General features: G+C 43.6%; 1 pseudogene across 1 annotated transcript; it reads left to right on the forward strand.

Annotated features, from left to right (window-relative positions):
* The first annotated feature begins 6,029 nt into the window (after positions 1-6,029).
* Positions 6,030-37,331, forward strand: LOC147423803 (pentatricopeptide repeat-containing protein At4g08210-like; annotated as a pseudogene). Its single transcript, XR_015186641.1, has 2 exons — positions 6,030-6,239; positions 34,747-37,331. The product of XR_015186641.1 is annotated as a pentatricopeptide repeat-containing protein At4g08210-like (transcript).
* The last annotated feature ends 18,385 nt before the right edge of the window (positions 37,332-55,716 follow it).

Here is a 55,716-nt window from a genome sequence, read left to right on the forward strand (position 1 = left end):
CAAAATGGGTCTTCTTTAAAGACAAGGTTGCTCCCGCCTTCATCTTCTTTGTCTTCTACCATGTGAACTGACCCTTTGATAGGTCTCTTCCCTTCGTGGCTTCTATTGCTGTTGCTTTCTCCACTGCTACTGCCTCCATTTGAGTAACATCAAGAAGGAGGGTGTCTGAAACGAACGAGGAGAAAGGATCTCCCGGCCACACAGACCGCCTACAGATACGCGTCGGACGAACCACCCGACCATAGCCACCATCTGGCAGCTCCCCCGTGCGGGGGCCTGCGTCCGAGGACGTAGGCGTGCACCTGTAAGACCGAGCGTCCCATACCACCCGGCCTCACCTCCTCGAGGTGACCTCACACACTCCTAGCCTCGCGGGCTAACCACTGGCACTCTGCCAGTGGGGTCGATAACTGTAAATGAGGCCTTAGCCTCCCTTTTATAATAATGGCCGGCCACATTGGCCGGGTTCACACTACGTTCGCCCGGACACTGGACACCCATCCCGACGGCATCTGGGCTAGATCCCCTCTCCTGTGAGCGGGACATAACATACTTCCCCCCTTAAGAACCATTGATGTCCTCATCAATGAAGTGGGGATACTGAGCCTTCAAAGCTCGAACAGGTTCCCAAGTAGCAAACCTTTTAGATCGGCCCTTCCATTTAATTAAGTACTCGTCATAAGCCTTTTGGCGCGAATGAAGGGTACGATGATCTAAAACTGCTTCTGGTTCTCGGGGAATATACTCAGTTTGCATATCTTGCCATACATTTTCCTTGATAGGCACCACAACGTCGGCTTCGCCCAATTTCTCTTTAAGGCGGCTGACATGAAACACTGGATGTACAGTAACATCCGAAGGAAGAGCCAGTTTGTAGGCAACTTGGCCAATTTTCTTTGTGATAAAAAACGGACCACAATATCTAGCTGAAAGCTTATAATGCTTATCTGTTCGCATAGTCTTGGAATCCTTGGGTATCTTCAGATAAACCCATTGTCCCACATCTAGAGTCCGTGGAGATCTCTTTTGATTAGCATAAGTAGTGACTCGATCACGAGCTGTTCTTATACTATCTTTAGCCAATTCGAGCATCTCCTGCATGTTATATAGGAAATCACGAGCTTGGCGGTCCTTGACTTTCTCTAAGCCAATAGCAATCGGAGATTTAGGCTCAAATCCACACATCAGCATGAACGGGCTAAATCCAGTAGCAGAATGCTTGCTACTATTATAGGCAAACTCTAACTGTGGAAGATACCTCTCCCAGTCAGATTGCCTATGAGAGACATAGGCTCTCAACATGTCCTCTAACGTCTGATTCATTCTCTCAGTTTGTCTGTCGGACTCAGGATGGTCAGAAGACGACATACTCAACTTCGTTTGAAGATGAGCAAACACATCTCGCCAAAATCGGCGAGTGAATTTAGTATCTCGATCACTGACGATATCCTCTGGGAGACCATACAGCCTATAAAGCTGATCGACAAATAAAACCGCCAACTCATGGCTTTACTGTCGACTTCGTTGGTATAAACTTCGCCATTTTTGTGAGTACAACCCAAATAACGTCATTGCCTCGACTAGTATTAGGCAAACCAACGATGAAATCCATGGAAATACTTTGCCACTTGGCATCTGGGATTTCCAATGGGTGTAGCAGGCCAGCTTTCCTAAGGCGCTCTACCTTATTGACCTGACACTGAGCGCATCTCTTCACATAGCTCTCTATGTAATGGCGCATTCTTGGCCAATAGAAATATCGCTTGACCAAAGCCAAAGTTCTTTGTCCCCAAAGAGTTGGTCTAATGGTAAGGCTTTGGCCTCTCAACCTATGGGTTGTGGGTTCAAATCCCCCGTTGGGTCACACTCTAGAGGGACACCTTGTGCTCACCTGGTGTTCACGTTGCTAGGGCTCTTGCCCTTGGACACTCGAGTGCATCCTCCTCCTGGGGTGGGTCACCCGAGGAGGAGGTTCCTAGCTGGTTGCTACGAGTTCTCTCTGCCGTTCCCAGCATGTGGTGCATCAATTAGGTGGCCATGGTGATGCCTACGCGTGGCTCTTGCCCGATGGTACGCGGCCCTTGCCCGACCATGTAACATGGCTAATATTTGGAAGGGATAAGCACCTCCCCCTGTGGGCCCTATGGTGTGTCGAAAAAAAAAAGCCAAAGTTCTTTGGATGCCTGGGTGCCCAGCGCTAGGAACATCGTGGCATTCGCACAAAATCCTTTGTCGAATCTCATCGATTTCTGGCACGCAGACTTTACCATTTCTAAACAATAGTCCACCTCTAATGGAATATTGTCGCTATCTCGTCTCTCCAGCATGACTCACTTGGGTCTCCGGATCACGCAAGCCTGTATGCGAGTCATGCCCCGCTTCGACTTCGTTCCATATCTTGCCAAAATGGCCATCAGAGCGACATAGCCCTCCGAGAGAGAGATAGAAATCCATCGAGATTTCATCCATAGACAAAGCATTGACCTCAGGAATCCTGCTGAGCGCATTGGCAACTCGATTGTTGGATCCTTTTCTATAACGGATCTCAAAGTCAAACTCTTGCATAAGTTCAACCCATCTAGCCTTCCGGCCTCTGAGATCACCCTGATCACAGATATAGCGCAAGGAATGATAATCCGTCCATGCAACAAACGTAGAGCCATACAAGTAGTGCTGCCATTTCCTCAGGGCGTGGACTACAGCGTAAAGCTCCTTCTCATACGTTGGATAACGCATCTCAGCGTCAGAAAGCTTCTTACTTTCAAACGCAATAGGACGTCCATCCTGGTATAATGCCGCACCAATAGCATAATCACTAGCATCCGTTTCAACCACAAACGGTTTGCTAGGATCCACAATGTGCAATATTGGCGCAGTAGTCACCAAGTGTTTTAGGGTCCGAAAGCTCTCGTCGAGACACTCATTCCAGACAACATGGGGATTACCTTTACGACGAGGACCCGAAGTCTTCGGCCCTTTCACCCCTCCTTTTAAAAGTTGCGTAAGCGGAGCAGCAACTTTAGAGTAATCCTTGATAAACTTGCGAAAGAATCCAGTAAAGCCTAAAAAAGATTTACTTGGCGCACATTCTTTAGAATGGGCCAATTTCGCACTTTATCCAACTTTTCAGGGTCGACGCGAATTCCATCGCGAGTAATGATGTGACCCAAGTAGAGAAGCTCTTTCTTAAAGAATTCACACTTCGAAGCCTTAGTGTAAAGCTTCTCAGTTCTTAGTACTTCGAGAACAGTACGTATATGCACTAGGTGCTCAGACAAACTTCGACTGTAGATCAAGATATCATCGAGAAATACAACAACGAAGTTGCCTAAAAATGGTCTCAGCAGATCATTCATCATGTGCTGGAACGTAGCTGGAGCATTGGTCAAACCAAAAGGCAAGACCAAAAACTCGTAGTGACCATAACGCGTATGGAAGCTCGTCTTAGGAACATCTTCCAGTTTGATCCGTATCTGATGATAGCCTGATCGCAAGTCTATCTTCGTAAAATACAACGCTCCATGGAGCCGATCTATCAGATCGTCCATGCGCGGGAGCGGATACTTGTTCTTGATAGTGAGTTTATTCAACCCCTTGTAATCCACGCAGAAGCGCATAGTGTTATCCTTCTTTCGAGAAAGTAGCACTGGCGTCCCCCACGGGGATTTGCTAGGCCAAACAAAACCCCTGTTGAGATAATCCTTCAGCTGTCGCTGGATCTTGTCCTCCTCGGTCTTACTAAACCGATAGGGTTGCTTTGAGAAGGGCTGATTGCCAGCCATCAACTCAATGCCGTGATCTACTCCTCTCGAAGGCGGCAAGCCAGGAGGTAGATCATGAGGAAAAACATCCTTGAAATCAGTCATGATTTCTCGGATAAGGTTGGATTCATCGGAATCCCCAAGTTCAACAGAAGAACATGAAACATTTTTATGAAATTCAGTGACAGAAGTACCAAGCACTAATGAATCAAACCAAGCAGACGGTACACATTGATAAAAGTCAACATCAGAAGACTTTATTTCTTTATACATTTCCAAAGCAGTAACAACTGGTATTGCAAAACCATTATTTACAGACTTCTGATTACATAGCGACACAGATACATGAGGCATGTTCTGCTTAACAAAAACAAGAGAGTGATGTACATAGTCTATATACAATGAGTCTTGTTTATCATAAAACCATGGAATTCCTAAAATAACATCTGCTCTATCCAGGCGCATGATGTGGAAGTCCAGGTTCTCTTTGTAATCAGCCAGCTCGAGCGATAAGTCTGGAACCATCCGATTCCATACATTTGTATCGACGCCACGAGCCATCTTCACGCGATACTCATGGTCACTGTCTTGCGTCCGCAGGTTCAGTTTCTGCACCAATTTTGCATCCACAAAATTGTGTGAGCTTCCATTATCAAGGAGTACGGTCACGTCGTGACCATTGATCTTCCCGGGGAAATGGAGAAGATCGTGCTTACCAAACACTTTGGTGCTAAAAGTACAATTAGTGCATGAACTGGGCGCTAAATGATGGATTTCAACTTGAACAACATCAGAGTTACCTGAGATCTCGTGAATCTGAACCAAAGGACGGCCTTGCGGTTTCTGCATCTTCTTCTTCTTAGGGCAATCCTTGATTTGGTGACCCGTCTGGCCACATCCGAAGCAAGCCCCCTTCTTCAGTGCATCAGCAACTGAAGCGTTTCTGGCTTTCTTCTTTTCCTGAGAAGATCTCGGCGGTGATTTGGATTTACGCTGGAATCGGGGTCGCTTCCTCGAAGCACCCTCACCGGATTGATGGTCTGCAGTTCTTTTCTTCTCATAATTCGCTCCATTTATCAAATTGAACGTCCTGGCCATTGCCATTGCATCCTCGACATCAGTCGGGGCTTTGTCTTTGATTAAGGCCCAACGGTAATCTTCATGTAACCCTAGCAAGTACATATGCACATGTGCACGGCGTGTGTGGAATCCACCTTGCAGAAGGTGAGCGCCTTTTTGAAAGCTGTAGTATATTTATCAAAAGTCAGAGTTTTCATCAAAAGACTCTTCAGTTTGGCATACGCTTTCAAAGGGTCCATTTTTGCGAAATCCTTCTTGAATTTCACTCAAAAATCAGCCCACGTCGTAGGCTTTTCTGTCATGTCACGCCACCAGGTAAGCGCCTTACTGCGTAGATAAAGAGGAATCGTCTGAATCCTCCGTTCATCATGCTCCCCATGGAGATCAAAGTATGTGGTCCACTGGTGCAGCCATTTACTTACAGCCAATTCCGTACACTCCTTCTCTTCACCTGAGAAATTTGTAGTCTTATACGGAATTGTGGCAGTCGGACCACCCTGCGAACGCCCAAAAGCAGTAATCTGCGTCCGTAGATGCTGGAGATGGGTTTCGCCCTCGGAAATACGCGCAGTCGTCGACTGAGCCATATTTTCGAGAGTAGAAAGGCGGGAACTAAGCCCTTGTACGACCCCTTCGAGAGAGGCCAAGTGAAGGTTTGTCTGAACATTCACGTTTCCCAAAGCGGTAACACGTTGGTCGAAGCTCTGGAAAGTGCTCGTAATCCATGTGTAGAGAGCATGCGTAAATGGAATGTGAATGTTACCTGGCGCGTCGTCACGCTGCACATCCGAGCTGGAGGAATCCATGGCGAAGTGCGTGTAAAACTGAAAAATTCACGCAAAACTGAGCCTTTTCTGCACTTTTCGGTCGCGAAAAGTTGAAGTTGCGAAGAGCTTCACGCGTCGGCATGAGCACGTGAAGGCGAGCGGGTGATGGCGGGAGCATGGGAGCGCGAGCAGGTGAGAGAGAGGAGCAACAGAAAGAAGTAGAGAGGCCCAAAAATGAGTTTCTCTGCAAACTGTAAAGTCTCTGTAAGTGCGTTTTAATAAAACTCAGGTTTCAAACTATTATAAAAAAAACGTTCAAGCTTGAAAGGGGCTGGCCACCTTGAATTAAAAGGCCCATTTTAATAAACCCTAAGAACCTATGTTTTTTTAACTCTGTAATGCCAGCGTTAAAAAAAAACATCAGCGTGGAGTTTTTTCGAAGGCAGTGCTGGCCAGAGATTGACGCGTGGAGATTGGGCAGAAAAAAAAATATAGCACACACATGCCTTGCGCCCTCGCGTGGCCAGCACACGCAAACCAAAGGTAGCGTTCTCTTTGTTTTTGCCATGCTGGATCCACGCTGGATCTCCCTCCCTCCTCACGCTACCTCCTGCAGAAGCTCCTTGCACTGGTGAGAGTCTCTCTCTCTCTCTCTCTCTTTCTCTCTTACGCTGGTGAGAGTCTCTCTCTCTCTCTCTCTCTCTCTCTCTCTCTCTCTCTTTGTGCTTCGCACAGAGAGGCTTACAGAGAGGAAGAGGAATTTATAGAAAGATGTAAAAGTATATCGTATGCTGAAATTTAATCCAAAACAGGAAATTAAAGGTAAATGCAGTGCTTTTCGTCGAAAACCAGTAAATTCATCGAAAATCTTTCAATTTCCAGCACTCCCATATGTCAATTTGCTGGTTTTTATAAAAAATCAGCAGTCGAACTATATTATTTATCTGCAAACATGCTTCCGAGAAGAAAAGTAAACAATTTCAGCAATTTAATCACTAAAAACTATGCAAAGGCAAGGTTTTCCGAACCAAACCGTTCCATAGGTGTGCACACAGTCCCTCGTGCAGCCAAGCTGGCTCTGATACCATGAAACGAACGAGGAGAAAGGATCTCCCGGCCACACAGACGGCCTACAGATACGCGTCAAACGAACCACCCGACCATAGCCACCATCCGGGAGCTCCCCCGTGCTGGGGCCAGCGTCCGAGGACGTATGCGTGCACCTGTAAGACCGAGCGTCCCACACCACCCGGCCTCACCTCCTCGAGGTGACCTCGCACACTCCTAGCCTCGCGGGCTCTAACCACTGGCACTCTGCCAGTGGGGTCGATAACTGTAAATGAGGCCTTGGCCTCCCTTTTATAATAATGGCCGGCCACACTGTCCGGGTTCACACTACATCCGCCCAGACACTGGACGCCCATCCCAACGGCATCTGGGCTAGATCCCCTCTCCTGTGAGCGGGACATAACAGTGTCCCTTCTTACCGCATTTGTTGCAAGGCTTCGATGATAAACAGTCCTTTGCTATTTGACCTTCTTTGCCACTTAATTTGCGAAGCACCTCTTCACCTTTAAAAATGAAGTCACTCTTCACAAATATTTTCTTTGATGATGAAACATTCCCCACATCATCATCTTCATTTGTCGTATCATTGTCTCCTTTTCTTTTATCTTCATTGGTCCAAAATTCAAGGCTGCTCCCTTCTTAGCTAATGGTGTAGAGCATGCATATATTACATTTTGTTTGCTTGTGTGTGTGCTCATAGTGATGGGCGGTCTTACCATACATTCATTGTGCAGGCAGTGTCTAAACCCCGTCGCAAGTGGTGGATACAAGAAATGTGGGTTCAAAAGACTTGATGACTTTTATTTCAGTCTTAATAAGTGGAACTGAAAGCTTTGGGAATTTTTGTTTATTTATTTTTAATATAGTTTTGTGTGTGAGATTGTGCCATGGCAAAAATTAAATCACCCTTCCCTTTTCTTAAGTAGGCATTTTGTTGCTTTCCAAGGTTAAAGTTGAATGACTTCTTTGGGTCGGCATGTTGGGTGAGAACGGGAGCTATGCCGAGCAGTTAAAGAACTGTTTAATGGTGCATCAAAAGGGTGAACATTGAATATTATGCATTGCAGTAGGTTCGAGGGTAGCAAGCCTCGAGGTGAAGGTGGCCTGGGAAAAAGCACAGCAGGCAGGTGCTCCTTGCCGGTGGAGGGCATACGCGTTTGAGGAGACGACCACGGGATGCGAGCACTAATCAGTGCTGAGGGAGTCTGCTCGATGCCGAGGAGGACCCGGAGTAGTGCACTGTGCAGCTCGTAATCATCGATGGAGGGACCAGCGGGTGCAGGAGCGAGGTTGCCACGTGGCTTGAGAGTAGGGACCGCAAGCAGGCAGGTTGGTAGAGACTTGCAGGTTGTTGGCACCAAGGCAGCAAAAGGATGCTGTCGGCAGAATTGGCACCGTTCTAGGCTGTAGTAGGTGGGAGACTGAGAGTGGAGATAGCCGAGGGCCGAGGGGCTCTGTGTAGCTGCCAGTAAGACGCAGGTGTGGCGCACTGTGTGCTTTGCAAGGACGCGCAGCCAGCAAGTTAATGCCGCAGGCTATGGTGGGCGCTCAAAGGAGTTGGGGGACTACGATGGCGAAGCAGTAGGCTGATTATTGTTGGGCACCCATAGTTTACAGAGGCAAATCATGATTAGAGGAATCTACAGGTTGCCTGGTTGTGGAGCAAGCACATCAACACTCAGGTGGCCGATTTACTGAAATCTAGTTCGCTTTGGTGATGCCGCTGCCTTTAGAGATTGGGTAAGCTCTGTCATAGATGGACCTCAATCCCCGTTGCTACCTTTCCCTAACCCCATCAACAGCCGATAGCCATTGCTCCTCTCTCTCTCTCTCTCTCTATCTTTCTCCTCTTGTATCTTTCTACACTATCCCCATTTCTCTCTCTTACACTGCACACAATCACAGTAGCACCCACAAAACAACTCTCTACTCTCTACTCAACTCTCTCTAGACGCACACCATATTGAAAACAAAATAGAAGAAAAACAGAATGCAAATTCAGCAAGCAACGGTATGAGATCCCTTACGGAGAGAATGAGGGAGTTCTACCATGGCTCTGATACCAAATGTTAGGAATGGGATCGTGCTAGCTAGGGTGGATGAAAGAGAAACATAGTGTTAATGTGTGAGTGTGTGTAAGCAAGATTATCACTCAAGTGAATTAGGTTCCTAGATAGAATTAGCTTGGACTCATAAACACAATCTTGAGTATTGATTTAGCTTAGCACAAGCTCACCACAGACAAGCATGTAGTGCAAAATAGTGTTGTGTTTGTTCATTCATGAAGTGAGCTAAAAGTAGCTCTACAACCTTGCTCCATAGCATGTGGGATAATTCCACTCTCCTCTCCTTGACTCACACTTTAGGACAAAGCTCACACTTTACAACATTGCTCGCATCCGTCCCTACCTCAAAGGGATCATCCCAAGAGGCAAGGATGAAACACGGCGCTTCTGTCACTGCAACCTTGAGAGCTACGAAAGCCTCAATGGATGCCTTGGGAAATCCACGCGCTGTCGGCGAGTCTTTACCCCTTTCAAAACATCAGCCATGGGTGTGGCAATGCGTGCAAAATTCTCTATGTGCGAATTATATACTTGACATAAACCAAGAAAAGAACGCACATCATATGCAGTTTTGGGCAAATCCCAATTACGTACCTGTTCCACCTTCGCGGGGTCTAGTTTGACGCCTTTTGCAGAAATGATACAACCCAGATAAGTAACTTCAATGAAAAAAAACTCAGATTTCTTAGCTGCAATGTACAATTGACACTCATCCAAACGGTTTAATACCCTTGCTACATCCTTTTCATGTTGTTCCCACGATGCAGAAAAAAAGAGAATATCATCAAGAAAGATGAACACATATACACCAACCATATTGCCAAAACGGCTTACGATGAGATGGTACTCTTATCTACCCGCCTCTTCATTTAAGAAGATCTTGTTCAAAGAACAGATTTAGCGGTTTACCTTGGGACTTTCTACAGAAATCCGAGATCACTGCTTAGAGCAAAAGTCAGATTCCATTAAGGAACTGATGAGTCATGCGAAACGGGGATTTTCCATTCATTCAAGCAGTTTGACCTACCCCACAGATGAAATCATAACGCAAAGAACAAAACAAACTTCGAACAATGAAAGTAGAAAGAGGAAGAGCAATCCAGAAAAGAAAGAAAAGGATGCACGACCCAAACTCACTCCTTGAGAGAGAGCTCTCTACATAATGCCTTTGGAAGGATGTGATGTCCTCTTGGAAATTCCCTGGTACCACAAGAACAATGCCGTGGTCGACTATCGGGCGAGAAAAGCGACTTTGACTGCAGAGAAGGGCAAAACCATTGTACTTATGTAAAACTTAAGGGGAAGTTTGTCCCTATTGTATCGGCTTCGGCCATTTCAAAATTAATGAAATCCAGTCTGTTTGTTCACTCGATCTTTTTGAGAGAGATGAATGATGAGAATAGGACAAATATGTATGAACTTATTAAAGAACGCCAAGATTTTCTCCAGACTCATCCCGATTGCTTTTCAGAGGGCTTGCCAGGTGAGTTACCACCAGCTCGTCCTGACGATCATACCATTGATCTGATACCTGGAAGCACCCCACCGAACCGGCCACCTTACCGTGTGAGCCGAGCCCAGAACGAAGAAATTATGAACCAAGTGAAAAACCTCTTGGAAAAGGGTCTTGTCCACCCTAGTACTTCACCGTATTGCTCTCGAGTGTTGTTGGTTTTGAAGAAAGACGGATCTTGGAGAATGTGCATTGATTATAGAGCTCTCAACAAAATCACCATCAAGAACATATTTCCGATTCCTAGGATCGATGATATACTTGATCGACTACAGGGATCCTCGTGCTTTAGCAGGATCGACTTGAAAAGTGGATATCATCAGATCCAAATCACGTCGGAAAACGTCTATAAGACAGCTTTTCAGACGACTTTTGGGTTATTTGAGTTTTTGGTGACGCCTTTTGGCATAACCAATGCTCCTGCGACATTTAACCGGATGATGGACATGATTTTTCGAGAGTATAGACTATTTGTTGACACTTTCTTTGACAACATCATTGTTTTCTCCAAGGATGAGGCAGAACATATAGAAGATAATAGAATATCTACTTCAGGTCTTTCAAGCATTACAAGATCACAAGTTGGTGATTAATGCGAAGAAAAGTGAATTTTTCCTACCAGAAATACACTTTTTGGGACACACAGTCTCAGCAGCAAGAGTGCAGATGGACCCGGCCAAGATAGAGACTATCCGTGATTGGCCCGATTTCAAGAATGTCCATGAAGTTAGAAGCTTCTTGGGCTTGTGTTCGTACTACAGGCGGCTCATTAGAAAGTTTGCAGAGGGTGCTTCCCCTTTGCATATCTTGACACAGAAAGGAGTCCCTTTCTTGTGGGGACCCACAGAGGTGACTGTCGTTTAGACATTGAAAAAGAAATTGATTGTAGGACCAGTTTTGACTTTGCCGGACTTGCAGAAGTCATTCGAAGTATATTGTGATGCTTGTGGTCGTAGTCTGGGTGCGGTCTTAATGCAAGAAGGCCATGTCATTGCCTACGAGAGCTGACTGTTCTCAAGGCCGGAATTGATAGCACAGATTTATGAGAAAGAGCTTTTGGCGGTTATCCATGCTCTTACTCAGTGGGGGCATTACCTACTCGGAGCGGATTTTACTATCTTCAAAGACCATCAGAGTTTACGCTACTTCTTGTCACAGAAGCAGCTATTGGAAAAGCAGATGCGGTGGGCGAAGATCTTGTCACAGTTCACTTCCAGATTGTGTGTGTGCACAGACAGAAGAATTTGGTGGCAGATGCTTTGTCTCGGACCCGTTGGTTCTGGTTATTTCCGTGATACATCATAGGAGCTTCGAGGATATGGTCGATCAGTATGCCACAGATACAGATTTTGCAGATATTTTCACTCGGATACGGTGTGAGCGGGATGGACACACACTCTTGGAAAGATACACACACACACTATGGGGCACCACTCGGCTAACACAACCCTCCTGGCCGAGACAGGAAACACACCCATGGAGTGAGAGGAGAGAGACTATCCCCTTGCCCACTCCACACGGAGACACACACACACACACACCCAAAAAACTCAGCTCAAAAGAGGAGAATTTCTGATGTTTAGATACAAATGAGCTTGGGCCAACACCAAGGGGCAAATAGCTCACACAAAATGGGTAAAATATACCAGATACAATCACAAATTGGAGTAGAAGCTTCGCTCATAGGAGAAACATACACAGCCAAAACAACAGAAAAAGAGTGAGAAATTTGGCAAAATAGACAGCGCCATCACGTCTGGAACGGCCAAAACCCCAGTCTACAATGTCAAAGTGCTCAAATCCGAGCCGACCTCGGATTAGCAGTTTACGACCAAAACAAGCTCCAAAAACCTCAAAAACACACCTGCGGCTGTTCCTCCTCTTCTCTCCACGTTTTTTCTGGTCTTCTCTCTGTTTTTTCAATTCCCACACTTAGCTTTTTTAGTTGGGCACCCTTGGCCTTTTAGATGACCTCAAACGGACCCCGAACAGGCCAAAAACTGACCTCACAGTGCATAGTTGTCACCTTTTTGCATCATCCGCACACCTGGCACTCATTTCTTTTCAATAATGCATCCCGCCACCACGTGAAGTGGCCCCAAAAATTGGTCCTCATGATGACCTTTCTGCATAAGTATCACAAGAAAACATCCACGTCGTGTCCATACTTCTCCGCGTGAAAGTATTGACCCCGTTCGACCTCCTGACGCCACTCTATGTCATCTGACGCACCTGCTTTCCTCATGTCGTCGGCCCGCGGATAGCTTCCTCGAGAAGTTTTATGCGCTAGAAACTCCTCATTATTGTAGAAAAAACACACTGGTACTGGTAATAGTGAAAATCGCTGCACTATGTATACCCTGTCCTACCTGTACACATGTGGGCCCCACGTAACCACCTGGCTCTGGAAAATGGGCATCCTTTATTCGATGCACCATGCATGGGTATGAACATATGCGCAATCCCTTGCTCCAAAAAACTCCTGACATAATTTGCCCACCCCCTAGCCTGCTAGAGCATTCATGCTCAGTAGCAGCACTAGTAGATGCTCATTCCACCTGGATCAAAAGGCCAAAGGCATATCGCCTGATTCACAAGAAGCATCATAACACCACACCTACATTTGTCAACAATTAACCAAAATGAACCATAGGCATATCCAACTAACACATCCGCCTTGTCTGGAGTTCCAAAAGCATAAATATTGCATGCCACATTCAACCCAACCGATAGAGACAATTCAAGTGACTCATCACGTGGCATCTTGGCTTCACCAGCCATAGCAACAACCTGCAAATCATGCACCCAAGTAGCTAAAAGCATTGTGTGAAGGTAAAGTTGTTGATATCCAAAGCACAAAAGTATCCCCGCAACACACATATCCCTAGCATAGGCATCCACATAGCTGAGATTGGACTCATATATGCCAAACCCCTTCTCATCATCATAAGCATACTCATCATCACACATAACTTTATCCACATCATAATCATGGCTAGCACCACTATCCATAGCTTCTAGCATGGGTTCATCAGTCTCCAAGAATACAGATCCTTGCTCTAAACCACAATCATGCTCACAAATCGGTTCAATCATTGCACATACATCAAAATATGGCTTCAAAACAGGCTCCACATCAACAAATCCACAAAATGGCTCTCAACCTTACCCTCTTCCCTAATTTCCAAGAAACTAGTATCCAAAATTACGTGCTCATCATCAACAACCTCAACCTCACACTCACACCCAGAATCACAAGGTACACAAGTAGCCAATGCATCCTCTTCAAGACTTTTCAATCCTGTATCCAAAGCATTACTCACCTCTTTAGGCTCTTCCATAAACCTGTCAACCTGCAAGACCTCTTTACGCTTCACAATAGACCTTGGGAAGAAACGAGAAACATCATAGGATAGGCTACTTTTCACCTGCTTAGGCTTAACTTCATCTTCCATGTCAAATCCAGCTTGCACATGCATACCTGTATTGATACCATGTTCCTCAAGACGCTTAAACTTCCATTCCTTGTGCTTTGCAATGCATACCGCATCTTCAAAATACTCGGGCGTCTTCAACTCGTCTTCAACTCAACCTCGAACCGCAACCAAGGTGACAAACCATCAACAAAAGAACTTTTCTTCAATGAACAAAGGGGGGTCTCATCCTTAAGAGCAACACACCAACGAGTCCATAAATTTGTAAAACCTTGTACATAGGCATCAACACCTTGACAAGAACCTTGCTTAAGAGCATTGAGCTCATTCCATACTGCATTTGCATCTTCAAAAACCTAGAAACGCTCTAAAAAAGCTTCTATAAACTTGTCAAGACTCAAACCATAAGAAGAAGCCACCACTTCTTTAGCTTCCAAATCCATGAACCAAACACAGGCTTCATCTTTCAAAAGCAATCCAAATAGCCTCAAAATCTTCTCCTCATCACACATATTGTTGCTTATGCATGCCACCTCGACTTGCTCCAGAAAGTCTTCCGCATCTTCACCACTTCTTCCATGAAATTCCGGATAAGAGAAAGCCATGGCTACCCAAGCTTAATGCTTTGAGAACCTCTTCGAACACACGTGCAAGAACCCAAAACTTTTGACTGACTCAATTCCCAGAAACTTCAATGGAGCTCAACTTTAGATTAAGGACAAACACATGTACATCAAATGAGTTTTCATAGTTGATCATCGGAATTACAACAGGCAAAGGACATTCCAGGATCTCTCTTAATCTTCTTGGCCCGAACATAAAGACTATGCGCTGCTGGAAAGAAATCTTCCTGGACACATGAACATTTATCTGGATTCTCTGAGTTAAATGAAAAGGAGTGAATTGAGGGCCATTTTGATCATCCATTAAAGCCAACCATGAAGCTCCCAAGAAGGCACACCTGACTTAACCTCTGATTTTGCCAAAATTTCAGTAGCATAACAGCATAAATGGCTCAAAAGACCAAGAAACCAGCCATCATAACTTGGAAAAATTTTGACAGAGTTTCCCCATAAGTATAGCAGTAAGAACCCAAAATATAAACTGTATATGTATGCATAAACTGTCAACAATAGAACCCGAGCATCATATAGGAATCACTAGTACATAGCCTATGGCGAAGTCACGAAAAGGGTGCTCCAGCTACCTGTATCACCGAAAGGATCTCCACATTTGAGAATCCCCCAGCTCAATAAAACCTCACGCTATCGACCCTCACACGAAGGCTAATGCAAATCGCATATAGTCAAGTCTCAGAAATGACTATCTTCTAGACCAAGTCTCAGAAATGGCTGGGACTGCCAAATAAAACCAAGTATGGCTCCACAAATGCGTGCAATGGCAGTTTCCACAAGTAACGTACAATCCAACAGACAATGCGCTCAAACAGGCGCCAAGTGATGCCTACACACAACAACTGCAAGTGACACCAATGCTAGTATATCACTGTACTCCAACTACCTGTACCTGTGTGAATCACCTGTCCCTGTAACCTGTAACCTGTAACTTGTAATCTACAACCTGCAACCTGTAATCCCGAATCCCAAAGCTTAAAGCTCGAAGCAGAAGGTACTCGAAGAAGATCCTCAGTGGGGGCGCCAAAAGAATGTGAGCAGGATGGAAACACACAGAACGCCTCTATAACGACCCGACACACACTCTTGGAAAGATACACACACTATGGGGCACCACTCGGCTTACACAACCCTCCTGGCCGAGACAGGAAACACAGCCATGGAGTGAGAGGAGAGAGACTATCCCCTTGCCCACTCCACACAGAGACACACACACCCAAAAAAACTCATCTCAAAAGAGGAGAATTTCTGATGTTTAGATACAAATGAGCTTGGGCCAACACCAAGGGGCAAATAGCTCACACAAAATGGGTAAAATATACCAGATACAATCACAAATTGGAGTAGAAGCTTCGCTCATGAGAGAAATATACACAACAAAAACAGCAGAAAAAGAGTGAGAAATTTGGCAAAATGGACAGCGCCATCGCGTCCGGAACGGCCCAAAACCCCAGTCTACAATGTCAAAGTGCTCAAATCCGACCTCGGATGAACAGTTTACGGCCAAACAGGCTCCAAAAACCTCAAAAACACACCTGCGGCTGTTCCTCCTCTTCTCTCCATGTTTTTTCTGGTCTTCTCTTTGTTTTTTCAGTTCCCACACTTAGCTTTTTTAGTTGGGCACCCTTGGCCTTTTAGATGACCTCAAACGGACCCTGAACATGTCAAAAACTGACCTCGCAGTGCATAGTTGTCACCTTTTTGCATCATCCGCACACCTGGCACTCATTTCTTTTCAATAATGCATCCCGCCACCACATGAAGTGGCCCCAAAAATTGGTCCTCATGATGACCTTTCTGCATAAGTATCACAAGAAAACACCCACGTCGTGTCCATACTTCTCCGCGTGCAAGTATTGACCCCGTTCGACCTCCTGACGCCACTCGATGCCATCTGACGCACATGCTTACCTCATGTCGTCGGCCCGCGAATAGCTTCCTCGAGAAGTTTTACGCGCTAGAAACTCCTCATTATTGTAGAAAAAACACACTGGTATTGGTAATAGTGAAAATCGATGCACTATGTACACCCTATCCTACCTGTACACATGTGGGTCCCACGTAACCACCTGGCTCTGGAAAATGGGCATCCTTTATTCGATGCACCATGCATGGGTATGAACATATGCGCAATCCCTTGCTCCAAAAAACTCATGACAACGGAATGGGGAGATAGTAGCAAGATATTCCATTCGCGATGGCTACTTGATGAGGAAAATCATGTTGTGCGTTACGCAGTCGTTGAGGGAAAAGGTTATGACCGAATGCCACCGTCCACCTTTTACGAGTCACCGCGGCATTGTTACCACCTTGAAAGGGGTAGAGAGATACTTCTTTTGGCCGAGACTCAAGAAGGATGTGGACGAGTTTGTGCGCAGTTGCTTGGTATGCTAGAAGGTTAAGTTTGACAGGCATAAAGCACAGGGATTGTTACAGCTTTTTCCCATACCCACCCGCCCCTGGGAAAGTATTGCAATGGATTTCATTTTTGATCTCCCGAGAACACAGAGTGGTCAGGATGGTATCTGGACTGTTATTGACAGATTTAGCAAGCAAGCTCATTTCATTCCAGTGAAGAAAATAGTCAAGCTGGATCACTTAGCGAGACTATTTGTGGCCCAGATCTTCAGATTACAAGGCATGCTCGAGACGATTGTCTCCGACAAGGACCCAGATTCACGAGTTTGTTTTGGAAGGCTATTTGGGAGAACATTGGCACGCGGTTGCAATTCTCGTTATCTTTCCACCCGCAGATTGACGGGAAATCTGAGATTGCGAATTCAGTGGTTTTAGATTTATTGAAGTATTACATCTTGGATCAAAAGACTCAATGGGAAAAGTATTTACCTTTGGTGGAATTTGCCTACAACAACACCATACACTCTTTCGACGGAGAAGGCGCCATTTGAGATTATTGAAGGTGCTACGAAGGTTCCACCCTTCCTAAGCACGAAAGGTAAGATTTTTGAAGCCGATGAGTACACATGTGACTTGGACATGGCTTTTGCCAAGGTCCGCGAGGCTTTGCAAAAATCTCAGGAAAGACAGAAAAAGGCAACAGATCGCCATCATTGCGATTTGAAATTGAAGGAGAATGATTGGGTTCTCTTACGTTTTGAGAAGGCACACCTGAGAAAGAAAAAGGGAAAGGAGAGGCTTTTTCCAAAGCTTAGTTTGCGATACTACGGACCTTTTCAGATTTCCGAAAAGATAAATGATGTCTTCTTTCGACTGAAGCTGCCCGACACTTGGAGGATTCACAATGCTTTTCATGTGAGTCTCCTGAAGCCTTTTAAAGGCGATGTGCCCCAAGATGGGGAGCTTGATGAGCAACCCGAAGTGGAAGAAAACGAGGAGATCCTTGTTCTCGAACAGATATTGGCACATCAAGACAGAAATATTAAGGGTAAAATGATAAGGCGGTTCTTGGTTAAATTCAAGAACTATCTTACATTGGATGCGAAGTGGATGGAGGAGGGAATTAGCAGATACTCCTTAGATTGTGAATCTTTACCTTGAAGCTTTTGGTTTAGCATAGTCTATTCCAAATTTAACCCCGAATTCAGCTTGGCCGGATATTTGGTGCAGCGGGTATGCACAAGAGGGGAGTTACTCCGCTCCTTTGTCAACAAATGCCTCGATTTTTGATACTAGAGTCACCGATGTCTCTTTGAGCTTCAGGGATATTGAGAGCTGACAGTATTCGGCTGTAATGCTTTATGAACTGGAATTCCCGATAATATGATACTAATTTGTTCTTGACTTGTTTAAGTGCAGGAACTGATAGACGAAACGACTGTAGCATTTTGGTCAAAATGATCTCGATAGACATGGTTGCAATAGGGATTAGTCAATCGTGTATCTACAAGGTCCTGAGTGGATCTAGATGCGATTGCTAATTGCATTGCCGATAAATCATGTTCTGAGATCCCAAAGAATGCTCAATGTGATTTGTCATGTGATGTCTTGTGATGTCGTGTGATGTGACTGTCAATTGGTACATGTGCTAGCTGTGTGTTCCTAATGCGTCGGTACTAACAATCAGTGTCTGCTACGACAGTTTATGGCTTCTGTCTGTTTTGTAGACATAAGAGGGCGATTACATTACTTTCAAGAGGGGGGTATGGCACAAACTGGTGACGAGGCTGCGTTGTACACACATGGCTGCCCGGTACACACACCCTCCCCGATTGGCATGGACAGTCCCAGAAAATGACCCCCGCTGAAATGCTGACGTGGCAGGGAGCGTACGGACAGGCCCGCGTTTTGCGGTGCAGATCATGGAAATTCGTACAGCTGACATGGCAGAATTGCGTACGAAAATTGCTGGCAGCTTTTGGGCTGCTTTTGGGCTACGCAAACGTTGACTGTTTTCTACACAAATTGACTTGCTTTATTTTACGCTATTTTACGCAAGGCATTAGAAGAGAGAGAGAGAGAGAGAGAGAGAGAGAGAGAGAGAGAGAGAGAGAGAGAGAGAGAGAGCTTTGCTTTATTTTTAAGCCTATTTTAATAGGGCTTTTGGGACAGCTTTTGGGGCTCTACTTTTGGCATCCCTTGTTGTCACGTGACACATCCCAACCCTATGTGTCCGTGGACAAGCTACACCACAGCAGGGTTCAGTCAGTTCAGTCAAGTCTAGATTAGCAGTGATCTGGCACTTTTGTGAGTCTATTCGTAGACCGTGCATGCCCAGTCACTTAGCATAGATGAATATCCTCCAGTTGCACACAACATGATCATCGGAATTCCCATCAGAATCCATTAGCATCAATTAGGGGAATTTTCGAGTGCATTTAGCCTATTTTCCTATTTTTGGTTATTTTCACTTATTATTTTTAAGTGACTTTCCAACAAAAGTAGGTAGGGCAATTTTGCTAAGTTAATATATAAGCAAACCCAAGTTAGCACTTTCTGGCAGAAGAGGCAGCAGGAGCACCTTGCTCAATAGAACCTTGGTGGATTCCCTCCGAGCAAGATCCCAAGCCTTGGCGTTTTCTCCAAGCAGCAGATTCCTATCCCTAGCGCTTTCAACAACATTCATCGCTGGAAAGCCAAGCCCTTGGCGTTTTTACATCAGATCGTCGCCGGAAAGACCATTGCATGCCTGGCGTTTTTCACATGCCCAGCGTTTTTGGAAATGCAAGATCAGCTAGCGTTTTTGGTCAACCTCAGTCTCTAGCGTTTTGGATTTCAGCAATAGAAAAAGTAGCAGATTCAGCCCCGTAAAGATCATCAGTTTTCAGCCTACGATAATGACCTAAAAACGCAGCTAGAAAGTGCAGATCTTCAGCGTTTTCATCTTCAGCATGAACCCCGACAAAGCCGTTCATTTTCAGCCATAAGGACAGCATTAAACAGTCATTTTCAGCCACCGAAACAGCCATGAAATTCAGCGATTAGAAGATCCCAGATTTCAACCATCAAGTCGTCGTCGTCATCACCGTCGTCGTCATCGGCATAGTCCCATTGCATCAGTCCATTGCATACGCATTGTACACCTTTGTGCAATCAAAGTAGACCACTCTCGTCGACGAGAGTGGGGCCTTCGGAGGAGGGTTTTACAACCTCTCGGTGTCGTATCTCTTCTCTCTCCTTCTCTCAATCTCATTCACTTGCACGCACAATATCCACTCACTTTGTTCGTGACCACAACACTCTCCATAAGACGGAAAGCTCTCTCTTTCCCTAAGAACTAAAAGGAACCTTGAGCAATAAAGATCACTAATCTTGAGAAAATACAACATTCATTCCGCTGCACCTAACATTGGTATCAGAGCTTTGGAAGTGTTCTGCATTACTCAAGGAAAGAACCACAAGAATTTTTTTTGCTTGTTGTGATCGCACGAACGCAAGTTTACTTGGGCGTGGCGATTCCTAATCGTGTTTTGTTGAAGAGTGACAGGAATCCCAAGAAAGAAGGGCTTGTCCAGCCTCTCCTTGTGTCTCTTTTCACTCATTGAGAGCGGACTATGCACTTAGTGGCCGGCCAATCGACATGAGGTGGGAAGAAGCAACCTTGGTGTGAGCGCAAGGCCGCGAAGGGGTGCGCCCGCAGAAAAGGGTAGAACTCGGGTGAAGAGAAGATCCTTCTCCAACGCGATTTGCAAGCGAAAGAAATCCTCAAGAACCTCAAGATCCTCAAGAACCCAAGAACCCAAGTTCCTCGTGAACTTCAGTACCTAAGAACCCAAGAACCCAAGTTCCTCGTGAACTTCAGAACCCAAGACCCTCAAGAACCCATGTCCCTCGTGGACTTAAGAACACAAGAACCCACACGAACCCACAAGAACCCAGGATTGTAGAATGGTCATCACTCTAAGCGGAATGGATACTTCGCTTGGAGGTGATGAGCATGAGAGAGGCGAAGAAGAATTTTCCCCACCGGGAGGTTTTTCCGACCCTTCCCCATCTACGACAAAGATTGCACTAATTCCTATGGAGGAGTTGGACCAAGAAAGAGAAGCAGAAAGAAAAGCCTACGAAGAAGATATGGCAGCCATCGAGCGTAAGTACCAAGAAAGAAGATCAGCCATAGAAGCATAATTTTATCACGAGAACAAAGCACAAATGCAAGAGTTCTTGCGACTCTTTTCTCAATCTCAGGCACAGATGCAACAGAATCGGAAAAAGGACACTCTCTCAGTCTCTTCTTCTCCAAAGCATGATATACAGGATTTGCATGATTGTGTGAAGCATGATGATGTTTTGAATGACAAAGATAAGCATGATGATAACAATGATAAGCATGATGATTTGGATGCCAATGACAAGCATGATGATTTGCATGATCAAGATGTGATTTCTCACGAGCATGATGATTTGCATGAAGATGATGTGATTGTTCACAATGATGATGTGTTAGTGGATGCTTTTCCTAGCGAAGCTAACCTCGTTTTAGATTCGATCAATCACCAAGAATTGATCTTGGCTTTCGAGTCAAGGTCCACAGATCCCCCACACGAAGATTCGATAGATCCGGAAGAACCGATCTTGGCTCTCGAGCCTTGGTCCAAAGAACCATCACAGGAAGTATTATGTGTTCGCATGATTGATACGCACGCATTGTTCGAGTGTTTCATTCGTGAAGGTTTCTTGTATTTTAGTCAGCATCGTTATGTGATCCCTTTTCCTAGGCATGACATATTGTATGTTGAGCACGTCTCTCTCATGGATGAGCACCAATGTATGCGGATTCTTCATGAAAAGTTGACAAGTTTGTATGTCAAGAAGTCACATTCTATGTCTCTTCCTTGACATGACACAGTTGTAGAAAGAGCACATGCACCAAACATGGGCATTTCCATTGTGATTTGCCACAGTTGATTGATTTCGATCAAACAGAAAAGATTCGACCTCATTGTTTGCATGTGTTTGATGAACAGGTTGTCACTCCGTCTATTTGTTCATCTACATTGCATGCACAGTCTTTAGCAAAGACAATATTTTTTTCCTTCACTTTACATGGAATAGGTATGTTCATGGTTTTGTGTTGGAGATGGTTTCAGGAATTTTCAACCATGGAGATTCTTGAAGACGGAAGCAGCAGGACTCTAGACGAAGTTGAAGCATCAAAGGAGCCGTAGAAGACTTTGAGTCGCTTTCGGCGCGGCCCAAAGAAGCAAGCGTTGCAGACATTTATGTAGTTCAAGTACCGCACTACCCACACATCAGAGTGGGCCGGCGAAGAGTCCCTTCCAGGATTCCGGATGCTGTTGGCAATCTCCCTCGACGCCATACAGTTTGGTACCAGTACCTCACTTTGAAAAGGAGGGGATGTCACGTGCACATCCCAACTCTATGTGTCCGTGGACAAGCTACACCACAGCAGGGTTCAGTCAGTTCAGTCAAGTCTAGATTAGCAGTGATCTGGCACTTTTGTGAGTCTATTCGTAGACCGTGCATGCCCAGTCACTTAGCATAGATGCATATCCTCCGGTTGCACACAGCATGATCATCGGAATCCCCATCAGAATCCATTAGCATCAATTAGGAGAATTTTCCAGTGCATTTAGCCTATTTTCCTATTTTTGGTTATTTTCACTTATTATTTTTAAGTGACTTTCCAACAAAAGTAGGTAGGGCAATTTTGCTAAGTTAATATATAAGCAAACCCAAGTTAGCACTTTCTGGCAGAAGAGGCAGCAGGAGCACCTTGCTCAACAGAACCTTGGTGGATTCCCTCCGAGCAAGATCCCAAGCCTTGGCGTTTTCTCCAAGCAGCAGATTCCTATCCCTAGCGCTTTCAACAACATTCATCGCTGGAAAGCCAAGCTCTTGGCGTTTTTACATCAGATCGTCGCCGGAAAGACCATCGCATGCCTGGCGTTTTTCACATGCCGAGTGTTTTTGGAAATGCAAGATCAGCTAGCGTTTTTGGTCAACCTCAGTCTCTAGCGTTTTGGATTTCAGCAATAGAAAAAGTAGCAGATTCAGACCACAAGAAGTAGCAGATTCAGCCCCGTAAAGATCATCAGTTTTCAGCCTACGATAATGACCTAAAAACGCAGCTAGAAAGTGCAGATCTTCAGCGTTTTCATCTTCAGCATGAACCCCGACAAAGCCGTTCATTTTCAGCCATAAGGACAGCATTAAACAGTCATTTTCAGCCACCGAAACAGCCATGAAATTCAGCGATTAGAAGATCCCAGATTTCAACCATCAAGTCGTCGTCGTCATCACCGTCGTCGTCATCGGCATAGTCCCATTGCATCAGTCCATTGCATACGCATTGTACACCTTTGTGCAATCAAAGTAGACCACTCTCGCCGACGAGAGTGGGGCCTTCGGAGGAGGGTTTTACAACCTCTCGGTGTCGTATCTCTTCTCTCTCCTTCTCTCAATCTCATTCACTTGCACGCACAATATCCACTCACTTCGTTCGTGACCACAACACTCTCCATAAGACGGAAATCTCTCTCTTTCCCTAAGAACTAAAAGGAACCTTGAGCAATAAAGATCACTAATCTTGAGAAAATACAACATTCATTCCGCTGCACCTAACACTTGTAATCTCTTTATAAGTGTGGGCAGGACTCCCACTTCTCAGAGAATCTGGACGCAGAGTCTGAGAGTGAGAGCCTCCCACTCACTTGTACTTTGAGTTGCAGATTAATACAAAAAGAAATACCGAAAGGGGTGCCAGTCTTTGGAGCCAATATCTCTAGGCACGAAACTCCACCGGCGGGCCAGTGTCGAACCAATTGTGAACTGTGAATTATTTTGAAGTGAATTCTTGTGGTGTCGTGGTAGAATCTTTGACTTGAAGTGTCCAATTCTGTTATAGGGCGAGCCCTAAAGGTAGGGGAAGAGAGAGAAACAGACACACACCCTCCCAAGCTCTCCCTTTACACAAAGGAAATAATGGACACATGGCAGGCTCCTAGCCCGGATGCCCCCAATCTCCCCTCAAATCCTATTGGATGGCCATAGAGATGGACCAATAAGAATTAGGCTATAGTAAAATTAGTCTAATCAATTTAAAAATGCTTGATAAAAGAACCAATAGAAATTAAGTCCCCTAGAAGACTATTGGACAATCTACCAAGGGGTCCAATGAGCATCCAGCTGCCCAATGGCTTGCTTGATTCCTATTGGCCAGAAGACTAAAAGGTCCAATGAGAGTTTAAATAAATTATTTTAATTACCTAAAGCTCTCACAAAAGGGGAAGGGGGGACACTTGTTACAAGACTATCAATCAACTATGCTTCTTAATTGCTATTGGCTAAGCTTTGCAGGAGCCAATGGGAGGCCAGCAAGAGCAAATGGGAAGAGGGGTCGACCAGGAAGAGAGAGAGAGAGGTAGCATTTTTAGGCTAACTAATTTGCTACACACACACAACTGATGTGTTGAGCAAGAACTCCATCTCCTTCTCCAAGCATTGAGAAGTAGAGGCCTACACCAACAACTCTTGGCTATGGAATGCAAATCCAACCAAGAGCCAGGCTTCAATGGGATGCTCATCTCCTCTACCATGCTAATTACTAAGCTAAGCTATGCTATAAGAGTGATTATGTGAGGAGAATACTTCTTTCTCGTAAGATACATCTTCTTCCTCTCAATCTTTCCTCATTCCCTGCTAGCTCTCACCATCTTTGAAGGTGTGTGAGGTCTTGGGACTGAGGCTAGGCCCACTAGGTGTGTTTTTTAAGCATAATTTGGTGCATGAAGCTTCCATCTTCATTGCACCAACAAGTTTTGTCAAGGAGCACAAAGATTGTATTGTACAAAAGTCTTCCTTGATGGGAGAAGCTATAATACAAAGCCTTTTTGGAGGGGGGACCGGCTCCATGTAAATCCGGTCCTCAACTGTTGTCAATTGTTTTATCTCTCTCTCTTTTCAAGTATTGTCTATGCCAAACTAGCTAGGTGTAATTGTTATGTTGTTTTCTCCAACGAAGTACTCTCTCTATAATCATTAGGAACTTGTTCTTAATGAAATACTCACTATGTTATCATTTTCCGCTACACACAAGTTACTAGTGCATTAAATGTTATATAAGGTGCTACCCTCCAGACTTTGGAATGCTCTGAATGGTGTTCCTTCGGAGAACGCAATGTCAAACTATTGAACAAAAGCGAGGGCCTTGTGGGTATCCTTAAAACCAGAAAAAGTATCAGACTTTATTGCTTGTCTGCCCTCCTTAAAATGCTTGGGTTTCTTCTTCCTGTCCTCGAGAAAATCATACCGGTTGGCTATGTAAAAGTGCTTTCTCTTTGTAAACATTGGCTCATCAGAATCTGAACTGTTAGAGGAAGAAGAATCCTTGTCTGAACCATCAAAATACTTCCGAGATCTTCTATGGGATCGACTCTTCTTTGCCTTTTCCTTGCCTGTGCTGTCTCTCTGAATCCTTTTCCTCTTTTTGCTCTTTCTTCCCTCTCGTCACTGCACTCGGAGATTGAAGAACTGTTAGAAGAAGACGAGGACGAACTAGAACCATCCTTGAATCTCCCTCGTTTCTTTGTCTTCTTGGCATTTTCAAAAGGAGATCTCCGACCCAAGTAGCCTGGATAGTCAGTTGCTCTACTCTACCTCCTTGGCGACTTCTTGGTCTTCATGAGTCTATTGACTCGCCATTCTGTTGCTTCCTTGAATTCATCCTCTGAGTACACCTTCTGAGGAGGAGTCCTGTGCTAGTCCCTCCCCGAATCCATCCTGCACAACCAAACTCACACCTAGACACACGTAGTGAGTGGACATCAGGCTCACATCCTAACTTTATTATTGCTCAAAGTAAAGTACAACTCCCGAGGGTCCTCTGCTCTTAGACTCTGCGTCTAGATGCTTTGCGGAGTGAGAGACCCAAGGGCTGTTTTAAACTTACAAGGGTTGAAAGCAATTGGTTCAAAAGCACTTCTTCCCAAAAGCATCTGCTCTCTAAAGCTAGCGCTAGGGTCTCCAAAAGCAGCCAGCATAATTTACGAAAATCCGTACAGCCTGCCACGTGGCCCCATTAGTGCAAGACGTGGAAGTTTCGTATTGTTGTGCCACGTCATCATCCGTATGAATGCCATGTCAGTATGTCAGTGCATTTTATGGGAATTATCCTCTGAGTTCAAGCTTTGGGATTTTAGAGTTTTGGGCCCCTCGGTCGGTGCTCCATAAGTTCTTTAGGTTGATCGGTTCAGTTTCTCTTGTCCCCTCGGCCATTTCTCTTCTAGTTGGTCATGCCATATCATCACTTTGTGACAAGGAGTTTGTCTTGGCGAACCCTACGCATTGATGCGAGAAGGATTTGATTTCGACAATTTTGAAAAATTAAGCTTCTGGTAGAGTGGGGTAATCTGAAATGCTTGCCACAAAAACCCTAGCAGATTACAACTTGAAATTTTTGAACATCTCTCAATGGATGTCTCTTCTCGAGATGATAACCTTGGAGGCCGAGTGTGATTACTATATCTTGGGGCTACCATCACCGCCAGAGGAACATTGTCTGTCCAAGCCACCTTCGACCATTGAAGAGCTTATGGACCATGCTGCAGTCGTCTACAAACTTGTGGAAGAAACCTAACCCTAATTTTTGGTGCAGCTTTCAAGATGGAAAGCTAGACATCTTTCCGGTCTCGACTGATGTCGAGAATGCTTTGATTTAGCAGTCTGAATTTTGTTTGATAAATTGTTTGAAGATCCTGTTTGGAATTTGTTTGAAATGCATGCTATCTATTTTGAATTTGTCTTGGTACCGATTTGAATTGTCTGACTCTGGTTCTAGTATTGGTGTCAATGATTGATGATTTACTCTCGGGAGGAGTACTGAAAAGAATTGATGTTATGAGAATGCTTGCACATACTCATGGCCTCAACCCTTGTGGTTATTTGCGGGGCGAGTATTGAATGTTTGAAAAGTGTTGCTTTTACTTATGGTCCGGACCCTTGTGGTTATTTAAGGGGGGAGTTTTAAGAAGTCTGAGCAGTGGTTACTCTCAGCAAACCCAAGCGACACAGGGTGCGGTGGGAAGCATTTGGTTGTAAAAGGCCTCTATATCTCATGGCGTGGGTTATTTGCAAGTCATTGAACAGCCCATGGCCTGGATCGGGATGGTTATTTGCGGGGGGAGTGTTCATCGGTGACTGTCTATTTCTATGTCTTGTACCATGCGTACGTGAGCATTTGTGTTGCATTGTGATGTGCCAACCACTGACTATTCCTATTTGGGTGAGATTGCATGGGTATGTAATTATTAGTGTATCAAGACACTTGTTACAGATCAGGGTGGTTTGGGTGTGATGGCTAATTTTGCCGCGCTAGAATATCAAGAGCTCTGATATGGAATGAGAAAGCCGATTGTCCCTCGGAATGTCTCTTGAAATGACCCTTCGAAATTTTTGAGCTAACTTGAGTTGTTTTGTAGATATACGGTAATCGCGGATGATTACTCTTCTTTCAAGAAGGGGGGATGGCACAAATGTTAATGTGTCAAGCCATTGAAGACCTGGCGGGTTGGGGTTTCTCAGACCCAGCCCTAGCTGACTTGCAGATCCCAGTGTAGGTGTCTAAACCCTAATGAAGAAGAAGTTTTACCAACTTATAGGTCCTTGCCGTGTGGGATAATTTTTACAGGAAGTTCCTACCAACTTATGAAACCCCGTCCCATGGGGCTAGTGCCTAGGGGGCCATAAATAAAGCATGACCAGCGTGCATGCATGCACACAAATCATGCGTAAAAGACGGTGACGTGGTAGTTGTATGGACGCCCGCGATTTGCACTAACAGTGCCACGTGGCAGCCTGTGCAGACTTCCGCGAGTTGCGTTGCAGTATGCTGACGTGGCATGTGTACGGATTTCCACGTTTTTAGCTGTTGCCAGCTTTTGGAGTTCAAGTGCTTTTAGACAAGATGCTTTTCATGTAGTGCTTTTCCAAGGCCAAGGGCCTTTAAATACGTGCCTAGGGCCCACTCTCTAGCAGTTGTTCGTGTGAAGGTGAAGAGTGTAGGGCTCCAATTGTCACAAACTACTGACGTGTCAAAGCCCTGAAGAATGGAGCCAACTTGCAGATCCCGGTTGAGGGGCCTAAAAAGAACAAGTAACAGAAGAAGAAGTGAGGGGCAACATCATGAGCACTACCTCCTTAGAGATGATTTTATGATGATGCATGGCAAACTTTGTGTCACTAGGCCATGCGACGTAAGGTCATGGAAGAGAGTCATGTCCCACCGTATGCAGGGCATCGTTGTATTGATGCGACAGTTAAGCGGTAGAGACATTCTTCTATTGGCCTACCTTGAGGAGAGATGTGGATGCCTTTGTGCACGCATGCGTGATTTGCCAAAAGGTCAAGTTTGACAAGCAAAAGGCACCAGGGTTGCTACAACCACTGCCGATTCCGGATAAGCCATGGGAAAGCATTGCTATGGACTTTATCTTTTATCTTCCAAGAATGCCAATAGGGAATGATGGTTATATGGACCATTATCTGCAGGTTCAGCAAGCAGGCCCATTTTTATCCCTGTTAGGAAGAAGATAAAATCTATTATTCATGTATAATATGTTTAAGTACCATGGTATGCCATAATTGATTATTAGTGATTGTGATCCTCACATGACCAATTTGTTCTGGAGAGGATTGTTTGAGAACATAGGCACTACGCTCAAGTTCTCATCTTCGTTTCATCTACAAACTGATGGACAGTCAGAAGAAGCTAATTCTACTGTCTTAGATCTGCCAAAATGCTATGTGTCAGATAATAAGGGCAAGTGGGAACAGTATTTGCCTATGCTTGAGTATGCGTACAATAATACGGTGCATTTGTCGACTGGCAAGGCACCTTTTGAGATTGTTGAAGGCAGCAAAAAAGTTCCTCCCATTTTGCATACAAAGGACAAGATCTTGGAGGCAGATCGATATGTTGAAAACATGGATGAAATGTATAAGAAAATTAAAGTTGCCTTGGAGAAGATCTAGGCAAAGCAGAAAAAGGCTGCCGATTGTCACCGTCGTGAATTGTTGTTATCACCTGGTGATTGGGTTCTGTTAAGGTTCGAGAAGGCAAGGTTAAAGAAGATGAAGGGCAAGGAACGACTGTTTCTTAAGCTCAATATGCGTTACTATGGGCCTTTTTAAGTCCTTGACAAGATCAGCGATGTGGCTTATAGGCTGAAATTGCCTAATGCGTGGAAGATTCATAATGCATTTCACATGAGTCTTCTAAGACCCTTCGTGGGTGATGTGCCAGAAGATATGTCAGATGAGGATCAGCTAGAAGTTGAGGAACTTGATGAGATCCTGGTACCTGAGCAAGTTTTGGCACATAAGGACAGAAAAGTTAAAGGACAAGTTGCAAGACACTACTTGGTTAAGATCAAGAACTATCCGCCTATGGATGCAAAGTGGATGGAAGAGCATGAACTGTCAGTCACCAAATGTATTGGAGCTTTACCTTGAAGCCTTTGGGTTACAACCTACTTGTGCCCCAACCCAACTGTGTAAAGGAAGGAGGGCTAATGGTAGAGCTAGCACATCAAATGTACTTAAGAATTCAATGTAATAGATGGGAATGACAAAAGTATGAAGGTCTCATTAAGTCATTTGTATCTGTTACGACCTTTCTTGCGGATACATGCGATGATAAAAGAGTGCTAACAACACAAGATCATCAGTGGCATGTATTTATGGTATGCGATTGAGGACGTTTGCGATTTCAAGAGGGGGGTATGTCGCGAGGACGTGGCAACTGCTAACCTTAGTTGTTGGTTTCTTTCCAATGATTTTTGTTTTATTTTTGAGACCCTCTTTTTGAAGTTGCAAATGGTCGGACATTGTATGGCCAATGTGAACGGTAGTTTCACCCATAGACGGGAAGTTGGTCTGCACTGGAATTCGTATAGTAAGAGGATGTCTAGGCTCTCTCAAGATCATGTAGGTTCCCCCCCCGTCACACTTAGCGAGTTGGTGGATACTTGGAAGTGAACTCAATAAAGGCACAAAGTCAAGGTGGGGTTACCAAAAGAAAGTACTCGATAGTTCGGACACATTGTATTTTTGGATGCGGTCCCTATGGAGATAGATGGTCAGAAGACGAGTGGGAGCCCAACGGAAGCATCTCCTAAAAATTAGGGAACTGCTATTTTGGGCCATGAAATCTCAGAGCAAGCAAGCCTAGCCGCAGAGGTAGAGCCCTTGCAGGCGACTTCTGTCACCTGCAAGATTCTCGGCACCAGACCTAGCAGAGGAGAGTTGCGTGACCTTCTCCAGGCCCGCCTTCTTGGAGGGGTGGGCAAGATCTTGGACATTCAGATCCTCGGACGAGGCTACTATCAGATCGAGTTTGAGACCTCTGAGATGGCGTCCAAGGTCGTCGCCATGAGCCCCTTGACCATCCGAGCAGTTCGAGCCCACTTTCGACAGTGGAGACATGGTTTTGACCCTACTTCAGATGTTTTGGTAGAGGAGGCAGACATTTACATCTCCGTCTGCTTTCCTGGTTTGCGGAGGGAGTACCTACCACTTTTGTTTAGGATAGGCTCAACGATTGGGACTGTCCTGGAGACACCTCGCACGGCAGTCTCAGTAGCTGCCAAGGGGGCCGGCATTCCCTCAGTTCGCGTTCTGGTTAGGGACACTCGCACTCTCCCGAAGGTCATGCTCCTTCCTCGGGTGAGTGGGGGGTTGGTTTAGACAGAGCGTGGAGTATTCGGGCCTCCCGAACCAGTGCTTCATTTGTCGACAGATGGGCCATCTTGCGAAGGCCTGTCCATGGAGGAGGCCCCGACCTACACCACAGACTCAGTCCCAGCCTGCAAGGGCTGGCCAACAGCCACCACAGGCAGAGACACAGAGCTCACAGGCAGAGCCACCCTCCAAGCATGGGGCTCAAGCGGAGGAGGGATGACAGCAGGTTCGTGGTCGATGACAGTGCGACAACCTGGCACTCAGAGTGGTCCTCAGGCGCCTGCCCAGCAGTAGTGGGTTCCCACGGGCAACCGATTCGGTCCTCTTGTGCAGGACGAGGTCCCTACTCCAACACCACCTTAGCTTCACCCTCGACAGTCCCTCCTCACCCCGAGTTCCCCGCCTCCTGCTCCCGCCGCCTCTCCCCCTCGCCCCACTACCTTTCCGGCCCCCCCCGTCCCTCTTCTCCCCCACCCCCCCCTCCTGCTCCAGTTCCTCAGTTGACCCAGGGGCCAAGGCCATCTCCGGTTGCTAGGAGATCTCTTGGCAGCGCCTTTTGCCACGAGTCGCTTGGCGAGAGAAGGACAGCCTTTCTTGCGACCCCCTCTACAGGTACAGACGTCTCCCTTTGCAGCAGTCCCTCGTGGTCTAACGAGCTTCGATATTTGGTTCTTTGCCTACGACTTTACACGCTTTCTCGGTGACGACTCATCAGACCTTGAGGCAGCCTGCTTCAGGGTTCATGTTTTGTTCCTTGCAGCTAGGGGGATAGAGGCCTTGGACTCGGCGGTTGGCTTCTCTTTTCCCCTTTGCGGCAGGGACCAGACTGAGTGGACTCTCGACTCAGTGTTAGAGTGGCTGCATACACAGGCCCTAGAGTTCTCTCACCACATGGGAGACCTAGGAGTTACATACATGCTTCTTACTCTTTGGCCATTGGCCAAGTTTGCGGTGACCCCTTTAGATGCAGCAGGATGTAGGCACCTTGTGGTTCACTTCTTTGCTGATACGCAGTGCTCGCCATGCTATGTACACATTCATGAGGACTCCTGGACTGAGGAGATTGCTTTACGTACGGTTCGGTCTACTTGGGCTTGGGCCAAACACTCTTTGCAGTCACGCCTATCTAGAGGATGCTCGGATGTGCTCTTCTGCCTTCTACTAGCGCCCAAGGCCCTCCTTATATAGGTGCATCAAATTGGGTGGAGGAGTCATACCAACAGCTCCACGACCCCATAAATGATTAATTAATTAATAATTGTCCCCATAATTAGGTACTTGCCCCAAATCAGGTCCACTGACTAGAAAATGATCATGCTGGGTACTAATGGTTGTGCAATCAGGGGGTATGCAACCACTCTAAGTGCTTAGACATCTACGGCTTGCTCACAGGCTGACAAGGGTGCCAGAACACTTCCTAGGCTAACTTGAACCCTAGACCTGAGATAGCTTGTCCACATGCACAAAGGGTTAGATGTGCATGTGACATTAACACTGACAAACCTCCTGGGCAACGAACTCTCCCAATCACTCTCTCATAGAGAGCATAGATGGCCCATATCATCTCTGAGGGTATCCCCAAACTCTGAAGCCGTCGAAAGAGCCTCTCCCGTGGGAGTGTGTCAAACGCTTCGCGGAAATCCACAAAGCAGCAGTAAAGCTTCTTCTTCCGCACCTTTGTCCCGTCAATGAGGCAGCGCAAAACGAAGATGTGGTCTATGGTGGAGAAGGTCTACTTGAACCCTACCTGGCTAGGAGCCTGTAGGCCTTCAGTCTCCCTGTATGAACTAAGCTCAGCCTCAAGAGCTACATCATATAATTTGGCCATTGTATGGCCAATTATGATAGTCCTCTAATTCCCGAGGTCCAAGGTGTCCCCAGATTTGTGGATTGGCACGATGGTGTGCTGGGTCCACTCCTCTGGGAAGCCCTCCCTATAGCGTGGTTGAATACATGTGCAATCAATGGGGCTATAGTGGCGGTTGCGTCGATGAGGTGCTCGCTCTGTAATCTTGTATGATGTGAAGACCAGCGGTGCGGTAGACGTTGGATGGCCTTCTTGACCATCTCTACTGTGAAGAAAGAGGAACTCATGGGTCGAGGCCCGGGTGGTTGTGGAATCAGAGGCTGGTTTGGTACTTCATAGAGTTTCTCTACATAATCATGCTATATCTGTGGGTCCTCAATAGTGGTAGGCGGTCGTGGCTCTCGAAGGGTGCGCCATGTTGTGGCACTGTCCATGCTCATGAATAGGCGGTATAGCTCTAGCTCTTGAGCCTCGTCAAAAGCTTGTCGTTTTTGGCGTGTGAGTATCTTTATCTGTTGCTTGACCTCTCGGTCAATGATCGCCTCAAGGGTCCGCTACGCACGCAACTGGCGTTAAAGGTCTCTGCACTCATTATCGTACCATCTATTATGTGGCATAGTCCTTGGGGGGGTGTACGGGAAAGAGCTAATGGCCGATGTCTGAAGGACGGATGTGATGTGGGAGGTGAGCACAGGTAGTGGTGTAGAGGGGTGGGGTAAAAGGAGTCTCTTCTCGACCTCTTCCGAGTATAGGGGGGCTAGCTCATGAGAGAAGTGAATCGTGGTGTGTGGGGAGCGTGTCGTGGGCGTGGAGGGTGTGTTGTTTCCAATGAGGAAGAGTGCAAGATAGGTATGATCGACTCGGATGGGTATGGGCGGGATGGTAAAAGAGATAAGTAGGTGGGTGGCCTCTCCGGAACCCATGATACCTTTCCTTTTGTATGGCGTGCAGTGCCACCGGGTCCTATATGTCATATGTCTCGTATTGGTCGCAACTTGTCCTAGCATTGAAGTCTCCCATAAGGAAAAATTATCCCGATGTAGAGTACTCCATGATCTCATCTGATAGGCACGCGTATGGGGATGGTCTGTCCTCCCCCCGCCTCTCCATTTCTGTAGTAGCAAATGTGGAGCCTGAGGGGGGGGGGGGGGGGGGGGGGGGGAAGTAGCAGAGGGCAATGTAAATGATCCCCTCCCGTGATAGTTCGATGCGAATCCAAAGGCAGCGGGTCGGCGGGTCCCGTGCTACTATCTGTATCCTGCTCTGGAGTCCCTATCTAAAGAATATAGCCACCCCACCTGACCCTCACGAAGTGTGCTGGCGAGTACTCCCTCGATGTGGGGACTCCCTTTGAAAGTCGTGGATCCTCGTAAACTCCGTTCTGGGCTCTCATGTGTCTCTGTTAGGAGAATGAGGTCCTGTCGTCTCATCACCTCCTCAAGTCTGTCTGGGTGTGTCCGTAGATCCCCGTTGCGGTTCCAGACCGCAATGTGGATCTCCTCATGTGTCTCATAGGCTGCGAGTCCCTATGCAATGGTCTTGCCATCGATGATGACCCTACCATCTCGGTATACCGCCTTCTTCCCTTCCTTGTGAGCTTTTTTGACTCTAGGCATGCATGCATGGCGGTGGTCTTGTTGCATCTTTGTTAGGTCGTCGTCAAGGTAGATAGGTGGGCCTTCTAGCCCTCTCAAGATGGCCCTCTTTTGGATGAATGAGGTTCGGGATTCCGTGAAGGGGAATTGGAGGATGAGGGATCTTTTGTGTTGGTCTTTGCCGGCTCTCCAAGCTTTGGAGAAGGGTAGCTCCTCATCTTCCTTGTAACCAAGCTTCGTACATAAGGCTTTCCCATCACTCTCCGGTGTAGATCCCTCCTATTCTTTGATGCCTGTCAATCGTATATTGAGGCGGCGGGCTTGTGGCATCTTCTCTTCCTCGATGGTTGTGTGGATGATGAGCGCCTCATCTATTTGGGTTCTCTCTTGCCTCTTTTTTGATATTCTTCTTTCTACTTCGAGCCATCCTTCCTTGGTGGCCTCTAGTTTGTCGTCGATGCTTGCCGTGAGAGCCTGGTGATCTCCTCCTTGAGGGCTTCCTTGGCTTCCGCTTTGATCTCTCCTTCTTCAAGGGTGAGGGATATGATAGAAGCACGGAAGAGTTCGATTTGCTCCTTCAATTCTTCCATTCCTCTTTCTCCTTCTCTCTCTTCTCCTTCTCCTTCTTCCATGCTTCCTTCTCCTTGGTCAAGCCTTCGACCTCTTTCTCCAGCTTGTGTAGGCGGTTGGAGATGTCGTTGAGGGTGTCAGCCAAGTAGGCCGTCACCTTCTCATCGGGCTTGGCGACCTCCCTTCGCGTTCTTCGGCCTGTCGACGATTTGGGGGGGGGTACCCTCATAAGGGGAGAGTGTGTGTGGGTGTGTGTGAGAGAGAGAGAGAGAGAGAGAGAGAGAGAGAGAGAGAAAAAGAGAGAGAGAGAGATGGCCGCTTTTTTGTTGATCAGACAGATTACGGGTGATGCTTTTGTTAGCTCTTTAGAAGCATGGGCAGGAGATAATAATGTCAAAGATGTGCCTAGCGTGATTGAGCGAGGAGGGTATGATCTGGGTGCTTATTTTTCTTGCGTCCTACAGAAGACGATACGCAACAAAGATTTGAAATATGGAAGGAGAACACATGCAATTATTAGTCTAATTGGGTTTGACACAGTTGATCTTCTAGGAAGCTTACTAATTCAGATGTTTGCTTCTGGTGGGAGTTTAACAGAAGCTGATCAAGTGTTTAGAAGACTACCAAGGGCAGGCTGCCTTTCACTGTGTGCCATCATCTGTTCTTACACGAAGTTTGGGCAAGCAATTCAGGCCATCATTCTATTTTTTCGAGCATGTCAGTCAGCTATGGAGCAGGATGGACACACTATCGCTCATGTAGCATTTTAGCAGCTTTGCCAGAGGGCAAGGCAATTCATGGCTATATTTTGGAACAGGGCTTTGATGCGGATCATAAGTTTTCTAGTATCTTTGTATGCGCAATGTGGTTGCCTTGAGGATGCGTATAGACTTTTTGAAAGATATTCAAGCCTGGAGCTAGTAACCTGGAGTGTCTTGATTGGTCAGTACACAAAGCTCGGTCGTGGTCACGAAGCTTTACAACTGTACTTGCAAATGTTGCGACAAGGGCCAAGGCCAGACAATGTGATTTTCACAATAGTGTTCAATGCATGTGCAAGTGTTGCAAGCATTGCGCAAGGGATGCTAGTTCATGACCAATTCATCCAAAATGGTCTCAGACCAGATTGTCCTTTTGAGAACTCTTTGGTTGACATGTGCGCAAAATGTGGAAGCCTTGAAGATGCACGCCACACTTTCTTGACCTCTCAGCATCGGGATGTGGTGGCTTGTAGTTCTATGATGAATGGTTTTACCCAGCATGGTCGACCTCAAGAGGCCCTCGAGCTCTTCTGGGAAATGCAAAAGGAGGGTGTGCAGCCTAATTGTTTCACTCTTGCATGTGCATTGAAAGCATGTTCAGACTCAGGTGACTTATGGCAAGCTAAATTAATCCATGCACACATTGTTTGTTCTTGTAATGATGTTGATAACTTTGTTAGGAGCACACTTGTAAACTTGTATTCCAGTGTGGGAGTATTGAAGATGCCCATAATGTCTTTGCAAAATTGGCCACGCGACGTTCTGTGGACTGGAGTATGATGATATCTGGGTCTGCTATACAGAAGCATGGCCAAGAGACTGTTCATGTCGCCGACTTGATGCAGGAGGAGGGTCTGAATTTGGATAGAATCTGCTTCACGGACATGCTTAAAGCATGTACAAGGTCCATGATTGCTGAGGCAAAATTGATACATTCACAGATAATCGAGAGCGGTTTTGAGTGTGACAAATTTGTTGGGGCTTCCTTGATTGATACCTATTCAAGATGCGGAATTGTTGAGGATGCTCGTAGGGTTTTTAACCATCTCTCAGGTAAAGATGTTGTGATATGGGGAATCATGATGACAGGCTACCTGGAGTCTGGTTTAAGCCAAGAAGTCTTAAATTTAATGCGCGATTTACAGGAGGGTGGAGTTGTTGAACCGAATCACATTATCATGGTTTCTGCTCTCAAAGCATGCTCTATTCTAGTTGCACTCGATGAGGGGAGGTTGATCCATTGTACTGCGTTGGAAACTGGTTGTGAGCTGGATGTGTACGTCGGAAGCTCATTAATCAACATGTATTCCAAATGTGGGAGTCTTCTTGATGCATGCAAGATGTTCGAACGCTTACCCGAGAAAAATGCGGTGATTTGGACAGCCATGATCGGTGGGTGTGCTCATCACAATGAGTATAAATTGGCCCTCCAGTATTTTGAAGGCATGCAGCGTGTGGGTCTAAAACCCAACAAGCAAGCTTTCATGTGCCTTCTCACAGCATGCATCCATGTGGGCTTAGCGGATGCTTGTCATCTTCATTTAGTGTCTATGGCAGATGAATTTGGGATTGCTCCAACACTCGATCATTTGAATTGTGTAGCAGATGTTCTTGGGAGGGCAGGCCGTGTGAAAGAGGCCAAAGACCTTCTCGAAACAAAGACAAAAGCTGAGAACATGGTAGGTTGGATGTCCCTTCTCAGCCATTCCCAGACTCATGGCAACATCAAGGAAGCACAGAAGTGCTTGGAGCACATAACGGCTTTTGATCGCAAACATGCAGCTGGATATACGCTAATGTCGAAGGTGTATGCCACGGCTGGTATGCAGGAGAATTCTGAGATGTTTCTGGCATTGAAGGGCATCGCGAATGCGTGGAAGAAGCCCGGGGAGGCATTTATAGAGCTCGACAGCAAGGTGACGGATTCATGGTTGGGATGCGGACGTCTCCTGAAATCCGTGAGAAGTTACAGAGGTTGCACGTCCACATGCAGGCGAGGGGTTACAATATCTTCTGCTGAGGCTTGCTGGTGCCAGCTATGGCATCTCTAATTTCTTTCCATCATCTGTTTTTTGTTCAGAGCAGAAGTTAGCGTCCTTATACCACTCCAAAAAGGTGGATATGAATCATCGCTTGCTTGCAGCCGGGAATTTCTGGGTTTTGAGTGTGGAAGAATATGGTATTATAAAGAAAAAGCTTTGCAAGCCTAGTTTCTCTTTTCTCCAAAAATGACAGTGTGTAGAGGACGTCAAGCTGCTGATTCGGTTGAAGCTAGGCATGTGGCGGTCTTGTGTGGCCCGTCAGAATATAACTATTGATTGCGGTCTTTCTTCTTAAGGGTGGTGATACTGAATGCAGTGGAATGTCTTGAGCCTTCAAGGGGCATGCCCCTTAGTCTGCTGCTGTTGTTTCCTGCTGTGAATCAGGCGATGTTTCTGCGAAGTGGTACATTAAGTCAATAACAAAGAAGGCGAGCACTTCATCCACTATCAACATGCTTTGGAGCCCCTTGCCTGGCTCGGTGGGGCTGCGTTGACAGCAGACAGTCTCAACAAGCAAAAGACTGTGTTGTGGGAGCAATCTGATCTGAATTGTTGGGGGAGACTTTGAATTGCATAGCGATCAATGAACTCTCCGATTGCACAATTTAGGACGGCATTTACGTAATAAATTAAAAGGTATTCCTAATGGCTTCAACAAAATTAAAAGATGCTACAAATTCAAAGATTCCACTCAAAAACAAGCAAAATGATGCGTTAATATATAGCACGTAACTACAAGCAATGATGAACACATAGATTTGCAACAATATTACCTAAGAAAGATGAATACAACATTGCAGAGAGAGAGAGAGAGAGAGAGAGAGAGAGAGAGGAGGGGGGGGAGGGGAAGGAGCGCAAGGAAAACGCTAAAGAGAACTAAGAAGAAAACGCTATAAAAAAAAAAGAGCAAAGAAACACCTATTTATATGGATACAAAATGTTTTTTGAATTTTCATGTTCATTTGTTTTTTGATTTTCTACCTTCATTCCTCTTTTGACTTTTCACCTTCATTTGTCTTTTCATTTCCTAAACTCACCTTTCACTTATGCACTTAATATGTTTTGAAAGAATTTTTATTTTTCTGAGATTGGGGAGACCTAAAGATTGTCGTGGGTCAATTTTACATAAGCTCAGCATTAGCGTTCGTAGTCCACTGGTCAGGATAATTGCCTTCCAAGACGGGTTTAATTCTTGGCGGACGCAAATGAACCGTCAAACCGTCAGATATCTATTAACACAATATGGCGGAAGGGGGAGCCCTTTACACGTGTCTCAATCTGCGCCTTGAAGGCTAAAGTCCAAAACAAAAACAAGCCCCTTTGCAAGCGATAAAGAGGGAGAGAGAGAGACCGCCGAAGGCGGCCGGCCGTACTAGTCTATCTTTAAGATAAATCCAGAATTCTCCAGGTTTTGAAAGACTCTGATTATCAATTTGTATTTCAGACGTTCCCACTAGTGTAGTATTTTCGATAAAGGTCCTTCATTTTATAACTATAGTCCCTGTTTCCATTTATTTAAGACAAAAAGTCTTTGGCTTCATTGTAACGTTAGTTCATTGCTGGGAAAGTCCTATTCCTAGATGGCCATGTTTCCTCCTCTAGCTTAGTAAAATTTTTCGTATTGGCAAGTTCTTTGAACAATTTTCTTGTACTTTTTTTTTCTTGGTTTTCCTTCCCTTTCCCTTACTCTAGGCTATGCTAAGACCACCCTTTCCCGACCACTAGTGTAAGGTCGTTGACCATTTTCTTGAGACTTTGCATTTAGGCAATCCCTCGATCTTGACCATCTCTACCGAATCTACGCAAGGTTGGGATTTGGGAAGGAGCTAGAAGTTAGGAAGAGTTGTACAAGCCAGGCCTCGGGAAATGGAAGGCTAACTATATCCATAACCTGTTCACATCAAAGAAATTTCCCCTTAATTTTTTTTGCAAGGAGGATTTGAGGCCGGCTCAAATTTCAAGATTCTTAGTTGAAAAGTTCAAATTTATGTAGAATTTCCCTTCACAAACACTCCATAAAACAATTTTCAGAACCCTTGATACAAGCCCTGACTGCCACAATTCTTTGGCAAGCATGCCATCTTGAATTGTAATTGCTTGAAGATATTCCCTCTTATGAGTTTCTTGAGAAATATTCATCACCTTCCTTTGAGCTAAACTTAGAGGTTTTAGCATGCGGACGTCATCGTTCAAGATCACCTTGTTGATACAAGGCATTGTTTCTTCCTCCAAAATAGCCAAGCCAACTTTGCCAGCATTTTCACACACCGTTTGTTCATCGACGCTACAAGAGATAAGTATCGATTACTTGAACCGTAAGAACATTGTTCTTTGTTTTAGCCCACACATTATGTTCGCATCACGATCTAATGTTTTATTATTGAATAATCTATGCAAGGAGTAGCTCCCCACCAGTTTAGAGAGAGTTCGGGCGATTAAAAGAGAGGAAATGGTAATGCACAATACTTAAAGTGCCAATGTGCAAAAAGTGTGCGAATCTATGCAAGGAATATCTCCCCACCAGTTTAGAGAGAGTTTGGGCGACTAAAAGAGACGAAATGGTAATGCGCAATACTTAAAGTGCCCCTGTGCAAAAAGGTTGTGTGCTGGCACTCACGCTTCTCTGATATCTCTACCTATTAGTCATCGTTGAAGGGAACGAACTGGAAAAGATTGACCAAGTAGCAGTCCCATCGAGACCACTAGTTCTAGGAAGTTCAGACCTCCCATAATCGCCTAAAGGGAGTCTTGGCCTTTGCATTCATCATGTTTGCCTTGAAATTTTCAAAAGTCCTACGATGATGACAAGCTCAATGCATACTTTCCTTTCGCTACAAAATACATCCTATCGTAGTTTCTTTTTTGAGCAAACCCCACGTGATCTCTTCCACAATCAGATGACCTTTGTGTGTAATGAATGGTGTGACCCTTTTTCTAGGCGAAAGAAAATGAAGGATGAAAATATGCATGCTGGTATCATTGGCTATGGTGGATAAGTCGTTGTATCATTCATGATAGGATCACAATCAAAGGAATTAGAGAGTTTGATTACACACTAATGTCTAAATACGAGAGAGAGAGAGAGAGAGAGAGAGAGAGAGAGAGAGAGAGAGACATAACCTTGACAAAAACACTAATTGATTAGCTTACTGAAAAGTTTTCACATAGGTTCCTTTTATGCCTTGAGCGAGGCATTCGGAGCACACACAGAGGGTGACATCACAGATAAGGCAACTACGTAGATATGGGGTAGGTTGATTAGCCAACTAAGACTAGCAGCTAGTCTTGCCAGACAAACTTAACACATGGTGTGCGCATGTGCTTTTTCCAAATAGATTGATGAAGCGGAGAGTGCTCTCTCTCTCTCTCTCTCTCTCTCTCTCTCTCTCTCTCTCTCTCTCTCTCTCTCTCTCTCTCTCTCACACACACACACACACACACACACACACACACACACACATAGGTCACAATAAACTCGACAATGCCATCTCAAGGTCTTTATAGAACCCAATCCATCCAGAATTTGATTGTCTTTTAGGAAGTAAATGGTGATGCTATTGGAGTTGTAGACCTGATAAAGTAGTGATTTCCTAAAGTAGGAGTTGCTGTAAATATCTAATGTAGTGATCATGCGAGTGTATCTCTCATGCAATTTTTCTACAGAGTGCTAACAAACCATATAGAAAATTTTCCTTCAACATATGTTCTTCTCAGACATCTATTGTGGAAGAAAATCAACATATTAGTGAATGGTTGACTATACATTATAAAAACCAAATATACCCCGTAGAACAAGTAGAATATCTTACATTTAACTCAGCCACCTCTCAATTATGAAAGTCTCAATACACCATGAATCCATTTGTTCTACACTATGAAAAAAAATATTAATTCAACACCTTTAATTTAAATCCACCTTGGTTTAAGTATGATAAATTAAGATAAAATAATTTTACCTTATGCATTTCGTTTAAAAAGAACCAAGAAACAAGGTACATGCTAGACTACAATGTATATGCAAAGACCTATGAGCAGAATTACAAAGATGCTTTGAAAGAGATAGTCTGGCCCAAGGGGCATGAGTTGGCCCAAATCTCCACTCAAAAAAATGGCAGCAAGTTCTTCACCAAGTATATCTCTTACATTGTGTGGGGAACCAAGGGCCTAAAGGTTTTGGTCTCCAAGGTGGCCGAGGTTGTCTTGTCCACATCACTAATGAGAAGTTGTTCTTAGTTGAATTTTAGCTTCTCTACTGGCTTTTTGTATCGTGTATGATAAACTAATCATAATCTGCACATGTCTAAATGTATATTTCTAGATTTTATGGGTCAAGAGTGAAGGGAGGAAGGCATATCTACAAGGGAATTGTCATCCATTCTATGGCTATGCTGTCACATTTATTGGTGGCATTTAGAGAGGTACAAACTACTTTTTTCCTATTTTTCTTTTGATATTGAAGTAAATAATTGTATAATACGAATCTTGTTGCAATAGATATGTGTTGGAGCTAAACAAGAAGAAAGAGAGATAAAGAAAGGTTTCGATTGTGAAGCTCAAAGGAGACCAATATGCACTCCACCTTGGACCCTATCTATGTTGGAAATTGCTTCTTGAAATCCCAATTAGGCCAAGGTCAATAGGCCAAGGTCAAATGTGATGACGTCCATCCCACAAAATGAACATCTTCTCATACATGTGGCACAACTCATCCATCTCCCCACCTAGATAATCAAACGCGGTAGAAGTTTTGAGATCCCATCCCGACATCGATCAAAATTTAAGATCCCGCCTTAGAAACCACCCCGACATGATAAAACAAGCCATGATTGATTGGTAGTTTCTCTCTGAAATCGATATGGTGTGCTCATCCACGTAATCCTCATTAGTGCAAATAGAGGGATTGGTTGATAGGTGATAGAGGTACATTTGGCAAAAGGTTTGAGTAGAGTAACTTGTGCTTGTTCATCCGTTGACTGATATATGAGCATCAATCACTTGCCCAAATATTTCTCTCTTGTTCCTCCACAACCACCTCATTTGTTTGAAGATGTCATATGCAAATATTTTCTCTCTTGTGATTGTGCAAAAGGGATCTCCTATGCCTTCTCTTAGCCTTTGGAATATTGATTTTATAAAGACTACGCTGATTGGAAGAAAAGAGTGATTGACTGAGAAAGAGGGACAAAGAGGAAGATGCCAAGTGAAACTTCCATCTTAACATGGAAAACAAAAAATCAAAGTACAACCTTCGCTTCTAGGAGGACAATTTCCCCCCTATGTCATCCAAAATCCACAACGTGGTACAAAGGTGCAGCTGAAGCATCAACCTACCACCCCTCTTTGAAGACGATTTGAAACTCATCTACCTATGCAAGATGAGGCTGGAACTCCATATTATACTTCATAAAGTCCTCTAATAGATAACTCCAAGATAAACGTGCAATTGCAAAAGTCACAAAAAATCAGCCAATCCATCTCCCCAAAGAAAACATTGCCATATGGGCTTGCTCCAAAAGTGTTGAAGAGGATCCCATTGCACTCCAAATACTTTTTTTTTATATGAAGAAAGCTGGGGAAAAATTGACTCCCCCTTTGGATCCAAAAGCGGCATGACTCTTCTCCTTGCTTTTGAAGGCACAACAACATAGCTCCATTTGGAAAAACCTAAACAATCTAGGAATGTTGTACATCTTGGAACCTCCATGGCGTTTCCCTTGGTGAACTGAGGTTTGGAGAAAACAAGGGTAAAAGACTGGGCATCTTCCCTCATCTATCACCTCGTCCATTCTACACTTTTCTTTCTCCTCCCCTTTTGTCTCATGCTTTCTCTCTTTCCTTCCCTCCTCTTGTACTTACCCTGTACAATCCTCCTTGTTTGCAAACATTTACTTCCTTGTCTCTCCTTTCGTTCAATGCTCCTTGGTTTGGTTATCTCCTCCTCCTCCTTTTCCTCTCTTTGCTCCTCTCCCCCTATATCGGTCTCTCTTTTGCCCCATCTATCTCTCTCTTTTCTTCTTCCATGTGTGTGTGCGCGTGCACGTGCGTGCATATATTTATTTTTGTATTTTTACTCTCTCTTTCTTCTTTCACACTCCCCCCCCCCCCCCCCCCCCCCCCCCCCCCCTTCCTCAACCAAACTCGTCTCTTTTTAGCTAAATTTTGAATAATAAATTTCAAAAAATGATAAATGACAAACTATAAGCATTTTATCTGAAAACATCATCCTTAAAGAAAAAAGACATATTTTTAAACATTGGGTATAAGATGATCCCACAACAACATACTTTAGTTTTTTATTGCTCTATTTTAAGTACTTGTGTGTGGTTATATACGAACTTAGAAATGACTTTCAATATAATATACAAAATTTTGGCACTAAGGAACTAGAAGCAACCTCCACTCATCTTGAGGAATGTGCTTACATCTTGGAGGAATGCTTGTCAAACAAGTACAAGGTTGCATAGTAGTTGATGATGTTATGTTGCATGAGTTTTCTTGATATCCTTGGTAGCCTCATATTTTCGATGCATATGTCTTATTTCATGATTGATCTCACAACCTTGGAGACAAATAATTGGGAGCTATGCATGAAAGAGAACGCTCTTGCAAAGATCATGGCAACCAAACTCTCTTCGAGCTACTATGAGAAACCAAACTTTAACAAAAGTAGACTGACAAGAGTCAAATTTGTTGAGAGAGATCCCAAGGCCAATGATGATGACATTGCTTTTGAGTTCCACTAAAAAAGGGTGTGGTGCCTCCAACAGATGTAGTGGAGCACACGTATGACTCACACATATGGATGAAAACATAATACTAAGTATTGCATTCTGTAGGGTTTTTCACAAAAATCAATGCTTATGGTCACTTAAATTTGTTAATGAGTTTTGTGCAAATCTTGTACATATGAGGTGCCAAACATGTGTCACTTATTTGGGATCTTGTTAAAGCCTTTGTTGGTCGGAGAACCATTACAAATTGGGGGTGGAATTAATGTGTGTCACTATTGTTAGTGCATTAGATGATACATGGGAACTTTAATTGTAGTATGTGAAGCATATCAAGGACACATCTTGGGGTTCCACCTCAAAATAAGTGCAGCATGCAAGGTCACCAAGAGCTTTTTTTAATTCAAAGAGTTACAAGTAACATTTATAGAAGTGGTTTAAAAACAGAATTTTGAAAAAGCTATAGGTTTATGAAGAGAAAGGCTTATTTCATGGTGTGTGTGTGCATGTGTGTGTAGAGGGACTTTAAAATACCTCTTGAATGCATATGCTATAGGAAAATTATGGAAGGTAGACCCCTTGATACGAGACAATGAACTAGTCAAATGAGTCATATTTTTCCACATTGCCACATTGTTTGAGAAGGCACACATTGGCAAAACCTATAACATGGTGAGAAAAGTCTTGGACATGGCACCAAGATGGAGCGAGAAAGATGCAACTATGCGTGGCCGATGGAATTATGAAGATATCACTCATGCAAGATGGAGTTTTTGATCACACCATTTTCAGTGGTGGAAGCAAAGGGGACATCTAGTACAAACCAATTGGTAAGAAACATTCCTCTTGGCTTCTTTCCATCAACACATTTTGAAAGCCCAAATTATATAGAGGTATGGAACGTCAATTGCAACAATGCAAAATGGGCCATCTCAACAAACATTTGAATGAGATGCTTTTTTGAGGTTGAAAAGGGGTTATACATACAAAATTTTCCATGGAAGCATCTTCCTTGATCAATGCAAGATTGATGATAAGGATTTTGTCTTCAAAATGTCTATAATTAGTCCAATCTTTAAGGTCAATTTGGTCAGTAAAAATGCAACACATGGGCTCAAGGGACTGTCAACCATCTTGATGCAGATTGATCGTACATGGTAAGTGAGTGATTGGGCAACATTGGATCGCCATATATATGAACATATGTACACTGATCCCCTAGTCACATGCATTATTTCTTAAAGTGCATGTTAAAATGCTCAATATTTAGTTTATATTTCTTAAGGGATTTTTTGTCCATGATGTACCATGCAAGAAATCTTAATCATAGGAATTTTTGAGATGAAGGAGCACGATATGGATGCTCAATATTTGTTTTGAGAGTGCTTGAATGAGGCCATAAGAAACTTGATGACTTTTACCGTTTTATTGATTGATGAGGTTGAGGAAAATTGGAATGCAGCACGGTACATGTATAGCGGTGTAAAGGGATATTTCATGGGTGGAAAGGAGGGGTATTGGATATTCCATTGGAATAAGATCATAGTAACACACATAAAGAAGTATTTTTGTGTCCTTCTCTTGAGAGATTCACAAGGACGTGCAAAAAGTGGCACTTGGTTCCATCCTTGGATGCACGAGCATCATAGGATTGACTCATCTAAAAATGGTGGTAGAATGGAAATTTCATGGACATGAATGTACTATCCATAGAATTATAGTTTAGTTGGTGGATGATTTCATTGTCCATTGGGTTAGTGGAATGACGTCCACTTAGAATAGACAAGATAGTCCAAACACAAACCTGAATAAGAGCAACCATGGAAGTTGGCTAGTATGGGAGGGATTCCAACAAAGGATCCCTTTGTATGATGCTTGTACCACACATATGCTAAATGCAATTTTCCAAAGCACCAAGGTGATCTCTTACATGCAAAGCACACACATAGGTAAGGGACCCTCACTGGAGAGGCTCAAAGAAAGGGGGACCAACACACCATCAAAATTCAGCCATGCTATTACATAGCCACATACCCTTTTTTAGGGTAAAGGAAATAGCCTGCAAGAAGCCCATAGGTGACCCATGTTGAAGAGGACTTCACCCATCGGCCTAAGTACAAAATGGTCACACGAGGTTGCAAGAAACCTAGTAGGGCAAGGAAGATTGATTGTCAAACTTGAGGAGGACTTCGCCCATCAGACTAAGTACAAAGCGATCACATGAGGTTGCAAGAAACCTAGTAGGGCAAGGAAGATTGATTGTCAATCTTGAGGAAATCCTACACTTCACAAAGGCACGTCAAAGACATTCATTTGTAATGGAGCACACTGTAAATGAGTAAAAATGGACAATTTGATGGACAAATATTGGCAATAGAGTTACTTGTAGTGCATACCCAATGTTGGAAAGAGGTGTGGAAGGTACATAACAAATGAAAACAATGGAGTATTACCACCATTTTTTGAAGGGAACTTGAAGCACCCAAAGGTTTTGTAAAAAAATGGTTCTTATACTATTGAAAGCATATTTTTCATTACTATGTCACTGATAATAACATTGGAAGAAAGCCAAGTGCTCTACCAAAATTTGGTTAGTGCATGTAGAGACTAGCTTGGCAGAGATGGAGATTGGAAAACATGATTTGAAGGTAGTTATTGTATTGAGGAGAGTAAAGACAACAGACTCCTTTGCAAGCACCTATCTCTAGCAATATTGAAATATCTTATGGGACCCCAAATGTTGGGGGGGGGGGGGACTCACTCTTGGTGTAAGGGTAAAGAATTGTATCGTCCATTTACATTGATGTTGCAAAGACGATTAAGTTGGCCTTGTGATTGAAAGGAAGAGTGATAAGAGGATGTTTGTAGGGAAAAGTATGTAAGAATTTGGGTTATTTCCATTCAGAAATGACAAAAAAGAATGCTTTTACAAACTTAGAAAATGCATGTACATATGAGCTCCATTTATAACGTGAGCTAGGTATGTAGGGCTCACACAATGAATAACATAAAACATGAAACCTAAGGTGCATGATGCACATGTGGGGAAGGATTCATTGACACATGGGGATGCTGACTTGTCTTGACATGTAAGCTTTATTGCATGCTAGGCACATGGCTTTCTCCATTTATAACATGAGCTAGGTACGTAGGGTTGACACAATGAATAACATATAACATGATAACTAAGCTGCACGAAGCACATGTGAGGTAGGCATCACTGACACATGGGAATGTTGACTTGTCTTGACATATAAGATTTATTACATGCTAGGCACATGGCTTTCTCCACATAAGCGTATGCCTAAGGTTTGTTCAAGAAACTAGAAACTTTTTTGAGGTTATGTAATCCCTTTAGTAGATCCCACAAAGGCAAGACATTTGTAATTTCATTTTCAAGCTTTCCAATAATGTAAATTGTTACTTTGGATTAGCCTGGAGTCTCTCTCTCTCTCTCTCTCTCTCTCTCTCTCTCTCTCTCTCTCTCTCTCTCTCAATTTGTGCTATGAATATGACCCTGTATTATCCACCCTAATTTTTTAAGAGAGTAGAATGATGAGGTATTAAAGATTGAAACACATGGAGGTGATGGACATGTGGGCCTATATGAGGTACACATTACAAAAGATCCTGGCCGAAAAATGCACGCATGGCCAAGAATCATCCCTACCTTATTTGCAAACACCTTCACTTTTCATATCTATGTGTATGGGGTTTGTGCAAGACTTAGAACATGTTTATAGAGCAACTCATTTTAGGAGAGGTAGAATTTATTGCTGTATTTTTTCATTCTCAAACATAGCCAAATATAGACTAGAAGAGGCTTTATATTAGTTGCGGGTATAATCAATGCTAAACAAATCTTGTCTATTAAAAACATTTTGTCTTCAATTTAGAGCGTCACCTACTTTTGTTATGTATGCTTGATGTCAATGTATATTCCAATCACGATCCTTAAAATCTAATGCTAACTTTTGTGGTCACTCATGTTTCTCATTTCTAACTTTTATATGTAAAACACTACTCTCGCCCCTCCATTCCACACACACACACACACACACACACACACACACACAGGGAGAGGAAGTCATAATTTTTCAAGTCTTGCATTAGTGAAAGAAGAGATCGTTTGGGAATATGCTTGTCAAATTCTACACACACACACACACACACACACACAGAGGAAATCACAAATTTTCAAGTCTTGCATTAGTGAAAGAAGATAATGGTTTGGGAATATGCTTGTCAAAGTCTAGAAAGACCTCATTGAAAATGATTTCCAAAAAGAAGCCCATATGAAATGTAGCTTTTGAAGGGAAAGAAATTCTAGTTGTTCCTTAACATGGAAAGCTCTAAGTCATGTTCAAGGGTATGTAGATCAAGGGGATTCCTTTAAAGTTTCTCCCTTGAATTCTAAGAGACTAAGAACTGACGCGTGCATCTCTCCACCCATCCATGCTATATATAGACCCTTGGACTGCTAAATATAGCCCTTGAACTAGATGAGCATCATGGCCCTTGGCCTGACCAGTCTTCCCTTAGGCTTGACATTACTCCCTCCTTGGACAAGCGTTTTCTTCCTTGGAACAAAAGTGGTGGCATCTTTGTAAGAATACCAATGTTTTCCACATTGCCATCCCTCACAGATTTCATTGTCTATTTGACCGATACATGGTTTAGTAGGAGGCTCAATATAACCAAGAAAACATCTTGATTGTTCACATTGTTTTCCCTTTGCAATCATTTGTGTAACCGGTCTAACCAACATAGTGTGGAGACTCGATTTATAACTCACTAGAGTACTTTAATTGAGTGCCTACAGTTGAGAGGTGTCTAGAAGAGTACCTATTCTCGCTTTTCATGAAAGTAACAGGCTGGCATAACTAATCAGCAAGAAGTAAGTCCTTGAATTTTTATCATTTCTCATCAATAAAAAACCCCACCATATCTAGTGATCGAGGTTGAAAACCTAGCCTAACATGAAGGGACTGAACCTAGTTGCAACATCCTTTTCCTCATGATAAGAAAACTCCAACTAGAGAGATAACCTTTCTAATTGGATTGCTTTGTGCGGACGTACATGCTTAGAAGGTCTTTTAGCACAAGATTAGCACTTGTAAATTGCATATCATCTCTGGATGAGTCACAGTACTAAGCTGCATTTCCTAATCGTTTACAAATAATCTTCCAAAAATGACCTATAAACCTGGGTCACAATTACTCGCAACATTGCTGAGTAATCAACAATGTTAGGAACAACCAACTTGGATTACTTTAGAGATTGAACAGGGACTGGATAGATTTTGCAAAGTTTGATCAGCTTATCTACGATCACACATGGAGCCATGACCTTTGATGGTGATTTATAGACCCACAATTAATCTCATAGAGATACGACACATAAAGTGTGAAATACTTCATAAGCTATCAATTTTGTGAATCTCCATGCCACTCTAGACCAGCCTTCGCTAAACACTAGGTCCCATAACACCTAGTGTGCATGCACTTAGCAAAAAACAGACCCAAACCTCCATTTTCATGACTGTAATTTCTAATGTGTATGGTGGATGTGATGCTCATAGCACACATGAAAGAGGAGGGTAAATAGCTCTAAAAATAAGCTAACAACTTCCTATTGCAATCATTTGCAAGCCTTGCTAAAACGCTTTAACAATAATAGAATGTGAATAAGAAATCACATCTAGGCACAAACAATGAACTATTTTCATTAATAATACATAACCTTGCTATACATGCAAAAAACCATCCGTTAATGTGTTTCAATAGCACTTGTAACCTCAATAAGTCTTTCTAAGTACCTAACAATTTCTGGCCATTGAAATTGCTCCTAATACTACGTGCTTAAAATAGTTTGCAAAACGGATTTGACCAGCACGTAGGGACTATGTCCGCGACACATAATTAAATAAAGAGACACCAATGTCAGTCCCAGAGACTCATGTTCCCTACATGTGGAATATGTCTCATATAATGATGTCAAGAAATATGACATCCATCAAGTACAAGATGTACTTGTGTATGGAGGTAACTTAAAACACTCATCGGCATGAGTGAGAGGGACCCTCATAAACCTTGCTCCACACTGGCTACACCAAACTCCATGAGTTCTTAGACCATGATGCACCCTTGTGACTAACAACGTGAGAAAAATGAAACCCTACCATATATAGATCTGTAACTACAGTGTGCATAATTGTATATGGTACACTAATGACCTTGTCATATGTCTTAATATCAAAATGGTTGGAAGAAATCTAGCATATACATTCTACCGGGAAAACTCAATCAAAGAATATTTAGAAATGAATTGAAACCAAATCATATGCTTACCTAGAGGTTGAAAATACTTTCCACTTACTTGGAATCAATTGCACTATCCAAAGTTGAAATGTATTTAACTAGTAACCCCTTACCCCTTGGTTAGATTTTTCAATTTCTAACCTGGTTAGATTTTTCATGAGGATTGGTTAAGCTAGCAGTTAATGATGACCAACACAATCTATCATGTCCAATAATGAACTTATGCACTACCCCTTGGAAGATTGAGGACTTATTTCCTTGAAAGTACAACTGTAAAGAGGACAATCAATGACCATCAACACTCATGGAATGATTTGGCATTATTTGCGTCATAACCCTGGAAATACCACTCTTATAAGCACAATCGATGCTATAAATTAAATAACAAATCCCCTCAAGTTGGAATCTTATTCACAATTGAATCTTAAAATAATCATATGTCTCTATGAATAGATGAGAGAGATTCCCAACACCCCAAAGAAGGTAGTCATACTAGATTTTCTTGCGTGTTCAAACAAAAGATTACCTACGTTGAGACTCTCTTAGTCTATTCATGGCATCCCATGAATTAGTTACTTGATAGCAAGGCCATGCCTACTTGCTACCTATCAACTTTTCATAGAGAATCTGCCTTGCCGAATTGTGCGTCTTATTGAGAATCATAAAAGTTCATTGAATTTCCCAATGTGGACAATAGATAGCTCAAGAAACTTAGCTATCAAATTGCATCTAGCTTCAAGACCTTGCTTGAGCAAAGCAAATTTTGCTTGCCAAGTTGGTGACTTGCATGAATCACCTCGTGGTGTGGTAGTGTGTGTTGAATTCAGCACGTACCTTTTCTTTTCAACAAATCTTTATGGCTATCCCGTCTTACCCTAGGCTTGAATAGCCTCATACGGAGCCATGCTCCTTAGTTAGAACATAACCCATGTACCATGGTCAATCTTATGGCATTGTCATACTAGACAGAGTTAAAAGAAAATTAACCCCGTCGAATGTCGACCTTGTCGAGTAGGATGCCATATTAGAGTGTAAAAATACCTATACTGATTTCAAAGACAAAGCATACCTGAGTTGTGCAATGCTACTTGCATGCACTCATTGCCAATTACCTTGGGAAAACGGGTCGAATCTGATGTGCTAACAATGGGTTGATCATGACCGTTTCTGACTACATCGTTCAGAAAACTTACCTAGGAGCTATGCATGAGAAAATCCAGAACTCCAAACTAGAGAGAAAGATTCTTGCCAACTTCTTGAATTGCAATAATTGGTCAGCCCTACCAAATACCTTTACCTTACAAGCCACATGCCTTGCCTGCACTTGTCTTACTGTAATTGAATAACTTACTAATTGTTGCTCGTAATTCTTGACCGCTTTGGAGCAAGATATTTTGCTTGAAATTTTGAAACCTTGCTTGTCGCCCTTGCCTTGGCATGCCACACCTCAAAATAAGCTATGGCTTTGTGGCCCAACTTTGGGTACTAGTGTCATTGTTTGACATTCATGCGTGTTCCTCTTGGAAAATTGAATCAAATAAAAAATTTAAAACCCTGTTGTGATACTTCTCGTTGCAAAAAATCCCAACTAACTAACAAGAGGTGATTGCTAGAGGTTGTGTATATAACCTGCTCGAGAGTAGCTAGGATTAAGAGGTTTTTGATAGTAGACTATTCATATTGCTTATTGTTTTTATTTTTTGCAATATGAATAGAAGTCTTTAATATTTTTCTCTCCATCCTGTTTGTAACTATCTATCACCGATTTCTCTTCTATGTACAAGAAAAATCTAGCTACATATTTTCATCCTCATGCTTTGACTTCTAAAGACATGATTTTTATTTGCTCAAGTTGCTAGGAATTTTATTTTCTCAAGTTGCTTGGAAATATCTTGCAGTTTACAATATACAACGGGCAAGAACTAACAAGGTGATACCAACCATAAAAAATATTACAAACGGCTATCTCACCAATATTTTGGGCATCTTCCTCTTTGGCCCTCTTTCTCACTCAATCACTCTTCACCCCTCTTTTTGACTCAATTGCTCTTTTCCCCCAATCAGCATACTCTTTATAAAATCAATATTCCAAAGCCAAGAGAAGGTGGATGAGATCCCTTTTGCACAATCGCAAGAGAGAAAATATTTGCATTTGACATCATCAAATGAAGAGGTGTGTCATCAAGCCCACCCTCTAGTATCACTCCAACTTAAGAAACAATAGCAGTTCAAACAAATGGGGGGGTCGTGGAGGAATAAGAGAGAAAACTATTTGGGCAAGTGACTAATGCCCATATATCAACCGACGGATGAACGAGCACAAGTTACCCTATTCAAACCTTTTACCAAGTGTGCCTCTATCACCTATCATCAAATCCCTCTATTTTCACCAATGAGGATTGCGTGGATTAGCACACCATATCGATCGAGGAGAAAAACTATTAATGGGTGGGTAAAATTTTGATCGATGAGGAGTTCAGGATGGGATCTCAAAGCTACTACCGAGTTTGATTATCTAGGTGGGGAGATATACGAGTTGTGCTACATGTATGAGAAGTTGTTCATTGTGTGGGATGGAAGTGAGCACATTTGACCTTGGCCTAATTGAACTTTCAAGAAACAATTTCCAACATAGATAGGGCCCAAGGTGGAGTGCATGTTGGTCTCATTTGAGCTTCACAATCGACAACTTTCTTTTGCTCTCTTTCTTCTTCTTTAGCTCCAACACATATCTCTATTGCAACAAGATTGGTATTATACAATGATTTACCTCAATATCAAATGAAAAATTGAACAAAACTAGGAAATGTGAGAGCATATCCATAGGATGGATGGCTATTCCCTTGTAGAGATACCTTCCTCCCTTCACCCTTGACCCATCAGATCTAGAAATATACATTTATACATGCGCAAATTATGATTAGTTTATCATACCCGATACAAAAAGGCAATAGAGAAGATAAAATTCAACTAAGATTAACCTCTCACTAGTGATGTGGACAAGAGAAACCTTGGCCACCTTGAAGACCAAAACCTTTAGGCCCTTGGTGCCCCACACAATGTAAGAGATATACTTGGTGAAGAACTCATCGCCATTTTTTGGAGAGGAGATTTGGGCCAACTCATGCACCTTGGGTCCATGCTTTCTCTTTTAAAGCATCCTTGCAGTTTTGCTCATAAGTCTTTGCATGTACAATGTAGTTTCGCATATCCCTTGTTTCTCGGTTCTTTTCTAAATGAAAATGCATAAAGTCAAATTAATTTATCTTAATTTATCATACTTAAACCAAGTTCGGTTTAGATTAAAGGTGTTGAATTAATACTTTTTTTCTTAATGTAGAACAAATGGATTCACGATATACTGTGACTTGAAAAATTGAGAGGTGGCTTTGTTAAACGTAAGCTATTCTACTTGTTCTAAGGGTTTTATTTGATTTTTATAATGTATAATCAACCATTCACTAATATGTTGATTTTCTTCCACAATAGATGTATGAGAAGAGCTTACATTGAAGGTAAATTTTCCACATGGTTTGTTAGCAATATGTACAACAATTGCATGACCGATACACTAGCATGATCACTACAATAGATATTTACACCAATACCTACTCTAGGGAATTACTACTTGATCAAGTCTACAACTGCAATAGCATCACCATTTACTACAATCAAATTCTGGATGGATTGGGTTCTATAAAGACCTTGAGATGGCATTGCCGGGTTTGTTGTGACCTGTGTGTGTGTGTGTGTGTGTGTGAGAGAGAGAGAGAGAGAGAGAGAGAGAGAGAGAGAGAGAGAGAGAGCACTCTCTACTTCATCCATCTGTGTGGAAAAAGCACATGCGCACACCATGTGTTAAGTTTGTGTGGCAAGACTAGCTGCTAGTCTTAGTTGGCTAATCAATGTACCCCATATCTACGTAGTTGCCTTATCTGTGATGTCACCTTCTGTGTGTGCTCTGGATGCCTCGCTCAAGGCATAAAAGGAACTTATGTGAAAACTTTTCAGTAAGCTAATCAATTAGTGTTTTTGTCAAGGGTCTCTCTCTCTCTCTCTCTCTCTCTCTCTCTCTCTCTCTCTCATTTAGCCATTAGTGCGTAATCACACTCTGTAATTCCTTTGATTGTGATCCTATCATGAATGATACAACGACTTATCCACCATAGCCAATGATACCAGCATGCATATTTTCAACCTTCATTTTCTTTCACCTAGAAAAAGGGTCACACCATTGGTTACACACAAAGGTCATCTGATTGTGGAATAGATCACGTGGGGTTTGCTCAAAAAAGAAACTATGATAGGATATATTTTGTAGCGAAAGGAAAGTATGCAATGAGCTTGTCATCATCATAGGACTTTTGAAAATTTCAAGGCAAACATGATGAACACGAAGGCCAAGGTTCCCTTTAGTCGATTATGGGAGGTCTGAACTTCCTAGAACTAGTGGTCTGGATGGGACTTCTGCTTGGTCGATCTATTCCAATTTGTTCCCTTCGACGATGACTAATAGGTAGAGATAGGAGAGAAGCGTGAGTGCCAGCACACAACCTTTTTGCACAGTGGCACTTTAAGTATTGCGCATTACCATTTCCTCTCTTTTAGTCGCCCAAACTCTCTCTAAACTGGTGGGGAGATATTCCTTGCATAGATTCGCACACTTTTTGCACATTGGCACTTTAAGTATTGTGCATTACCATTTCCTCTCTTTTAGTCGTCCGAACTCTCTCTAAACTGGTGGGGAGCTACTCCTTGCATAGATTATTCAATAATAAAACATTAGATCGTGATGCGAACATAATGTGTGGGCTAAAACAAAGAACAATGTTCTTACGGTTCAAGTGTGAACTAATGTGCTCCCCTTGAGGATCTCCCAATCGATACTTATCTCATGTAGCGTCGATGAACGAACGGTGTGTGAAAATGCTGGCAAAGTTGGCTTGGCTATTTTGGAGGAAGAAACAATGCCTTATCAACAAGGTGATCTTGAACGATGACGTCCGCATGCAAAAACCTATATCAAAGGAGGTGATGACTATTTCTCAAGAAACTCATAAGAATTGTGACAGTCAAGGCTTGTATCAAGGCTCCTGAAAATTGTTTTATGGAGTGTTTGAGAAGGGATATTCTACATAAATTTGAACTTTTCAAATAAAAATCTTAAAATTTGACGCCGCCTCAAATCCTCATTGCAAAAAAAATTAGGGGGAAATTTCTTGATGTGAACAAGTTATGGAGTGTTTGAGAAGGGATATTCTACATAAATTTGAACTTTTCAAATAAAAATCTTGAAATTTGACGCCGCCTCAAATCCTCATTGCAAAAAAAATTAGGGGGAAATTTCTTGATGTGAACAAGTTATGGATATAGTGAGCCTTCCATTTCCTGAGGCGTAGCTTGTACCACACTTCTTAACTTCCACCTCCTTCCTGAATTCCAACATTGAGTA

This window comes from Adiantum capillus-veneris, chromosome 26 (assembly GCF_014529385.1).
Source record: "Adiantum capillus-veneris isolate H3 chromosome 26, ASM1452938v2, whole genome shotgun sequence".
Lineage (NCBI taxonomy): Eukaryota > Viridiplantae > Streptophyta > Polypodiopsida > Polypodiales > Pteridaceae > Adiantum > Adiantum capillus-veneris.